The sequence below is a fragment of the Falco punctatus genome (assembly GCF_963210335.1).
Source record: "Falco punctatus genome assembly, chromosome: 11".
Lineage (NCBI taxonomy): Eukaryota > Metazoa > Chordata > Aves > Falconiformes > Falconidae > Falco > Falco punctatus.
The window spans coordinates 35,448,717-35,512,129 of NC_137591.1; the positions used below are offsets into that span (position 1 = coordinate 35,448,717).

Consider the following 63,413-nt stretch of genomic DNA (forward strand, 5'->3'; position numbering starts at 1 on the left):
GGGACCTCCATATATGTAACCATACAACTTGCTTATACCGCTACTCATTCGATTAAATAGCCTTCAAAGGGAGTAGATGTCTGATGGATTATTGTATTACAACTGGATAATTTGCAGCACTAGCTCATCTATAGGAATATGGAACTTGCAACATCAGATAAACTAGCTATTGTATCTGGTCACATAACTTGCCCGAGGCAATGCAATTCCTGATGCTTCACTGGGAGTTGTAAAAAGTCTAGTCCATCTTCACTGCCCTCAATATTATTTCAGCTGATATACCCTACTATAATAGTGTATAGTTTGCCTTCTCAAATGTTACCCTAAAACACTTCCAGATCTTGTTGTCAGTAGCTCGTGGTTTCAAAGTTGATTACTCAGGCTGACATTTCCATCAACCATATTTGACACTGTCAGATGCTTTCTGAGCACACACGCACATGAAAATAAATATATACAGTGTTTATGCAGAAAACCCTGCTCACTTCTAAGAAGGATGCGAATGAAAAATACATTGTCTTAACTATTGGGTGGGGGGAACTTTTTATCTGTAAATCTCTGGTACTCTCAAAGATAACTGAGTTTCAATAGGAATGTATCCTTTGCATCAGGGGTACACTGCTGCTTATTTTCAAGAAAATCTACCTAAATTCATCCACGTAAGATATATGTCTGAAAAACTGTTGTTGGCTCTCTTCCTCCAGTATGCTAGAATACATACCTCCTGCCCTGCCAAGAGGAGTAAAACCAAACTATCCATGTAAAGGCTAGTTACAATGGCTTTGTATCGTGACAGCAGTAAGACGTCCAGGTTGCAAGCAAATATGAATCCTCTGCAGAAAAAATAAAATCTATACACAGACAAAAGGAAACAGCACATAGGGACAAGGAGTCTGGTAAACTGGAACAGGAGGGAAGAAGAGAACATGTAGCTGGATGCAGAAACTGGTCAGGCAAGGAACACAGGAACAGAAGACTAGGACAGAAGAAGGGTACACATAAAAGATGATGGAACTAGCAAAGTGGGAGCCAAGAGAACAGAGAGGCAAAGACTTGCAGAGCAGGGAGATCTGAATGAGAAGACTATGGTGTTTGCTACTGAGTTAAGAACTGCATTAGAAACAAGGTAGAAGAAACAAGGGTCAAGTTTCAGATAACAAGTAAAAGTCCATCTGCTAGAGTTACTGCTTCCTGGACCACACTAAAGATGAGAATAACCAACTACACCATAATATTAAGATATCAGCATCCACCCATGAAAACAAATAGCAAAGATGTTTTCTCCACTGGTCCTGTTTCATGGAGCATCACAACCAGCTACTATCATCAGTTACATGAAATGACAATGGTCCTTGTCATCCAAGGGCTTCAGACCCACTGCTGAATTAGAAGAACATGCATAGAAGTCCACATTATGGAATTTTGCCTGTTTTCTCAGCTTGCTAGCTCAAAAAAAAAGACAAGGGGGGGGGGGAGGGGGCAGGGAAGGAAAAACATACACCAAAAACCTGTACAAGAACATCAAGATTACAACTTAAAGCCATAAATTTGTCCTGAGGCTAGTTGTTAAATATTTTCTGACAAACTCCCTAAATTCAATAACCACAGGCTGACACATGAATAAAGAGTTGGCCTTCCACATTATCGGAGCAAAAAAGTTTCATCAATAATCACAGTATTCAGCAATAACATGGCTTTGCATCTCAGAGAGGACAGTATCCTTTACCAATTTAGTGGAACATTAGTCCAGTACCTACCCTTTAGAAAATACAACATCTTTCTATTGTAACATCTCAGAGAACCAGGGATTTTCACAGAAATTTTTACTGCATTTACACTATGTATACTTGACAAACTAAATACACACAGAGTATGCACTGAAGAGGGTTTAAAAGCATGAAAAATATATCTGTAGGCATAAACCAGTAAAGACTCACTGTTTACAGAAGCCAGAAAAGATGAAGATGGAAATATTGAGTTAGTCCAAACACCACCCACTGATAAAACCCAAGGACTGTGATGAAATCAAGTCTAACAAACAAAAGAAGCGTAGGGCACAGAAATGAAAGGCCTATTGCTGGTATGCCAGAAAAATGCTGACCTCTGTTAAAAGTCATTACTTAAATCTAGTCCTACAACAGATGTCCAAAAGTATGAAACTTCCCATTAGCAAAAATAATGGGAAGGGCAAACCCAGGATTCACTGCAGCATCATTTAGCATTGCTGCCCTGATCCCGAGAAACAGCCAGACTAAACCCACCAAAGAAGACCCAAATTACATCACCATAATAAATCCAGCTTTGATTAAGCCTTGAAAAACATTCGGAATACAAAACTTATGTTCCTGCTGTTATCTGTTCACTATGTACATTTTAATCCCCACCATTTTCAATAATTTTTTGCTGTTTAAAAAAAAATAAAAAAAATCTGGCTCAACCAGTCAAGATAATCTGCAGACTTTTGCAACAATCAAGCCCGTGACCAGAACAACAGCTAACAGCAGTGCTTGAAACAGCCTAATGCTGTTACAACTTATCAACAGACTGATAAGATAATGCTCTGTGCCTGCCTTTCTCCAGCAGAAAGATTTCAAGTTAAAGTCTGAACCAAAACCAGAAGCTGCAATCTCCCTCCCTGCTCTGCTTTTTTCTTCTCTCCTGCATGAGCTCTGAATGAGAGCAGCTTCAAGCCAGGCCATTCAAGCTAACTTTGAGGGGCAAGAGGAAAAAAACAATTACCATCTCCCAAATGGTGTACATGAGTGTCAGCTAGATGTTTTCTTATGGTAGTCTTCTACAGTTAATATGAAAGGAAAGAGGGAAAGTTACTAAAATATCAAGAAGCAAAAAGGATTTTATTTCAAAATGCTTTCACTGTCTTTTCTTCTTAAATCTTTAATAAAAGACTAAGGAAGACTTGTCACGGAAAACGTCTGCACATTAAAGCAGACTCAGTTGTCCAAGCTAGACATCTGAAACAACATTAACTGCTTAACACTGCATAGTGATAGGATTTCCAACAACATCTTGAATTCTCTAGCCCATTTATTTCATTAAACAATGCATTTTCAGACACTCCACTGCGCTACCTCCTAGAGACAAATACAGTCTCCTCAGCATAAACTCTGCCATTGCTATTTGGCACAGAGCAATGATCAAACAGAACCACAGAGAATCACAGAAGTGTTGACGCTGGGAAGGAGCTCTTGAGGTCATCTCATCCAAATCCTCTGCTCAAGCCATGTCAGCTACAGCAGGGTCCAGGACCATGTCCAGTCGGCTCTAAGTATCTCCACAGACAGGAAACTTCACAGCCTCTCTGGCAACTTCTTCCTGTGTTTGACAACCCTCTCGGTAAGAAAGTGTTTTCTTGTGCTCAGGTGGAATTTTTCTGTGTTTTAATTTGTGCCCACTGATTGCCTCTTGTCCTGTCAGTGGGCACAACCACAAAGAATCTGGCTCCCCTGTCTTCATTCTTTCCCATTAGTTATTTGTGCACATGGATGAGATCCCCTGAGCCTTGTCTTGTGCAGATGGAACACTCCCAGCTCCCTCAGCCTCTCCTAACACAAAAGAGGCTTCAGGTCCCTAATTATCTTTGCAGCACTGTGCTGGACTCATCCCAGAATGTCTGTCTCTTGTACTGGGGAGCCCAGTACCCACCAGTGCCGAGCAAATTAGAACAACACCTTACTCAAGCACTGGCAACACTCCTCCTGATGCATCCCAGGATACTGTCAGCCTTTTTTGCCACAAGGGCACATTGCTGGCTGTCGGTCAGCTTGTTGTCATCCAGGACCCCAAAAGTCCTTCTCAGCAAAGCTGTTTTCCAGCCAGCTGGCCCCCAAGATGTACTGACGCATAAGGTTGTACCTCCCCAGATCCAGGACTGAGCATTTCACTTTGCTGAACTTCATGAGATTCCCATCAGCCTACTTCTTCAGCCTGCTAAATGTTAGCTATGGCAGCTTGTAGTTTTTGTTTCGTATTAGCACATTAACGTAAAAAAGTAGAAACCATTGGTTTGCCGTAACTTTGCTAGCACATCCGAGAACTGTACGGCACTTGCTCTTCACTCCTTGGCACACTTTTTCCTGTGGAAAAAATAAAATCATTGTTTCCGCTTTCTATCCCTCAGAATTTGAAATGAAGTTGCAAAAATAAAAGGCTCTGGTATCAAATTAGTCAGGTCATAGCTTATAAAGTTAGCTTTTATGGGTAAGTCTTCTTGTTTGCAGAGAAGAACAAGTTAACTTCATCATTCTAACCCACTATTAACGTGCTGTTCCACAAATCTTTTGACCTTCACATTTTAAAGTCAGTTCTCACTGTCTACTAGATCTATTTATAAAGTATTAGCATATTGTTTTCCTGGAATATGTTCTAAAGACTTAAAATATTATATGGTAACTGCTGTTTCACTCCTTCAGTTTACACAGCTCTGAAACATGTGCATACTCTAAACTTACATTTTCTTTTTTTTTAAACAACCACCCTTTTGATGAAGCATATTCTCAAAGAGGCACACTCCCAATCAAAGTACCTGATTCAGGTGCTCACCCAGGCTATACCCTTACGGGAGTAGCATCCACCATCACTACAGAAACAACCTGCTCTTCAAAATAACGTGTAGTCAGGTCCTTGGCTCAAAAAAAAAAAAAAAAAAAAAAAAAGAAAAAGAAAAAAGAAAGAAAAAAAGAAAAAGAAAAAAGTCCAAGAATTTATTTTTACCTTTTACAGCCTAAAAAATAGTAATAAAAAATTATCTGATCATAAGAGGAACACTCCTATGGATCAGACTTCTTACAAAAAAGAACAAATCTCCACTCATTACCTTCACTGCACACTTTAGACTTTGCTCTGCTACACAGGCCTCTCCTCTACAAGAGGCAGCACAATTCAGATCAACATTGCTGAAACCTTGAGAAAGTCCTAAACTAGCAGGTAGTGCCATTATTTAAGAGTGACAGATGATTCTCTATGGCTGAAGAAAATTGCTGAGCACTGCAGTTTCAAAACCTCCGCTAAAGTTGGATGGAGCAACAGGCTCTCCCCATTAGGAAACAGCCACATTTACGTGCTTTCTGCAAAATGCTTTACTTTTTTATACAGGCCACCAAGAAATTTGAGCCTTCCTATATTTCAACACAGTGCATTACGAACCTCCAGATGCACGTAAAAGTAACTGCATAATTAATGACATGAAGATTTTGATTTTTCTAGATTCAAAATTGTAAGAAGCTACTGGTAATTTTGAATGCCTCACTGCTGTGTATCCAAAAATCAAAACAGACTATTACAGAGTATCTTAAGAAACCAGAAGGCCCTTTACCAGTCATAGCCCCTCTACTTTCCTTCTTTTCCCAAGTTCTTGCCACATACCGGTCCTGTAACAATACCTATATTGAGGAAGAACTCCATGTTATTTCTAGATTTTGCAAAGTGACAATTTACAATACATTTTCTAATCTTTTGATTTTGTTCACTGATGGGAGAAGGGGGATCCCCTGTTCTATTTGCGTCCTGTCTGGCAGCGCAATAATAAAAAAAGGGAGCAGCTCTTTGAGAAGCTTGTGTCAGCTTCATTGTCAAGACAAAGGTCACTGCATTCCTATTCATGGTGACCTACAACTGTACCCATTTAAAGACTTCATTATGCTATATTAGAGGGACCTCTTTCTCAGAGGTTTTAATTTAGCTTCACTGTGAGAAGAACAAAACAAGCAAGCATCAGAATACAGTGTTAAAAATAGTAAAAACTGCTGGGTTTAGCTACCAGCAGTCTCATCCCATTTGCCATCTGCTCTTAAGATGTGTGAAATATGACTTCCAGAACCACGTAAAACAAAATATAAAATTTTTACTCTGAAGTGCCTCTCTAAACTCCAAAACAATCAATCAAATTTATTGTATCTACACAAAAATTATTGCAACCTCTCAAAAAATCCAAGTTCCAACACCTTGAGAAAAGTAATTGGTTTAACCTTGACCTCCTCAGACTAATATTAAATGACTATTCAAGAAGTAAACCTGGAAAGAAGTTTTAATTAAGAATGCTCAGGAAATAAACTTTTCGATCATCTACACACTTCATACAGATTTAACTATACACTAAGATCACCAAGTATGCATGTTCAGTTATAGGGCTTGATAGACCAAGTACATGAACTGCTCTGTGATATAATTTGACCTGGCTTTCTAAGGCTGACAAATTTCTTAGGATGAACAGGTTGAGTATTTTTAGTGACACATTTCCATTGATTACTGTTGAATAACCCTCTGGACTAAAGCTGGCCAGACCCCAGATAGCAGAAATTTGGCAGATATCTACATTTCATTTTCACAAAGTCAATCAATACTTGGAATTGGCAGGTCTTCAAAAAAACCCCTCTGTGCTCTAAGGGATGGAACTTGCTGCACTGTATCTCTCTCACACTTCCAAACCAGTGACCACAGCACAAAACGAAGGACACCTCCTCCCTACCAAGACTGCGCGACTGCCTACTGCCCCTTGAGACATGATGGGGCCATGAGCTTCCAGAGTAAATGCATCATCACCAACCTGGTCAAATTCCAAGCAGAGAGCTAAGACAATATAAATGCCCTCTTCAGCTGCATAAACTAATCTTATTAGTCTTGTTTCTCCAGATTAGGAAGTACTTTCTAAGATAATGCGGTTTTCATTCTAGAGATCCATTTTGTTTAAGACATCAGAAGATCCACAGGCATATTTTACCCACCATAATCTAAAGCACCTCAGCAAAACATGCAAGATGTTTTATTATACATCTATATATATATCCTCATTATAAATCTTAGACCAAGTCCCCGGGCAGCTTTCTAGCGTAGCATCATACCATTACTAAGGATGGCCTTGGGTTTAAAATTACCAAATCCACTGGAAACTTAATAAAAACAAAATTCTGAAAAGTATCCATATGAAAATATAGTAATATGCTATATTAAAAAATGTAATTAATATCGTGATTATGAATCAAGCATTGTGAATTGAAAAAATGCCAGAACTAAATCTTCTTTTTAATCCTCAATTCACCCCATCTTGTACGTGCATTATGACAGATTGGTAACGTGATGACACAGTGTTTTTTCCAAGCAACACTGCCTTGCTGTTTGTATCCACAATGAATAGGATGGCAACACTCAGAGAAGGAAGCAGAACTATGCTTAATGAGGCTACTACATGCAGAACCTGGTTTCACTTATGCCAGATTTACAGTGAACACAAGAAAAGGGAAGACAACCTAGTGATTGAAGGCTCCTGAATGTCACCTTAGATAATTAAATTACCCCATGACTCCATGACTGCCCCACAGCTTCTACTCGATTCTAGACAATCAGCCATTCCACATTTACTAAGCTGGTAACTATTCCTCAATTTCTCTGCACACAGACACAGGAGTCTTATACCAAGGAACTCAACTTCTATCAAAGAGATGAAATTCCAGTATCTATCCCTCCAGGTCATAGGTATCAAAGTGAAACTGAGCATCCAAAAATAAATTTTTGCATCAGTATCTATAAAACCCACAAGATTAGAGAATTAGTCTAAGGATATGGAAAAAATTAATGTATTTTCTTTTGTAATGTAGCCAGACATTACTGTCTGTGAGAAAACAAACAACACTGAGATAAATCTGGGTTTTAACTGGAAGTAAAAAAGGGGACACAAGAAAAACATTTCAAACAACATAGATAACAGTGTACCACACTTTCTGTTCAGCTGTTCAGTTGGTAGACTGTGTTCCAAATGCTGTGCACACTACTTTACATTATTTTCTTAAGTGTTTGTACACCAAAAAAAACCCAAACCAAACCACCAAAAAATTGCACAAAAATCACCTTAGAGGACTACTGAAAGTAAAGACCTTTACGATCTATACAAGAAGCCAGAAAACAAATTTAAGTTTAAGAATATGCAGCATATTCCTCCATATAGGACACATTAGAACAAATTACCACTTGGACTAACATACCAAACAATTATGTAAGCCAGATCCGTTATCCTGGAGGGGTCATCTGTGAAGACAGAGCCACCAAACTATCAGGTTTTAAACAAGGGATACCCATCAACCTAGCCTAAAGTCCTAGCTTGCAGGGGGACGATTCTGATTTGTTTCTAAAACAGCACGGGATAAAATGCCAGTGGAACCTGAAGGTTTTCTTCCTTAATCTTATTTTAGGAAATACATGAGCAAGTTTTGCAGAAGTTTCCCAGTGAAAGATAATGTGCGGAGTATGAGACAGACAAAGCCTGGAAAATTCCAGCCCAAATGGTTAAAGCTGGTAGTCAGCAGGAGCTGAAAACACTGTCTTCCATTCCAAAGTGACACATACAATGAAAACAGTGAGGTAGTGACTTACGACATTCTCACAGTTGTCTTCTCAGGTATAACAAATGTTTCCACAGTCACACTTGCAACTTCACCTGAACACTGATTTCTAGTTAGCGGGGGAAAAAACAGAAGCATCATTCAGACAAATACGTTTTTTTCATGCATATAATAATGGGGGGGAGCAGGGGAGAAAAAACAATTGAAACAACATAAAACTAATGGAATACATTGAATTTTTCCAGTATCTTCTCAAGATCTCCACAAGGCACCACACAGTTTTTCTTCATCAGCAGTCCATAAACCTGAAATTGTGATCTCCCTTTGCACCAACGTATTTTTAGGCCTTTTCCATCATATTTTCACTTTGTTTCCATCCCCCTTTCATTTCACCTATTTCTTACTCTAAAATTTCACCCACTACCCACAAGTCTGTGTCCAATTTAAATAATTCAGGAATTACTACAAATTTTAGTCAGCTCTTCTAGAACACCTGCAGGCAGACCAGACATGCACTGCTAGTGGCTTGGGGCATACAGACACATCCACAACTCAGGGTACCATAATGCACTTGTTCCAAAGCAAAAATACATGAGCTACTATAATAAGAAGCGTAAGTTCATGTACAATTTTCTGTCAATCATGTATATCAATTCTTCTTAACACTCCTGTTAGTGATAGGACACAGGTTATCATTCCCCACCTGTAATTCCTTTAAAAACAACAACAAACTAAACCAAGAACTAGTGGAAAAAGAAACTGAAGGGACATTTTGCTTTCCTTTCTCCTTCTCTCTCTGCCAGATTCCTAAATAATGCTTTAGTCCATGTGGGTTACTACTACTTGCTATGTAGTTCTTTCTAATATCTAGCAGACAAACCATATCATGATTTCTGTGCATTTTACCATATCCTTAACCTTCACAATTTAAATAAAAACTCCGTATTAAAGTAGGAAAAGGTCTAGTTGTGTTCTATTTAGAAACATTTTTGAATTACTGGTAAACTGTGGAAAGAACATACAGAATTCCAGTCATTTCCTCCCTCAGATTTTCCCCTCAGTGATTCCTAATAATGTTCTGAATTATTAAAAAATTAGCATATTTCATATTTACTTTGGAAAGGTTTCATCCTTATTTGCCTTTCCGCATGTCAATGACTTTTTCTTTTGTCCGTTTATTGCCTTGATTCAAGCTGATGTCTTCTGTTCTTCAATACTCTACTTTTCAACCACTTTCAGATTTTCAGCACTGCTACTCTTATATTCACATGCAAAATTAAATACAGATTAAGGAAGTCCACAAACTATCTTCACATTACCTATAATGCTTTTAAACATTGTGCTATAACAGTGTTTTTACTAGGCTTTCCTTACAATGCAGTAGTTAAGAGCAGGAAGGAAAAAAACCAAAACAACAAAACCCAAAAAAACAAACAAACAAACCAACCAACCAACAAACAAAAAGATAGAGGAAGAGGACTTTCTAAAATCTTTACTTTGAACAAAATTGTATTATATGCATCATTCTGGATTTCCAAAAATTACAAAACATCTTTGAAGTTAACAATATGCATTTTATATATTTTTAACCGAAACCATATACAAAAAGACATAGATTAAAAAAGTTTAGGTTGTATGAACATTTTAACTTAAAGGAAATGTGTTAGGTTTTGCCTTGGAACCTAAAGGTATGAGACAGAACCCTGATTTCTAAAGTAGCGCATTCAGATATCTGACCCAAAAAGAAACTGAAGACTGACAAAAAAGCTGAAAACATGCCAGTGAGTTACACTATTTCTTCTCAAAACTTAACCTTATAACATTTCCTTAATAGGCTCTCAAAAGTGTGACTGGATAATAGAAGTCATATGTTTTATGATTTTGTGAATAATGGGTTTTATTAGTATTAAGTTAAAGCAAACAGCCAGAACAATACATATGCAACTTCTACTACACACAATAAAGAATGTAAATCATAACCTCTGCAAAACAAAAGGTACTGAAAAAGCCAACACAGTGATTAAGGACTATTCCATCCCTGGTAACAGGCTGGGTTCTGTCAGAGCACCGTTGTTTGCTTATTTAAACTGAAATAGGGCGACATACATAATCAAGTATAAAGAAAAAAGTTAATGGAGTTACATGGATTCTATGAGAACAAACTCTAGGCTAGTAAGGTGGGGGCAGGGGGGGGAAGGTAGTTTACCTAGTAAAAGAGATTACAAGTGGGCTCAGGTTTCCATTTTTAGTGGTCAGGGACAACAGGAGAAATTACCCAGGATTTTTGTAACAATTCATTTAATAATACACCACTTTCATAACAGAAGTGTTTTACACTTGCACAATGTTAATAACTTTATTATACATGGAAGCCTGTAATAGGCTGATTACACAATAAGACTGCAAACAACCACTGGTACTTTCCTGACACCAGAAAAGTACATAAGACTGAAACATCACCAAGAGTACATAAAAAACCATCAGCATAAACATCACCAAAATTACATTAAAAAACTAATCAAAAAATACATTTGCAAAAAGTGGTTTAGAGCAGTGCCACTGCCTTTCAGCAGCTTTGAATGGCCACCAGTATTTCTAGCAGGTTTCCGTGGCTCCACAGGCATTAATCAGGATTCACATATAATAAATAATGTACCACAAAATATACATAAAGTAAGGCAATAATTCCAATGAAAAGTTCTGTTGATATTAACAAGCCACTCAAGTTCTACTCTTGTAGTCCATGTCATCACCAGAAGCCTTTGATGGAATTGCAGCCTTAGGCCCTCAAAGCCTGCAACGACAAGCTGCTGCAAACCCCTGCAGCTGTACAGGGCTCCAGTGACACCACAGGTGTACCTCTGGGCACAGGGGTCCATGTTAGCTGACCCTCATGCAGGACAGGGGCCTTAGTATGCACAAGTGGGTGCATATTATTTCTTATCATACATGGAAACCTTGACATAATTCTAAAACATGTGGGTGTTTACTGTTAATCATCTGATGTCATAAGACATCAGAAAGTACATAAGAAGATACGCACTTTCTGGAATGTAAATCTTTTAAAATGCTAACTATTAAGTTGGGGTGAGAGAGTGAGTAGGGAAGAAAAGGTGTAAATTAAGGGGGGGGGGGGGGGGGAGGGCAGGGACAACAACCCAATACCAAGTCCAGAGGAACTGGGAGCACAACAAAAGGAAGGAATACACTAAAAGAACATGGAAAAAAAGAGAAGGGGAAGAGCAAGAGGACTTTGTTTGAACCACCTATAATAAATAATGTATCCCAAAAGCCTATCTGGATTATGACTGTAGTTTCAAGTTAGGGTTCTAATGACATGAACCAGACACACACGTTTTTGTTCTCACTGTTTGTGTCAACAGAATCTCTTTACGGAATTACAGTCTTACACAGGAGTTCTGGGGATATTATTGTTTATATTAAAGCTACCATTCTGGGCTCTTTGTACGGACCCAAGAATACTTGCTCCACCTGCCTGGAATGAGCATCACCTGGAAGAACAGGAGTATTTTAAAAACAACGAGATTTAGGTAGCAAAATTCTTTCAGATCAGCCCAGATATTAAAAAACAGCAATTTGAAATGTCATAGATCCCTTCCTCAAAAAGCTGAGATATATTTGTCACTATCTGTAAATTGGAAGTTCCAATACACTAGTGGTGCATAGAATTCCCATGCTTCATTACACTTTCCTGAGAGTAAAGCAATTAGAATAAACCTTAGTCCTAGGAACAAAGTTAATTTTTTGCATTTAAAACTTTTGGGCTATTCCCTGACAATCTATATAATGTAAATTTGATTGCTAAACATTGTCACTTGAACAAAAACACTATTTTAATCTATTGATTTTTGATTAAAAACCATAATAAACAAATCTAAAAAGCAAAAAAATCACACTAACAAAATAAAACTAAATATGAAAAGTTGCATTGAAAGGGCATGTTACATTATTCTTAACAGGACCATGTAGGAACATTCCAATGGCAGTATTGTCAAAACAAAACAAAATTACATTAAGAAGACCCCACAGCCTGGTCACAGTCGGGACCTTACCTGTAACTCTGGCTGGTTGGGGTTTTTACTCGTGTACTACATGGCTCACTTACATCAGACATCATATTTGTATACCCTGAGAAATCTGACACTGAAGTCCTTACTCTATGGTCCACTTCTCCATTAGAGTTAGTGACAAAAGTCATTGGCACCCTGCTGCCCGACTTAAACTGAGAACCAAACGCTTGTGCAAAGTTCTCGATCTGGTAGGTTGCTCTAGGCTCTATGTCCTTCTGAGGATCTATCTGGCTAGCTAACTCCTGAGACGGGATCTGAAAGCTTGTTGAGGATTCTAAGTTTTTCTGTTCCTTCTGGCCAGTCAGTTTCTGAGATGTTGACTGGTAGTTGGATGAAGTCTCTAAGTTTTTCTGCGGGTCAATGAGATCATCCAGCTCTTGAGAAGGAGTCAACTGTTGATGCGTAGCCTCCAAAGCAGACAAATAAAAGCCTGGTTGAGATCCCAGCAACATCCCAAACGGAGGTTTTGGCAACGCAGTTGGCAATACTGAGGTAACGGATTGGCTGAAGCCACACTCAAGTGGAGATGTAGTGTATATCTGTTTGTCTTGGAACAGAGTGTGGTTATGGAGACTTGAAGACAAGCTAACAAATTGAAAACTGGGTCCAAAAGCAAAACCAGTACTATTGGTTGTTCTTTCAAAGGCTTGTTGGAGGTATTTGGAGTATTCTTGCAACATGCTTGCCTTATCGTTTGAAACTGTTTGAGAGTTAGGGCTCAAGTTTTCTTCCTGAACCATCTCTGAATGTTCGCCTGAGGTGTGCAAGTCCACACGCTGTTCAGTTATACTGAAAGGATCTTCTTTCTGGCCTTCCGATTTGTGAGAGTACTGGTCCAAAAGGCTCTGTAAAACTTCATCAGGAATACCAGACTTGTCGTGGCAAGACTTTATTTCACTATTTAAAGATGCTGAATCAATAAGAGACAATGGAGCTTCGTTATCCATAACACTAATACCTGCAGACTGGATGACGGACTGCTGGGAAGTCATGTGTCCGACATTAACTGAAAAGGCACTGTTACTGCTTGCAGTTTGCAAGTATCTTCTTTTCTTTGAAAACTGCATGGCATCATCGTAATTGCTACTTATTTGACCTGTTTTACCACCTGTACTTTGGAGAAGGCCAATGGTTTCTACACCGGTGTTGGCTACTAGGCCTAGTGAGCCACTCTGTTTCCCAGACAGTGGTTTTTGCCCCAGAATATCTGGCAGCGGTGATATAAAATTAAGGTAACTTTTGTCTGCCTGTTTCCTGCTTCCTTTTTTCAAGACCAATTTTGGCACCTTTTTCTGAAGTTCTTCTACACCCGTGCCAACTAGACCACTGCTGGAAGACACGATAGGAATATCAACTGCATAATTTGGTATGGCCACATTACTCGTAACTTGAGATTCAGTTACTTTGCTGCTACACTTACTTCCTTTGTTTTCAGTGGACGTACTTTTTGTTTTGCTTTTTCTCCTTGAGGAACTTGTATTTCCCTGAGACAATGCAGCCAAGCTACCCATGTTATTTGACAATCCGGGCTCCATCCCAGCCCCTGCTTTACCTATGGCTTCACCACACGTTCTTCTGTGCTTCAACAGTCTATCAGTCCTCGAAAAATACTGCTGACAAGTGTCACATTTGTATGGCTTTTCTCCGCTATGTGTCCTCTTGTGTCTCTCCATGTGGTACTTCTGGATGAACTTCATGCTGCACTGGTCACACCCAAAGGGCTTCTCCCGACTGTGGATCTTCTCGTGCCTCTGCAGCAAGTACTTCTGGATGAAGCCCATGCTGCACTGGCTGCACTGGAAAGGCCTCTCCCCCGTGTGGATGAGCACGTGTCTGCGCAAGTGGTAGGAGCTCCTGAAGGCAGCGCTGCAGTGCTCGCAGACATGAGGCTTCTGGTTGGGGGACGCGATGGCACCTTCCACATCTCCCACCAGGGGGGGTTTGGACGAAGCGCTTGGCTTCCGCTTGGCTTTGATTCCCTGAGTTTCTGGCTTTGGCCTCTTCACCTTCTTGACCTGGGCATCGTGCTTTGGCTCGCCCGAGCTCCCGGGGGCGCCCTCGCCCCTGCCGCTCAGGAGCAGGTCCCGGTGGGGATGCTGGTGCAGGTGGTGGAGAAGGCTGAGGTCCTGGATCACGCTCTGGCCGCCCCCCTCGCCGCCGCCGCTGCCCAGCCCGGGGAGGCGCTCCTCCCCCGCCCCCCCGAAGAGCCCCCCGTAGTGGTGGTGGTGGTGGTGGTGCGGCGGCTGCTCCTCCTCGTCCTGCTCGCTGGGCTTCTCCTGCTTGATGCTCACCAAGGACTGCAGGAAGCCCCAGGGGCTCCGCTGCGCGGGGGCGGGCGCCGAGGGGAAAGCCCCCACCGGCTCCTTCTTGAAAGTCATGTCCTGAGGGGGCGGAGGCGCCGGGGGCTCGGCCGCCGCCGCGGAGGAAGCGACGGCGGAGCCCGGAGGTAACACGCACTGCGGGGGATGCTGGGCCGCCGGCGGGGGCGCGGCCGCCCGGGTGAAGCTGGTGACCGGGGGCAGGCGGTGGTTGAACATAACCATCCCGGGGGGGAAGGTGGGCTCCATAGCCGCCGCCCTCTTGCCGCCGCCGAGGAACCCGCCGCCGAGTTTCATCCCCCGGGAAGGCGGGCCGGGAAGGAGGCACGGCCCAGAGGGGCTGCGGGACCCGCCGCCCGCCCGCCGAACACCGCTGCCGCCTCGCTGGCGGCGCCCGCTCAGTGGCTGGCTCCCGCGGCGGCCCGGCAGCCGCCACCCGGGCGCATCGCCGCCACCCCCACCCGCGCCGACGGGCGGCCCCCGGCCCGGGCTGCACTTACGGCTCCCGCCGCCGCCTCCAGTTAAAAATAACGCCGCGTCCGCTCCACAATGGAATTAGCAGCCCCTGTGCCCCGCACCGCACATGCGCGGCGCGCGGCACGCTGGGTACGGCCCCGGGCCGGCCACCAGCCCCCGGAGCGCGCAGGCGCCACGGGCCCCCGCCCGCCGCCGCGCCCGCCTGGAAGGCGGTGCCACGTCGGGGGGCCCGGGCCGGAGCGCCGCCCGCCGCCTCCGCCCGGGGGCGCGGGAGCCCCGCGCGGCGCCCAGCGGCGGCCTCGGCGGGACGGGCGGCCGTGCCCAGCGCGCCTGCGGCGGGCGCCGCGCTGCCGGGCGGGCCAGCGGCCACATCCGCCTCCTGCCGTCGAGGGGCGCGGCCGCGCGGGAGGGGCCGGGCAGCGGGTAACGCCAGACACAGCCCCTGGCGGGCGGCGCCCGGCCCCTGCGGGAGAGGCTGGGCTCCGGGCGCGTCGGCAGGTGCAGCCTGGCGGCTGCGGGCCCGGCGAGCGCGCGTACCAAGCGCCCGGCACAGGCGGCTGCGTGCCCGGCGGCCCCGCAACCCCGGCCGGGCGGGGGACCCCGGCCGCTCGGAGCTCGGAACGACGGCGGCACTTGGGAGCGAAGGGCGCTGCTGCCGGCAGTGGGCACCGCCACCCGGACGGGCCGTTCGCGTTTCACCCGGCGCGTTGCGCCCCCGCTGCCGCGGCGAGGGCTCCGGCCCTGCCCCCTGCAGCGAAACCCCCGCCGCCCCCGCCGTGGGGCGGCCTTTCCCACGGTGTGTCAGTAGGGCACGGCCCCGGGCTGTGATGAGCCCTGGGCGGAACGCCGCACCATTTCTAACCGCTGACTGCGAGAGCCTTTTCGATCCCTGGTGGGGTTTACTGCCGCATTCCAGGTTCTATTGTAAAGTGCAGAGGTACCTTAGCTTAAAAACCGGGGATTGAACGAACATATAACACTCGTTTTCATCATTAACATTATGGCAGTAATGGAGGCGTATAAATGCCTTCTGATTTTTATCAAGCTCAGCCCGCAGCGATCTGGTGCCTTCCATAGGCCTGAGTACTGCCAGGCCTTGGGTCAGACTTTAAAACCTTGAAAATGTCCAGTTGATGTAAAAAAATGGAAGTTAGTGCAATTTCTATACCCAACAAAACTCTGAAGTCAAGTGAGTACAACTTGTTCCTTTTATAATTTAAATAGTTTTCTTTAAAGAGCATGTAAACTAACAGTTCATTTTAAATTGTAAATTAAATTATGAAAGTTTAGGACTGTTGGGTTTAGCCAAGTGTTAAAAGAAAGACCAGGAATTCAAAAAACTTAAAGCAGCAGTAAAATATTAGTCAATACCTATGAGAAATGAGTCTGTCCCTTTTTTCAGGGTGTCTGTGTTTAATGGTAAGCTGGGATGCATATAAGCTAGTCCAAGCATGAAGGGCAGTAGGACACTCATATGGAAAGCCAACTTTGTCCCTCAGTTATCAAGATAAGAAACCTGTCATTTCTCTCATTCACTCTGTCAGCCTTGAGATACTCCAAGCAGACTTACCTCTGTGTTGTACACCCCATATATCAGGAAGATGAAGAGACCCTGTAAAATAAAATGGAGGGAAAAAGCTGTTAACTCTAATCATTTCAGCAGTAGAAATACCTGAAATAAACTTTCCTGGGAACAGACAAAAGAAGACACACTTCATCAAGGTCAATTTATTTTTCTATTTTTCAGCATTATAAGCTGCACCTTGAGCATTTATTTGATAACATGGGAGTACATCACCTACAGCGTTTGTGGTAGTCAACTGTTTGGCAATAAAAAACACTTAGCACCTAAGGATCTAAAGCATTAATTAGAAAAATTAATTTTATATTTGAATGGTCTTCTGAATAAAAGTGCTAAATTTAAAAAAAATGTGAAAACAAAGATGCTAAAGCAAACAGAATGAGCAAACATCTTTATTTCTGTTGGTTTTTTTTAACTGAAATTAGGAAAACATATGTTACCAAATTCTACACTACAAATACATTCCTGCATATATATTGACAAATACATACAACCCACTTTTTAGAAATTTAAATAGAAAGAAACTGATCTATGAGAACACAAAAAAAGTGCAAGTAAGCAAATGGTATACATGATTTATCAAAGTTCTTTTAACATCTTGCTTCAAATTGTTCTATTATTAGACAAAACAAGCTAAAACCAAACAAAACACTTTAGTGAGTTTCCCCAAACACTTTCACCTTATCAAAGGATGTGTTTCCAGGCTCTAAGTTAACAGTGCAACACCTTACTGGTTCTTGCAAATCTGCAGGCAGAATCCTGAAAAATGCAGGCTAATTACTAGGAAGAGCAGAATAGCAAATCAAAATAAGATGTACAAGGTAGCTTCCTAAGAAAATGCTTCTGTGTAACTCAGATTCACCCTGTGTTTATAACAGATTTTTAAATTTATTTGTAAAACGACCCTATCTAGTAATGTTAATATTTAAACTGACCACTTTAATATATCAAGAAAAAAAAACACTTTCAGACAGAAAATATTTTCGGAAAAAAAACCCAAACCTACATTTGAGTACCAAAGAAATTTACAACTTTTTTAATCCAACATGCAAAGTACTTGAAGACAGTTGGATTAATTCTGGATTTGCGCATCAGCAAAATCACTATGTTATTAGGCAGGGAATAATACATTCATGTGTAATATTTCTATGAATTACCCAATGCCACTAAAAATCATTGACAGAGAGAGTGTTTTTGCATCATTTCTTTTGTTTAGTTTTTCAAAAGCACTCATATCCAATACTTACTTCCAGTTATTTCCAGATTACATCAGTAACATCAAGAATAAGTTAAGAGCAGATTCAGAGAACAGACAGCTACATTTTTGGGTGTGCCTTCATACAAAACATACCCCAATCATATCATGCTGCTTATTTGTAAACAGAACAACCAGAATCCAGAAGCTTGCCAAGCAAAATTATTTGTAGAATAAAATGCCAGTTTTCTCTTCAAATATAGCGTTAGTGGACCATTCTGAGTTCTTCCTAGTATCATCTGAAATCTGCATTTCAACTGAAAAACAAAAGAGATGAGAAACTTTCTCTAAAGTTACACTGAAGTAAAATTGGTTTTATCTGAGATGGAAGTAAATACTGGATTTTCAGGAAGATGCACATCATAATTGCATTGGACATAGGCAACTGGCAGCTGATTGATCAAATTGTTCAACATACAGCAAATAAGCAGCATCACAGGTGCTTTGTAGCTGAACACTGCAAAAAAATCATTCTAAGTGTCTTAGTACAAAGCTTTTAAAGAATCATTAAGCTTTTGATAGCACTGAAAGCTGTCAGTGATGGCTTCTAATGTTAATGCTAACAATACAAATGTAATAGAAATAAATAGCTAAATAATGTATGCATGTTTATGTATTAATCTGATTGGGGCCTGCTTTATACATACATAAAAAAGGAGGTGGTGTAAAGTGTAAACCTTTATTTCCTCCTATCTCCATTTCAAGTTCTCAGGATTTTAGGGATTTCTCTCCCAGGAAAGAGGCTGGAATGGGTAGATGCCAGAGTAAGAGGCAGAGAATAATCAGCTATTGTTAAAATTAAGGGGGGGGGGGGGGAGGGGCGAGGAAATAAATTCCTTTCTCAGGCTTCCCAGAAGTGTGAGTAAAATCACATGCCACTTATTATTCAGGTACTTTCATGAGTGAAAAGTCTTGCCAAAAGTCTTGTCAATCCAAACAATATCATTTGCTGTGATATTAAGATACATACATTTAAGCCTTCCAACACACTGGACTGCTTTTTCATTTTGAATTGCACAGATACTGTTTTTAAATGCTTCTCAGTCTCTTTCGAGATCTGTTAATCTTCTATAATCACAGGTATAAGCAAACTAGTTAGCTACTTAGGTTTGGATGTTCAGTAATGTTACAGAAAATTCAGAAACAAGTTATGAAAGATTCCAGATCTTAAATTGGCATGCCAAGTTTTTGCTTTTCTTGAGCTTGATCAGCTCATTTAAGTATTTAACTGTTAGAGATACCAAGTACTGTGGACATTCTTAATTCTTCTTGTAGATTTCTGTGAGGTTTTGGTCTTGTTTTATCTTGTTGTAGTGGTGGTGGTTTTTTTTTTTTCCTTTAACATCAATAAATTGTGCAGCCCAACAAGGATTTTACTTATTGCTTGCAATGAGCTACATCCAGGTCTTGGCACCTGCAACTGGTAACGGAGGGGTCATTTTCCACACGACAGTGTCATCAACAATTGCCTGTACAGGATAGTTTGTGGTCTGTCTGAAATCAAAATAGAGAGATAAAGATCCTCAGGTGGTTTGAAATGTTAAAAATAATATGGTCTTGCATTATTGATAGTTCACTTTCTTTAGCTCATTAATTGCAAAGAGTAAGAGCTGCTCTGTTTCCTCAGTAGACCATGGTGTTACCTGCAGTATGGTTCTGTGAGCAGCTGCCTCAACTCTTCAGTTGCCCAGAAGGCAAAGAACATCTGACCAGCCTGAGAATTAAGCAGTGTTGTGACCAAGCCAGTAATTTTATCCAGGACTGTTTATTTTACCTGTCGGGATTTAAAAAAAAACACGCCAATAATCCTTCATTAAGAAGCATAGTTTGTATAGGCATGTGTAGGCACATTTGTATTTTTTCTGTGTTGCGATGGCAGGTATGAACACCCAGGGGAACTGTAACCACATTAGGCTAAGTAGCATATACAGATAGCATAAGGCTGTCTGTGCCTCGAAAACGTTAAAGGTTTCTAGGCAGAAAAACTGGCCATGAGTAGAGAAAAGAGAACATACAAGCACACCTGTCATTTTTCAAGTCTCAGGGAAAAGTAGGACATTTTCCTGGTAGACATCGACTAGAAGTTAAAAACCTTCAGCTGAGCTGGAATCCTGCCTTTTGGAGACTGAGGAACAGAATTGCTGTGTGCTTAATTACAGATTTGTTTGTCACTCTGCAGGGCGTAAATGGACTGCTCAGGTTTTAAATTTGGCAGGTCTTAACAGAATTGTCCTTGCTATCTTGAACAAATCAGTCTATGCACAGTTCTAATCTTCAGCAAGTTTGTCAGGATCTGTTCCAATTTGGGTGATACCACTGAAAGTTGACACTTACCAGAAGTTCATTCTGCTTTAGGGCAACAGAAAGCTGCAGGACAATTCTTTTATCAGACATTTCTTTCCCTGATTTTAACATTTGTCTCTCAAACTGTTACTATTCCACATTTCCTAAAAGCTTCCTTTTATAGACAGCATATTTCATTCAAAATTAAACAATAAATTACAATCAATTTTTGGTGTGGTGGAGAATGTTACACTGACACTTTTAATATTTTTAATTTCAGCACCTTTTAGACATGCCATTTTCTAGTATGTGGAATTATTTCATCCTTCTGTTAATTTTTAAGCCTTTGATCTTTCATTTGTTTGACACAATTTAAAGAGATGTTTAAGAATTTTCAACTACTAATATCCATACTGGAATACTTCAAAAGGTCACTTAAATAAAACTATATTAGCAAAACATGTATGTAAACATTATATAGAAGAATTGAAGAATTAAAGTCAATTAAATACATTCTTAGTAAATTAATATGTAATAAAAACAATTCAATATTTAAAAGCATGCCTCTAGTATGAACTTTAAGATTTCCATCACTGAAAAAGTTTGTGTTGCAAGGAATTTTCTGCTGTGTGGGATAGAGAAAGACAGAAGATCATGTACAGGTATACAGAACTAATTCTGCTTATTTTTTTGTAAATTAAAAAATAGCTGTATTACAGCAGTGGAAACTGCAGATTGCAAATAGAACTCATCTTAATCACACTGTCTTCCTGCAATCCTAAAAGAATTAAAAGTTGTCTTGGCAAGGATAGGTTAGGAGTTTACTGTTTGTTTTAAAACCATACCAGTGCTGGTATCTATAAGCCTCAGGAAAATTGTGCCATGCAACATCAGGGTTAATGCAATGGATACCAAATTCAAAAGTTACAGGATTTTTCTACCGTAGATGAAGATGTCCGAAATCTTTACTTCAGCATTTAACAAGTATGACATTTGAAACAGTACTGCTGTGACATTTCAAAGTCGCTGTCCCTCAGGCAACTACTTGAGCTCTTGGAGTTATCACTGAAATTAGTACTTGCAGGCTTGGCAAACAGGAGGAGACAATGTGATTTTGATTCAGATTTTCTGCCTTTAAAAACTAGAAGTTAAAACAAACAAACAAGCCAAAATTTTGTAACACGACCAAATTAACAAATCCTCAGAAATTTGGTTGTAATAAACTGTCATAGCAAAGGCCCTGGAGCAAATCAGCAACCTACCCTGTGAAAGATTCTTTGGTATGGCCTTGGAAATTAATTCCTCTCTGCCTCAGTTGTAAATGGAGCCAGATGTTATTTCCTTAGTTCAGAGAGCCATGCTAGAAAGATACTTCCATTAACGTCAGTGAAGTGGAGATGCACAGGTAGATCAACACCAAGAACCTCTGCAAGAAATGAAGCACAGTTTTTCAGGCTTTGCTCTATACACATTGCTCCAAAGACAAATCTATCCCATACTGAAAATTATATCAACAAACAGCCTGAAGCAGAAAGTCTGTCTTTTATCCATAGAACATCTGATGATTCAAAAAGTGACAATGACTTTTGAAACACTGATTCAACTGTTTTTAAGGGAAGGAGCAGCAATAGTTGAAAAATCTGATTTTAGTCAGATGAGTGGCCTAATATCATAATTCCTAGAGCTTAATGCCAAGAAAACCTCCACCTTAGTTACCAGGGACGTTATAGTACCTTTCCTTCTCAGAAACACATGCTGCTAAAGGAGCAACATAGGAAATTTTAGATGAAATCATATTTAATGTGTGCAGTAGAATAACTGAGATCTAGTGTATTAAAAGAGCAGTTCAGATTCTTGTCCGCCTCAGCAAATTAGCATTCCATGTTGCCAAATGTAAGCCTATCCTCAAGTTTGTTTTAGATAAAGTCAGCAATAACCTCTCTGCATAAAGGTATGTTTAGAATGATATGAAATTTTCATGTTTAAAAAAAATAAATAAAAAGTAGTCATCTGTCCACCTCTCTGATTAAGCAAGGATATGCTGTTTATGTGTCAGAATAAGCTATCGTATGGCAGATATAGCAAATTTCTGGTGTGACTGAAGTGTGTCATCTAACAGGTTTTTTTAACCACCTTACCAAGATCCTATTGGAGCACCTCGATAAGCCTGTGTTGATCTACTTTTTGAGGTGGTCAGGGTCCTTCTTTCCACCTGTCGTTCAAGAGAACTACTTGATCTTTGCATTACAGTCAGGGCTACAGGATTTAAATTTCTTTTAATGGAAATTTATCATAATGTAAAAAGCTTTCCTTCTTCTGTTTCTTCCTTTCAGAATTATACTTTACATATCAAGACACTCTTCCATAGCATACTGACTGCATGCAAAGCCAAGACTACATGAAGACAGGTGGTTTTTTTTCTTCTGATCAAATTAATTACCATAAACACACCATCACCTAAAAAGATCTAAAGGACAGATATATCTGTTATTCACATACATACACACAAAGTGGTTTGAATAAAACCTAATGTGTACTCAGCGCTTGGCCTTGCTATACCATTGCATGATTCCACTGCTGTACAAAAAGAGTCTTTCTGTACAACATTGTGTTAGAATACTGGCTGTTGGGAAAGAATTGCCAGTTTCATTCTACCTGCTTACTTTTACCAGCTCATAACTTCTATCAACTGCCATCTATTCCTTGCGCTTGTCATCTCAGAGATGTCTTTATTAATAAACCATGCTTTCTCATTTCATAAAAGTTTCTCCAAGTACTTTCACTGAGCTAGGAAGCATACAGAGAAATGGATTATTTCACCCCAAAATTAATCCATGCTCTTTAAAACAATTACATCTCTTTAATACCTTTTGTATTGAAAAACTATTGCTTTACATTCTCATTCTAAAGTTGGTCTGCTTCACCCAAAACAAGTTGACACATGTACAAATAAGGGCAAAACCTGTTTGTAACATGTTGATGTGGTACAGAAAATGTTGATTGGCACCAAATCAAGCTAAACTCTGTATTTCGTACATTTATTAGCACCTCACAACATGGTTAGCCAATTTAGTCTCAACCATTCAGAGGTATTACAGCATTATTAAATGTGAGCAGTGGGGAGAAAAATCTGTCTCAAGAAATTTTTCTTAAGAAAAGGAAATATTTAGAATTACAATGGTGTAGATTAGACTGTAAGAATCACTGTAAAATCTCTATAGGGAAGCTAGAATACAGCCAGTGTAATCCTAGTATTATTGTCATTTACAAGTTTATATATGCAAGTATTTCTCCACCTTACATGCACGCACAGGTACATGCATTGCAGAAGATCCCAAGGTTGTACCACATGCTGGAAGCTGCTGTATATTGCCCTTCTTTTGCTATATAGTAATTTAAAGCCTAAGGTTACAGCTTCTCTGAATCTGTAGACCCTAGAAAAAGTTCCGTGAACTATACTGAATGCAGAATCTGCTTTTCTAAATTTCTTCTTTTGAGCTCCTTAGAAATAATAGGCAGAGCCCTATAAATGTACAGCCAATGGCTAAAAAACATCTGAGCGTTGCCCGTTCAAACCAACAGGATCTTTTCCACAGATTTGAAAGCTCAGACTCTATTCTAAATATTCTTATTTTACCATAACAAAAACTGGACAATAATAACTCATACTTAATGATCAAGTGTGTTGGATTATTTTTTTTTAAGCTACAACTGTAGACAATCTATATAGCTTAAAATATTTCTCTAAGATGTCAAGACACACAGATACTTTCACACGTTCTGGATGGAGCATTATTCATCCTAGATTTCATTGCTAGCTTAAAAAAAACAAACAAACAAACAAACAAAAAAACCTCATAAAGGCTTTCCATCTAAATTCTCTCCAGTCAGATGTATTCATGACGGACACTATTTCCCATAGAGCTAATCTCCTTATTATGTGACTGAACAGTTTTGCCACATCCTCTCCCCCGTTTTTCATGTCATTCACGTAATCCTGTTTGGAGCAGATGCGGAGATACCCTGTAAAAGAAACACAGCATTTGAGGCTTCATTCCAAATACATCTTTCCTATTACTGTACATTCCTGACGATGCCCTCCTACATTAGCAGAAGCCCTTTTGGACTTTCAAGCAGGAGTTTTGCCTGATTACAGAGAAGGCTCTTGGCACAAAACGGCACAGTTACTGGTACAAACTCCTTCTTGAATGATGAGAAAAGGGCATAAAGATAAGACAGCCCTAAGTGCTGTCTGTAGCTCCTCCAATGCTAGGTCACTGCTAGTGAATCCTTCTAGGGAATAATGCTCACCTTTAATATTAGAGGGAGATCACTGTATCTGTGGCCTTTCAGATATTACTGTTGCCCTGTTGCTGTTGCAAGAATAAATGCCTTAAAAACAAATATAAAACGCATTCACAAAAAAATCCCATTATCAGAAATTATTTGAATGCTACCTCTTACCAGAGGTCACACATTTCTATTGGTTCTGAATTTCTGTGAGAGGCAGTAATTGCTTAGGTCCAGATTTGCAGAGACTTGTCTTCAGATATCTCAGTTTTAATGGTTTAAAAATAAATTTCAAAATGAGTTAGACCCTAACCGCTGTTGCAGATCTGGGAAACCTTTGATGGGCCCATGATATTATATTCAAAACTATATATTAATATACTTATATTTTGGTTGTCGATCTGAAACTCTTAGCAGAGTGGGCAACTACCCAGAAATAGGGTTGGTTTTTTCCCCCCCTGCCTGTTTTTCTGTCTTTTAATCCTTGCTGGGAAGATGAAGTCAGTCTGGGTTTTGTAATAATATGAAAAAAGTTACAAATATTAGTTTTGTAACTTCCAATTTATAATTTCAAAAGGATGTTAATTCAGATTAAAAAGTAAAAAGCCAGATTTTTCCCAAACCAAAGATTCAGGTGACAAATATACACGGCATTGTTTTGAGCGAGAAACTTAGAAATTTTTTCTGAGTCTAAAAATGTCAATGTGAAAATAGTTTTCAAAGGTCATGCTTACATTCTCTTGATTGTTCCATGGCAAATATGTTCAGCTTACAATCTGAGTTCTTTTATGAGCCAGCCCAGCCACAGGATTGTGAAAGCTACGATGTGTTCTGACTGCTTATGCATCATCAAGCTATCTCAACTATTTAGTTTTATACTCTATGTTGGGTTCCAAATATGCCTTTGAAATTTTGCTTTCAATCATCTGTTGTTGCATTAAGAGTAAAAACCACTGTTCTTACATGCTTTGGAAGACACTTCATAGTGTCCCGGCGTACTACGCAATGAAGCCTTAAACTGCTCAGTTGATGATGGTAATTGACCTTTAGAAAAAAATCTGAGAAAAACAAAATCTAAAACGGTATCTCAGGTATAATTAATACAAAGAACTTGCAGTACTTTACCTTAGAAAAAAGTCCATATAAATAATTGATTGTTCAATCACTGCCTGAATATAGGCACTGAAATTAATTGCTACTTTAGGATTGACCCAACAAGCTTATGTTCTCAGTTCTCATGGCAAAATAAACAAAAACATTTAATTGCGGGGTGGGGGTTAAGGGGGGAAAAAAAAAGAGAAACATTCAAATTTCATTTAGCTTCTTTTTGGAGTTTTTAAATATATCATAAAATAGTGGACTTGAAAAGGATAGGCATATTAAAGCAAATTATTTACACCTGAAAACAACCCATGTTTTAAAAGTTCTAAGAAAGCCAGTCTGAAAATGTGATGCAAGTTCACACATCATTTCTTTTGAACGGAGTTTTCATTTCTGCCCAGCACTAAATAACTCATACTTCAGTTAAGCAAATTTATGCTGGTAAGGAAAGAAAAGTCAAGTCTATTTCCACATAGGTTTGCAAATGAGACAAAGTGCTCTAACAATGTATTTTATGAAAAACAATTATTTTAAGTTTTATATTCCAAAGAATGATATCACTTTCCTTTGCATCACATCTTTCAGTTCTTTTTGACCATTTCTGTCATGGAACGTTTTCATGTCAGCCTTCCCACTCTTCTTATAACGTCATCCCCGTTAACATTACATGTGTGGTTAGCAAGAAAGGAAAAAAAGCCAATTCAGATGAGATGCAAAGCAGCGTGGGGGCAACATTATCAGCAGGTCTGTGAGGAAAGGTAAGGAGGACAAGAGGAAAAGAAAGGGTCAGACAAGAGGAGGAACAGAAAAGTGTCAAGTAGGAGACTGTATCAGGCTGCTCGGACAGGTGCGATAAAAACAGATTAGAACTGTCTAAATGTCAGAAACTTAGTCTCAAACCTAGCCAGCAGAATAATTCTTAAAACATCACTGCAAAAAGAAACAATGGTTCTACAGCTTTCAAGATTCAATATAGACTATGAATAGGATATCTGCACAAGGAAGGTATTAATTGAATCCATGCGGTATTAAAATCCTCCTTTCAAAGCAGATGTTAGTGTCTGCAATTCAACCCGTTGGTAATCTAACCAGAAAGCACCCTTAAAAAGGTATGACAGTAGAATAGCACGTCTATAAACTGATTCACCTCTGTGCAGTGTGATTAAAATCAGATCTTTGCTGACCACTCTAGGAAGCACTGAAAGTGGCTGTAGACAGCCATCGAAGAGCAAAAAGAAAGACAGAGACAGAAATGAATATGGTTTTCTACTAGCGTCTTGCTTTTGCAATGTTTGTTGGTTGTTTTTTTTACATACTAACAATAATTCTATGTTTATAGAATCAGTAACCATTTTCATTTGGCAGTGCATGGGACAACCGTCCATTTACTTGTGCTAACTACAAGGGCAAACTGTAGCCATCCAGGTTTCTTTTGGAAAACTCTTATGTCAAAGCATTGATAAATATGTAAATAAACTCAAGAGTTTAGTATGACCTGACAGATTTGTACAGTAATTTTCAGGAAAACAATGCTACAGGGTCTTCTAATAGCACACTGGGGGGTTGGTTTTGGTTTTCTTGTTTTGTTTTCTAAGTTAGTCAGTTAAGAAAGATCAAATCAACAGCATTCCTTTCCCATCAGATTTAATACGTGGAAATGTCTGGTTAGTCTGGAGAGCCTGCAGACATAAACAATGCAATGCTGAACAGAAGAGGAGGTTTCATATTCTAATATATCTAATAGCAATGAGGGTGTTTTTTTCATATACATCCTCCAAGTATTTTACATTTTTCTTCTAGGAAGTACTTTTCACGGTGAAAGGGTAGATTGCATGAAATTTTAATTTAGAGAGACATATTCTAATAGCAATAAGCCATGCCAGGGTATGCATTACTAGACTTACTGGCGTGCCTTGCAAGTGATTGAAGGCACTTGGTCTTCAGCCTGTTTCTTTGCAGCGTACCCAGGACATGCACCAATAGCCTACATACATACATCTCTGTGTGGCCTCTTACTACTACATATTAATCAACATGGCAGTCTGATGTTGGTTACTGGTCATCCCCCTACAGCTAGAGAGTACTGAAAAACAAAGATTTTGCTTGCAATTAAAAGATGACAGTGTCATTAGAGTCTTGGGAGAACCACAATTTTCAGTTCAAAGAGGCAATACTTTCAGAGTTCCAGTCAGTGGTTAATTTCGCTAAGACAAGCGACTTTGGATGCAGTACAGTAATTTTGTACTAAAACCTGATGATGAGCACAAAATGGGGGGAAGTCAATCCTCCAGTGCATCTTAAAAAGGACAATAAAGAAAAATTAAAACAAATCATTCTTATCACAAAAATATATGTTGAGATTTTAGTGCCTTAAGAGCACTGGATGAACTCTATTACATTTACTAGCTACATTTACTTTCTCAATTTACAAAGCAGAGTAATCCTAGAAAAAAGGTGGCTGAAATTAAGAGGGCATAATTCTTAGCCTGTATAAACTCATTCATTATGTGCAAATTCATATACGCTGTGTTTTGCCTGAGTCGTCTTCATATTTTTGAAAAAATTCTCCAGTATGTCTTGTAATGGATTGGTGCGTTACCTCACACACGTATGCACAATATGCAACACTAATTGTATTCATGACATGAAACATTTTCTTTGGCTGACAGACTGAAAACAAGAACCTCGACTTACTTGATTGCTCTGCTAAAAAATAATTTGATGTTTAGTTCATTATGGAGCACGTGTAAGAGCTACAGTGCATCCATTCCGGAACTTCAGGGTTCCTATAGAATCCTGCGTGATTTGTTTATGATGTGGTGATGATTGACTGTCAGTTACTAATAAATGGTAAATAAAAAAAGTAACCTGTGATATTAAAGTACTACATTAGCTACATTGTGATTAAATTACAGTAACACCACCAGCTATAAACCTTTATAGAATCTCCTCAGCCATGCAGTAATTCTCCTAACTACTATTATGTAGAGCACAAATATTTCTTTGTAAGTCTGAAGCAATACATCAGGGAAGCATTTACTGCTAAAGCTAGATTGAGAGTAAATGCATCTTGGGTTGCTATGAATAAAGCTCTAGCTTCTCATTACTTTATGACAAGACACAGAAATTCACTTTACTTTTCATTTAAGCTTTTCTGCTCCAGTTTATAGATGTATGCCTTCACACTTTTATTCCCTTCTCGCTTCAGCCGTACGTAATAAATGATTATAAATTTTCACATTTGACCACCTTTCTGCTAGTCTCATGCTTAATGCACAAAGTTAGGAAGCTGCAGGTAAAAATTTCACAAACACTTTTATTTATGATGTTGTCCTTGGTAACGGAAATTTCAATGTACTGAAATGAAAAGTATGATTAAAGGGATACGACGTCCTGACAAGGATAGTAGAGGGCAGCCTTCTATTTCCCACTGAAAATATATAATACTTTTTTGACATCAATTTCATAGAGAATAGACATGGGCTAGTCATGAAAAAAAGACACAAACACGTTTCTAACCTCAGTGTTGTTGTGCTGTCTTAAATGAAACTTATTCCAGAAATATTCTGTCCAAGTTACTTAGCTTTCAAGTTAAAGTCAGCTGCATAGCTAATTTTGTATAAACAAGATACTGTGCACTTGGGGTGGGGGGTGGGGGGCGGCGTTGGGGAAGAGAGAAAGAAAAGCTCTTACTGACAATTTTCTGCAACATTTATAGAAAATAAAACACACTTCTCCTGTTAAAAGAGATATTCTTTTCTCATTTCCTCTTGTCACTTTCCCTATCATTTCACCACTACAATAGGATTTATTGCTTGGAGCTTTTTCTGCTTCTGATTCTAAACTCATTTTAGCTAACTTGTATTGTCCTATGCAGCTGAAAAGTCATGATATACTTGAAATATTTTAGGAGTAGTACTCTAATAATGACTGATGTGTTTTTAAATAAACCCATTTTGTCTTCTCTTCAAAAAAAAATACAAATAAAAGTTTTAAAATTCCATACAGCATTAGAAATATTGATCCTGTTTCTGGGTAAATGAGGAAATTGAAAAAATATTAAGGTTATGTGGTGAAAAATCATAGTCTTAGATTACATGAAAAATAAAATAATCTAAAATCACAGAAGTGGATTCCATTTCTTGAGCAACTTTCAAAATAAATCATTTCAGTATTTCACTCTTATAAACAGCACATTTTGGCAGATATTACCAATTAAAATAACATTATAAATTTAAAATTAAAAAAAAAATATCACCAAACACCTGCTAGATTTTACCATCCAGACAGGTATTCTACCCAGTTTCCAATAGCACAGATACAAATATAAAACATCCTTCTGAAATTTCATGTTTATGAAAAGAAGTCTTGAACTGCCACATTCCATGGAGTTCAATTAAATGATGTTTAAATCTATTTTAAAAGTATTCAAGAAAATAAAGCTTCTACTTTTAGGCCTTTTAGAAAAAGCAGCCTGTGCAAAGGAAGGGAATAATGTGGGAGTTCTGTACATGAAACATTGAACTTTTCACCCCTAAACGATTGTTTCAAATCCTTCTTGGATAGGTACAGTCTAAAACTTGCTTTTACGCGTTGGATGTTGAACAATATGCACAAAGCTCTTGGGTTATATTCACTGTCAGATGCACCTGTGGATAAATCATAGTGAATGTTTTTTGTAACTAGCATTAACTGTCATAATTAGCAGAGAAATAGTAATGACCAAACTATTCCTGTACTTCTGTGAATTTCATAGATAACTATCTTGGCAGGGCAACTCTAGCAAGTTACACCTTTTCTTTAACAGTACTGATGATTTAAAGAAAAAAATCCAAAATATCTTACTGGTATTCAAAAGTTATGCTTATTAAACTCCTGAAGCGTTCACTCCCAAACAAGGGCTGAGGATTTATTATTTCTTTTTTTTTACAAATGGATAAACAATTTTTTCTGTTGCAGATACCCAGTCATTATGTTATTAAGCCAAAAACCTCATGGATGTACACTCAGAACGTTTTTCAATCTGTACTTGTAACAGCATCATACCTTTCTCACTAACAGGAGCTGCAAATATTTTGTGACAGCTTCCATTTGTTGGCTAGCTCTCACAGAACCCTGAAAAATACATTATGCCTTACGTCAGTTATTAAAAAAAACCCACCACAAATTATAATGAAGACAAAATTACTGGCAATTATTATTAGAATGTCTGTCTTAATCCATTTCTGATTTACTATTACTCTGTTTTACACCTTGATTTTTTTTTCTTCTACCTTACCACACAATTACAAGCTACTGTAGTCATCTAAATTATTCCTTTTATAATCATTGCCATTATAATACCAGCAATCTACATTGCTGAGCATTCTGTATAGTGTCCTTACTGAAGTACACTCTATTCCAAATGCATTTTAATATTTGCAGTTTGAAACCTGACAAAAAAAAAAAAAAAAAAAAAAAAGACACAAAACCAACAACTTAGATTAGACATGTGGGATCAATTATGTGAAATAAAGCGTACAGGTTAGAAGTACCACAGCAGAGCTCGCACTTTCTTTTTAACTTGCTAATGTCTCTGACCCCTCTGTACAAAAGCACTTTAATCAACATTCATATATTATTTTTTTTAAGCCTTACCATTTAACAGGCTGTAAAAAATGTTTAGCAATCAATTATACACATCAAGTTGATACACTGCAGGACCGAGGTCATTTGAGCTTACAGCTACAGCTGAAAGTTTGGGAAAGCCACATGGGGAGCAAACTAGCTTTTCCCTTCTAAAGCTGAAGCAAAAGGACAGCTTAATTAACCCAACAGAGAGCATCTCCTCAACCTTTCTGAAGCTCATTGTAAAAGCACTGACAACTGTCCTTTTGGGCCCCAAAAGCATTTGCTTTATGTCTTCAAGCTTCAGCTGTGCCTACATACAGTGCCAATCAGAAATGTCACAATCAAGTGATCATATTAGATAAATTTGATTCTGATCACATGGCCTAATCCAGTGCTGGAACAATAACCTGAATCTGGACCTGGCTAGTTATGTCTGGTATGAGATATGGGTCAGTGAACATAAGTGCTCTATTTGTAATCATAAAAAGAGAGATAATGCATAGGATGCTAAACCACTGCTTTTCCTCCCCTTCATCTTATGGGGAAATTGATGGTCGGTATTCTCCAGAAGGATAGGGCGAGCATGTGGCTGATTAGGAATCAGGGGTTTACTCTGACTATGCATCTTTTAAAGATATTTCTTCCCTCTCTTACCACTATTTTCAGGAAAATGTGATTAAGAAGAGTAGATTCCCCACTGTTCAGCTATGGTATTGCTTTTCAGAGAGGGAAGTCTGCTTCGTTATTTTATTAATCAAAAACACCACCCAACTTATTCTAAGGTTTTAGGCAGCCCAGCATGGTTTCTCAGATAGCTTCACCTACTCTTATTAGGGTTCATACACAGGCCAGCTTTTTAGCTTTTAAGAATCTCCAGGATGTCATGTTCCTTACAGAGTCTCTTTGGTAATTGCCTTGCTAAGCTAATAAGAATTGTAGCTCTGTGGTTTTCTTTGCCACCATCTCTGGCAGGGAGAAGGAAACCTCATTTTACAAGGGGTTTGCTTTTGCTAATACTAATCCCATAGCATAGGCCAATCACACTTTGTTCAGGACCGTCTTGGTAACTTATTGTGCCTAGGTTAAACAAACAAACAAACAGACAAAAAGGCCATTTCACTTACATCCCTATTTTCAGGTAAGTGCTTACTCCTAGGACAAGTCAACAGTTAAATGGGAAATGCAATCTAGAGGCTTGACTTCTTTCTTCTTTACTGTAGTCTTCAGAAATAGGGTAACCAGAATTCTTCCAGAACTGTATGTGAATTAAGGTGTATAGTGCATGTACAGGACACAGGACGTTAAGAGCATCCAGCATATTCACAGTGCCTCAGCACAAGTGCTGCAGAGTTAGTAAATGTTCAGATACCTCCGATCCCACCTAACAGACATTTCAGGGTTGAAAAGATCAAGGGAAGACTAGACAGGTGGTAGCTCTGTCCAGAAATCTTTCACCAAGTAAGGAAGTTCTGTAGTCGTACAAGTTCAATACTAAAACTGTCTTAGTTTGGAAGAAAGACTTCAAGAATATTGTTTCTTGCCTTGATTTTTGGTGGTTCTTAACCTAAATCAGGCATTTGTCTGAATTATTACAGATGCATTGATCTGACTTCAACCTGAAGGTTTCATAAGACTGCAATAAAGCTTTCTTCTCATTAACCAGCCAAGCACATAAACATTTTAATGAGCTGTTTTTACGTGGTTCATTGACTAGCTCCTCGTCTCCTATAGTGCAAATCACTTCTCCGTCACACTCAGCCCTCTCATACAGGCCTTTCTCCTCAGTGTACAAAATGCAAATTGAATACCAGTTCTATGGAAATTCAGCAACTATCGTATTCTAGCCAGTATACCTCCCAATAGTAAAAACATTTAAGGTATTGAGTCACATAAAGACAATCCCCAGCAATCACAGGCAATGAAACAGAACATGTAGAAAAGCAAGCTTCGCTGTTCTCACCAAGCAAGCCGTTAAGGACCACTGGAAAATAAACCTCTTGGAGCTACTGCCCTGCACCGCAAATGTTTCAGACAAGGAACGACAGTGTCGCCATGGAGTATTGGGCGAGCTCAATTGTCATCAGTCATAGAACAGACCATCTCCCAAACAGGTATTTACTTTGTATTGACCTAAAGGTTGAAATAAATTATTGAAATCAACATCAGTGTAGACCAGATCTCTTCGGAATAGTTAAATGATGTTAACGACAAGGATTTTGGTGTATACTAGTCAACCTTTAAACAGCAACATGAAAAGCATAAAATATTTATTGTTATGTTTTCAAATAGACTTTACGACACATTATATATTTTTGAGATTAAAGATTAGTTCTAACACATGATTTAATAATGAATGCAAATTATAAATGAATATTTAACAAACCATATCACGTTTTATGTCTTAACATATCCTTTGCCATTACTGTGACTGAATGAGAAATGGCTCTGTGATGTATTGTCCTGCTGCCTAGGGCCCTGGTGTTTTCACCTTGATATGGCCTTTAAAATAAATTAATTTGTTAATGTTTAAGCGCTCTGTGTAAGAGTTGACATAAAACATTTATAAGTCTGTTTGTGATTGAATGAGCCATGCACTAATCAAATAATATTTATTTTTAAAATAATTTGGCCAATTGTTCCATGAAAAAGATCTGGAAATGTTTATTTCCAAATTGAGTTTGGGATTAAGTGGTACTAATGGTACCATAAAGATGTTATATAGTGTTAATATAACCTGAGTATTAAAAACATAATGAATTTGCTATTTATGAACCATTAAGTTTTACCTCAACCCTAGAATAAACTTCCTATCATTACAGACCTATTAAATAACTTCTGTCTTTTTTTCTTCTCTTTATCCTTATTCCCTTCTTCGCTTTCCTCTTCATGGTCACAGAATCTTTTTTGATATATGTAGGATGAATTAAAAGACGTTTAAAGAAAGCAATATTTTATTTTACTCTGGACAATATTTTTTAGTATTTTGTTTGCTTAAGTGACAGAACAAACTACCACCAGAGAAACACAAAGAAATTTTTTGTTTACTTTTCATTATTAGTTTTTAATGCTATGTCTATCCCTATTAAATTTATTTTGATGTTGCAGGTAAAAAATGGAAAGAAATAAGGCTTCTCAGCTTCATAATTTTGTTAATTTTAAGCGGCCCAATTCAGACTTCCTGTTAAGAGAATACACGACATGCAACTTAAACTGAAGTATGACCATTACCATGGGCTGGAGTCTCGTTAAATTCTCCAGCAAGTTCTCATGATTGAAATAGTAAGTCCCATGTCTGCCAGCACTGAACTGAGCTGACCGCGTAGATCACTGTCCTAACTTAATTGGCTAGGAATCCAACTTATGGTAAGTTACTTAGTAAGTTACAGTAAGAACTTAGCTAGTAATGTTTTACATTTACGTAAGGTCCTCAATATTTAAAGATTAACGAAGAAGGAGAAAAAATATCCGGTAAGAGTTTTCCTCTACTAGCCCTTTCAACTCTATTTCCACACCACTTATGACCCAAATAAGGTGTTTAAAGAAGAGAGCATCAGATATTTGAGGAAAAATAGAACAGAAAAAATTAAGAACAGAAAGAGGAAGATTGGCCAGGAAGAATGAGATCCAAAAGGACACTATGCAGTTAGAAACAATGAAATGATTACCCTTAGGTGAGGAAGAAATTAAGAATGCGTTTGTTATCCTGCAAGAGAATTCTTACTATAGCAATCCTTACTCTTGCCTAGCATCTGCCTTGCCTGTCTGCAGTACACTGTCACACAGAGGTTTGGAGGTTCATTTGTTTTCCGTTTTTTAATATATTTTCTTACATTTCCCAAACATCCCTACCTCTTCCAGTTATTTTCCTTCAGTCATATCTCCCTATTAATTTTTGCAGATATTTTCTTCACATTTCAGTCTCCAGTGCTGTCTTTCTCATTGCTGTTTTCTTGTGTTCACTTCAAAATATTTCTGACAAAAAGCTATGCTACCTTGCAAGACTTAACTCATGATCAATTTGGGGATCACTCCTATTTAGGCTCCATCTCAATTCAGAATATTTTTTTCATCTGCAGCTTCCTGTATCTTGGGCAAAGCTGCTGCCATCACCAGTTGTCTTTCAAGAGTATTGAAATGAAGAACATCTAAGAGTGTCCAGTACCTTGTTATGGACTGAAAATACAGTTGCTGCTGAACAGATTTGGAGAGATTTTATTTTACTTTAAATCATTAAAGTCTTTCAAGAGCACCTAATAACTCAGTTCAGACTTCACATTTATTGGCATGAAAAAACAAAAGCAAGCAGATCCTGGCAGGATTAAGTCTAGCTGACCACTGAGCTGCTCTATATCCATGTCCTTGCTTATAGCAAGTTTGTGATTATGCCCTGACTGATCCCAAGCTAACCATAGCACAGTAAAGATGAAAGAACAGGTGATAGGGACAATTGTGTCAGGGTTATGCAGTGTTTACCCGTCCTTTCAATACAAAAAGCCACCGTTCTCATGACACACTGTAGCTCTGTGCTGATCCCTTCGCATTCAGACAAAAGCCAAAGCTGAAGGCTGGATAAGAGAACTTTCACTCAGTAAAACATTTCAATTCTCCACACTGTTATTCATGACCCAGGATGCTTTTGTTCCAGACTTAAATCCAGAAGATAACGATCTCGTTTCTCTTTCCCACATTTTTTCCTTCCCATACTGAAACTCAGACTCCCCTCAATCACTTTACACCAGTGTCTTTTCCATTTATTGACTGAACAGTTAATACAAGTCAGGTAAAGCATCATACTTAAAGGAAGAATTTTAAAATCCAAGCAGCACATCAGACTACAATGTGAGGATTAACAGAACTTCGGTTTAACTTTCGGGGGTTTTTTTAGGGTTTTGGTTTTGGTTTAGGTTTGTCATGTCCTCAAAGTATTAGCATGTTGTATCAAGCCTGATGCACTTTTCAAATGTGATATTATTTTTTTGCCCTCCAATCACCTTAGCTTTACTCTAAGGACAGTCTCCTTAATTCCATAGAACGGTTTCCAGGGGAGATGCACAGACTTGCCTGCACTGCCACCATCTTTTCTCAAAAATCTTAACAAGCAACAACAGCCCCCCCCCCCCCCCCCCCCCCCAATACCCTAATATTCATTCAGGGACTTACTCAATGCCCAGTAAAGACAACCAAACAATTTCATAGACTTTGGTAATGCTTTACATCAGGCTCAGAGGTAACCAATGACGATAAATCAGACAAGCAGTTTCATAGATTCCTCTCTCACTCAACTCTCTTGAGCTCTCTTAAAAAGCACACAGTAGATACAGCCTAATGTGCTAGATAAGAAGCATTAAAATATTATGCATCACTGTACACGGAAGCCAAGATCATGAAAATCACTTCCACCTGTGACAACATAAAATTTGACTCAAGGTTCACACAAACTAGCATTACAATATTATGTTTGTGTTCCTATTACGTCCATTCTGCCACATTGACCCAGTTAAAATCTCTGCTTTGAAAATCAGCAGTTACATTTATGGCCAGAGAAAAGGATAGGAGCAAAATTTAGATATGTGAGAAAGCACTATTTAAAATGGTAAGGGAGAAATAACAGGGTAATCAAACAGCTGCTTCAGAAAGCAACAATGCTTTTAGCATTACCACCTGAAAACTTAGGAATGAAGAAAACGAAAACAATTCCCAGCTAAAGTATAGACAAAGGAGATAACCCTCCCATAGGAGCACGGCATGATAAGTAGCCACAGGGAGAATCACTGCGATCAGTCAGGAAGGCAGGAGAGTTATTAGCTTAGCCCTGAACCTCCTACTTAATGTGGGGCCAGTGGTGATAGTTAACAGACCCTGGCTAAGGTGACAAGCTCTGGACCTGCTTGAGGAAATCCAATTGAGAAGCAGCCATGAGGAACAACAAGCTAGAAACAGATGTTTCAGCTACCAGGATGTGCACACATTTAACCTGAATATGTAGAAAAAATATTATTTTCTATAGATAGTGATTTCTTCTCCTTCTGCAGCTCAGGTACTGTCAGATCTCATTATCCACAGCTAAAGTGCTTCCTTCGCATTTTGGAATAGATCTTAAATCCAAGCAGAACTGTTTGAGTGACAGCTACTGAATGAAGAATTCAAGGTAGTAGATCGATACTCTGAAGATAATTCCAGCAAAATTCAAGCAAAACAAGGCTAACTCATAGGAATACAAAAAGTGAAATTTCAACACAAAGTTAAAATAATTACGAATGCCCATTTAGCGCAGCATAAACCATCAGGAAAGCTAGCTTTCTTTTGGCTGTCAATTCATATTTAGCAACTAATGTTGATTATGTATGTTAATAATGTTATGATTATGTTGATTCTATCAATACATATCTAGACCATTGCCAAAATAGGACAGGAACAGGTTTGTCAAAAGGAGCTAATTACACTCAAGGGCAATTATTCCAGATACAACAAACAAAAAGTTAAAGTCTTAAGCTAGTCTTTTGTGCATATCTGGGTTCCATAGCATAAATAACAGGAAAAAGGTCCTATGGCATGTTAATATCTATGATACAATATATATATAATATATACTCTCGTGTACATTTCCCCTTGCAGTTCTAGAAATCTCATTAACATTAATGAAAACTATATATGCACCTCAAGAGGAGAAAATGCCCTGCTATGTTGATTTTTACAAGACATTTACTATTCTCAACACAACATATGCCTGTTCCAGATTTCAAACACATCCCATTTTAGGGACATACAACATCCCTAAATAGTTACTGCTAAATTCATTTATGGTTCTACATTAAAAAGTAAAATAAATAAAATATGTATAAGAAACTAATACCATTGACTCTGATTGCAAAAGCCTTTCTCCGAGCACATGAGGAACAGCAAAATCTCTTTAAAACGTTTTCTTCTATGCTTTTCTTAACTTCTAAGCCTGTATAGCTTCAGATGATAAGACTAAATTAAACTACTCTTTCAGTCTCTTACCTTTCTTCATTCTTAATTCTTCTAAGTTCTAAATTCGCAAAAATTGGATGTTAATAATACCTGGTTTTCCAAATTATAAGCACTTACGGTTGACATAAGGATACAGAAATATTTGTTAAATATGGCATCATAGTAGTGTTTCTTATGAACCCAAAGCAAAAGTTTTAAAAAATATGCCGTCAACCTGCTTTAAATAACAATAATTTTGGGAACACTTTGAGAAAAAGTTTCTTCATAACATAGCTTCTACTTCAGAGGAACTCGGTGGTCAAAAGGCCAGGAATCTATCTCTTTTTCATATGTACTTAAATATTTCATTTCAGCCACTTCAGAAAGCTACAGGCTTCTCCCAGGTGAACAATAGTACAACTTCCCTAAAATAAAACAGATTTTTTTAGAAAAAAAAATATGTTAAATGTACCATATTGAATAAAATATCTGCTCCACTTGCATGTAATATGCAATTCAGTTTATTCTCTTCTCTTGTTTCTGTCACTCCCTTGAAAATGTTATCTTTCTGAGCAAAGGTTTTGTTCAAACAACTATTTTATACATGTAAATAACTAGAAAGTCCCAAACGTCAAGAAACAAAACATCATGTCCTAAAGCAGAATGTAAAAAAATTAAACTGATCTGTGAAATCTAGGTAAACTCCTATAATAAAACCAAATCCATAAAAACATACATACCACTTTTTAAAATTAAGTATCATTTTCGTTACCTCTATGTATTATTTCTTTACATTTCAAGTAACTGAAAGTATTATGTGATAAAGCAACTAAAATACAGCTTGTATCTGACAGAAAAGATGGCAAATGCTGAGTTCCTTGGGAAGTCCAACTCTTGAAATAGTGTGCTGAAGAATAGGTGTATCTGCAGGAAATCTAGATAGGTGTCGGGGTTTCACCACAGAAGCAAACTGTGTCTGTTGTATACTGTGAATTGCAGGGTTCAGTCCTACATTTCTTTCCTGAATAATAAGCAGACGTTCTAAAATATTTAAAATAAAATATTCAACAAAACGGAAAAGTGCATGCATCATGACCTTCAACAAAGATGTGCTAGGAGGACCTTTAAGAGCAAGAAAACTATCGATTAGAAAAAACTCCATAAATGCTTTCCAATTTAAATCCAGTTTTCTTTTAGCAGTATAATATCTGAAAATATCATAATAGGTAATTGCCATTCATGTGGTACTTCATGTAAAATTCTTTACATATGTGAATAACTACAACTTCCCATTTTCATCACTTACACCCAAAGAAGCTGAAAGACAATGCATTTCTGTAAGAAATATCAAAATATCTACCCTGGATTTTGCTAGCCCAGGGGATCAGGGGCAGGGATAAATAAAATCAAGACACACTAGTTTCTACAACCATCGTCATACAAGAGTGATATGGTTAGCATGCCATCTCTTTAAGCTGCTTGCCACCTCAGATGTCTGTTTATAGTTGGGTCTACTAGGGGCAGGTTTTGGCACCCCAGAGGCAAGGCTTAAAATTCAAACATCTAGATCACCCCGAGATGCTTTAGTTTTCTGCAGCCTACTTTCCACGAACTGCAGTGATATATTTTACATCATAGATCAACACTTGTGTTACTAGCATTAGTAACACAACCACTCTTCTAGTGATGAAAGGCCTCTCAACTCCAGCTTATACAACAGTTCAATTCCTTATTTTGCATAAAATTATATTAAATTAAAAATGTATGAATTATTCTTATTCCCAGCACTTTGCTCCAGTGGAAACTTAGCTCATTCCACATAGTGCACCTGGAAGTCTGCAAGCAGAATGTACAGTTATCCAAAGAAGTCACTAAGGTTTCCTCTGCCCCCAGACTGACATATGCATTTGTGTGAATTTTAACATTTCTAAACTGCTTTGCAAGCATGGTTATAAACTCCAAGTGGCCGAGCATTATCCCCGTTAATGGATGGAGAAACTAAAGGCAAAGAGAATTACCAAACACCATTTCTCCATAAAAGGACCTCAGAATTGTCTGGGACCACTTAAGTACTAATCAATGTGTTGACCTGGTTTTCACGCGTCCCAGCAATCGATTTTACACAGCTATCAGACAACCTGCAAGTTACTTTCGCCAAGTTTCTTCTTTAACTGAAAGGGCTGAGGTAACAGATGTGTCGGTATCTGTCAGACTGTACTGCTGTGCTCCCTATGTCATTTCCCTGTTTGTCCTGGTTCGGCGTCTGGCTCTGGACTTAACTGCAAATAAAATTTTCACCTTCACAATTCCTTAAAAAGAAAAGTTATTTATTTCCTAGTTCTCCATCATTTATTCTTTTGATGAGGCTTATCTGGCTTCTAAATTTCAGATAGACTTCCTCAATTTCTATTTCAGTACTTCTAGCAGAAGACCAAGAATCTAACAAGGGTCTAACAAATAATCAGCATCCATATGAAATCCTGAGTACTCCAGCAGGATCTAAACTATATACTTTCATGAAAGATACCAAAGGATACTTATGCAGTGCTTTATTTGTTAGTAAGGCAGATAAGTCACATACCACATACATACAACATACCAGAATCATCTTTAACACAGCAGGCAAAGTTCTAAAAGAATCCATTCTGGGCAAACTGAAGCATGAAGATGTGAGGGGTTTTTTGTCTTGGGTGGGGTGGGGGGAATATGTTAAAAGAAAATAACAAAAATCACAGAACAACCACTTTCATTGTAAAGGTATAGACTAAAGCACACCCAAAGACTGAGGGCCATTCCATCCCACCATGATGAACTACACTTTGTGACTTATCTACAAGTTAATTTTATTTGGCACTGAGAAGAAATGTCACAGCACAGGGTGAAAAAACCCCAAGACATAAGTGCCATCACCTGTACTGTCTCCAACACAAAAAAACCTGAAGTTGATATATGCAGAAACAAGGAGAAAATTGATGTCAGCTCCAAACGTCCTTGCTTTTGTGTGCTTCAGACTTCTACTGTCATTTGTTGTACAATCAGGCTAAGATGCCTTTGTTTTCAACTCCACTCATAATATAATTTCCTGATCTAATCCTGTTTATTACCAATGTGAACATTTTTGACCCGAAAAGGTATCCTAGCAACATTAATGACCCAAACATTAATTCTTAAAAACCCCAGTATGTCAGTTTACTGATGCAGATTCCTTTTTGCCCCCAAGTAATCGCACTAAAAATCCTCCTGAAAGGTATGTGAGGATCTTGCCTACAGAGCCTTCTTCCTTCAAATAAGAAAGTCATAGTCCAAGATCAAGGCAGCATAGTGACCTAAGAAATTTATAAAATTAAACTTAAATGCCTTCCTTTTACATCAGAAAAGGAGGATGGGACTTTTTTTGTTGTTCTTAGTAAAAAACAGAATCCAGACAATCCCTCAGTAAAGCCTTTCTTAATTTGGTGATCTGTTGCTTTGAAATCTTTGGTCATTGTGTGTCTCATGGAGTATTGTATTAAATAGAAAAAACAGAAATAAATTTTAAAGCAAAATATTCTATATCTGTCTGAAATGCAGATGCATGTCTCTCACAAGTGATTGGTGTGTTTAAAGTACAAAGTTGATTGACACGTGCTTTCACTTAATGATGGCAATTACAAAGAATAACAACTCCAAACCACATCTGTTCAATGTAACAATCTTATTGTGCTATGCAGATTACATTGAGAGCTGTGAGAAATGCCAGTTTTACCACAAGTCATGCATAAGCACATTTTTAGGACAAGAAACAGATTAATAAGCATCAACACTTTTCTGTAAACACTTGTTGAAGAGAGTAAAAGCTGTTAGCGGTGAAGGAAGTGATACAGCCGAGGATGCTTTCTCTATCAAGCTTGAAATAAGAAATCACAGGAAGGACAAAAGTGCAGGCTGGATCCCCAAAGAACAGGTCCCCCTGTAGCAGATCAAGATGTGGAAAATTCAACAACCACACTTCATGTGAGCAACATATAATCACATTTTCTCTTTCCTTTTGATTTGTTCTCACTTAAAATCTTCCTTTTATGCAGCAGTAGATAATATACAAACAGAAGATTTTTAAGTTGTACTGAATTCAAATAACTAAAACGCTGTACAAGAAAGAAAGCACAATTATAAGTTGAGTGAGCACAGGTACAACTTTATAGGTGTTATTTGTCCACTCTTTTTATATTACTTCAACATTCTGAAAAAAATAGTGCTTTCAGTATGGCTATATTTTTTTTTAATGTATAACATGCAAATGAAAGTTGAAGCTAAAACTGCTAAAGGAAGAAAACTGAAATAACTAAGTTATAAACCTATGAACATTTTTGTCATATCATAATTGTAGGTACCTTCATTCAAAAACTGTTTAAGATTCAGGGTCACGTTTTTTCTATAGCAAAGGGGCATGGAATTGCAGGCAGGCAGTCATATGATCTTTGACAGGTCATTAATGTAGCATTGCTATGTTTGCTTTTGCAAGATATGTATCTGACATGCAATACAATTGTAGAATAAATAAATATCACGATTTTAAAACAAGGTTTTTAGATATGTACTTCTCTAATATATATTTAAAAATGGAAAGAAAAAAATTTTTTTTCAAATCTCTTTGAGAAGTAGTTTTCCACTAACATGACTTAACTGACTAAATAATCAGCACAGAAACTGTACATGCACAGATAATAGAAACTTAACAAATTTTCTTTTTGGCTCTAATTATTATTTTCCTAAATTGTCTAAACTTAGTGTTCACAGATTGCTGTGGCAGATAAACTGTGTGCTATCTTAGTGGATCATCAGAAGATGAGACCCTCTGTATGCATCATTTGCTTTCAAATTTAGCTTTAATTTGCCTGAGCTTGCTCACTTTTTTTTAATATTTATTGACGATGCTTATGCAGCTGCCTCAGGCATTTAAAGCATACAGAGAAGCCAACAATGATTTACATCACACCCAAAGATGTCATAAAAAGACTAATACTTAGGTGGTAAATAATCTACAAAGTGCCCAGAAAGGGTAGTACAATTATTTTCATGGTCTAGGCTTATTTAGTTTCCAATCAAATTGATGAAATTTTTTTGTAACTAATAGGAGAGATCTTACAGAACATTAAGCATCATATCCTGCAAACCATTTCATTACTAGGCAATCCTCCTCAAATCCATGAGGTTACATACAGAGTTTGGGTCATAGTATACTAAGTAAGTTGGAAGGGACCTTAAGGATCATCTGGTCCAACCTTTTCTAGCAAAAGCCAAGACACAGCCCTCATTTTGTAGAAAATCCACATACTTCTAAGTATGCTGTTAAAACTGCATGATTCCCATCAAGCTACCTAGCTGCATATGTGAACATGCTGGAGATCACCGTTCCTGATAAGAAAAATAGGGAAATATTTTCAAAACATATTCAGAACTTCTAAAACTTGTCTTTATAAATGTCTATAAAAACTACTGAATATTACAACAACAAAAAAAGGCAGTTACCAGGATTTTAAACACATAATAGCACTGCTTCTATCAAGCCATTAGCAATAAAATTAACAATCAGTGATTATTGATTGCAATTGTCAAGCAGAAACAGTGGTATCACTTAACCAGCAGATTTGCAAACTGTGTCACTGTACAAGCCCGGGCTGAAAGTTCTTGCCTAAGGAGCACACCTGCCCATCAGAACCATCACTTAACCCTCTCTTCAGGGTATAGCACAGCATGCTTCCTAGTGCAATAGGAAGGGATTCTCTAACGTAACATTCTTCATCACAACAAATATGTAAGCCTGAACAAATTTTCTCAGAAACAGCTGCTTCTATGGTATTTTGGCATTTGAGTAAATGATTTGCAGAAATTCCACAGGGAAGGAGGTACTTTAAAGGCTGCCAGGGAGTGTGATAGGGCTAGAAGAAGAGTGAAGAGGCACAGCTGTGACAGCTGAAGGCAGGATAAGCTGCCACTGATCTGTTTCTATGCTTATCACAACACCCATTAATCAATTCCAATCACAGCAGGCCCACCAACCAAACTATACTCCACCTCTCAAAAACTGACTACTCAGCCTTGTAACCCTCCTGAAAAATTGTTAATCTGAAAAAAATTTAGAGGGACAGTATATTTACTTTATTAAAATAAATCTCTATTATATTTGCATTAATAAACAATCAAGCAACAGTGAAAATATCCACATGCCTTTCTTCCCAAAACTGTTCAAAATTTCTTCTGTGTGTGTAATTTTAAATTAAAAGAATGCATTTCCCTTCTGCTTTCTAAGTTGTGCCACAAATGCTAATTCTAGTGAACTTAAGATCAACAATAGACTGATAGGTCTGTATCTTCAAGACAACCTAGAATATAAATCGCTTTTACCCTATCATTTAAGAAGGGCCTCTTTAAATATAGTTCTCATTATATGAAAAAATTAAAACTAGAATTACATTAAAAATGACAGAACACCGAATGCACCAAACTGCACTAACTGAAACATAATTAGATATGTTGTAGTTGATGGTAGATTTCCTATTTTAAAAATTTGCTTTAATAAACATACTTCCCATTGACATTAAGGCTACCATGAATTTGAGTTTTATTCTGAGCAAGGGGCTGAAGGGACGCTGACCACTCTTTGTATACATCACCAGCGCATCTGGTTGTGCAAATTCTACAGGTTTTGAAGGAACAGTCCGATTTGTTCAGTACATAAGTTGCAGTAATAGTTGTTCGCTAGAACAACCAAGTAGGTAGTTCTGTAATTTGTTTGCTTGTTCGCAGATTTTTTAGTCATTAATGCATTCTACAATCACTGCTTTTGTTGGCCCCAGGTCTGTCCATCCACACCAAAACAAAGTTGCAGTTTCAGAGACTGTGACATCAATAAATTAAAAGCAGAACAAAGAAAATTATTTCTACCCATTGCACGTTCCACAAAATGTTAAAGGACAAGATAGGAACACCTTTACATAGGTTTTAGAAGGTGAATCTAAGTGAGATCTCTTAGAACAAGAAGTGGACATACCAGAATTTCTGGCCCTTGATGCTCTGTTATGCAGAATTCGGTCCAGTGTTGACAGGCCAGAAGCTTTAAACTCGGCTCGGCATCAAAGCGAGTACTTAATCGGAAGCCTGGCTACTTAAAGCTACCACTTGGAAGGATTAAGTGCACTTTGTCTATCTCTTCACAATGTCAGTTTAAAGCTTGGAGGGATGTTTTCAGAATAGCCAAATAGATTTGGAAGCCACAGTCCCTTTACGGTCTAGCGGTAGCTGTGCACCCGAAGAACATGGCAGGTTTGGGAAAATCTCTCAATATAACACACCACTTTAACAGCTTTCTTATTTATGCAGCTGTCACGTCACTGAAGAATTGTATTCAACCTTTCTATAAAAAGCTGTGTATTTTAATAGAGACATGAGTTTACCAGAGCTAGATGCCTGTTGTGATATCTGTGGAATTTTACTAATTAGCAGAGAATGGTACAGGTATTTTCCAAAGACCGTATTACAAATGCATGCAATTTATAGGGCTTCAAAACATGCATATTTGCTGAGAGTTGCTATTATTGACACAGCATCAACAGTTTTCTAGTTGATAAACAAAAGAAAAAGCCTGGTATAATTACTGTACTACAGCACAGAACGCCAAATAGCAAAACTTACACTACTTACTTAAGGAAGCAGTAGTCCACAATTACCACTGGCAAGTAATTAGCTTAACGTTTTCCTTTATTTAATAGGATGGTGTCAACCAGCGAAGTGTCAACAAGGTCTTTCATGCTAATCATAAAGGACCAGGACAAAATACTGAGAGATCCTATATACTGTTCATGTAAAACATGTTATAATGTAGTATCACATGACCTACTTTAATGCTTATTATTTAAGTTATTTTCACAAATAGATGACTATGCTATATGCATTGGCATTCCAGAATGGACACAGTAAACATGCTAGGGAAATTCTGAATTTAGAATCAAATCATGTAAGAGATATGGTATTTTTAACTACTTTACCAATCCTATGAAAAACTTGGTAAGCACAACACAACTACTATTCCTTTCAACATGCATTATATTCCTACCTTTTGTCACCTTCATCATGTTGGATATTTAAAGATATTTTTTCCCCCTTCTTGACCTCCCTTCAGTACAACAAAGGTACAACTCTTTTCTTCTAGATGGCATTTCTAGGAACAATACCATAATGTAAAAATGCTACCTGTACATTAGAAAGGAATTTTGATTCTCAGGTGCTGCTGTAATTTCCAAATTAATTTTTTTCCCTCCATTTCTTTTCAACTCTAAACTCTTCAGGAGAGGTATTTCTTCTACATTTGGAAAATGTCTGCCAAGCAGTGAGCATTTATACAATCTAAATAATAACAAATACCTTCACCTAAGCAAATTCCTGATGCAGCCTCTGCAGTGGCAAACCAAAAAGGCTTTACCCTCCTCAAACTACTTTTACAGTCTGATTTTGCATTTATACTAAATTAGAAAGGTCTATATATTTCCCCATGCAAAAAATAAACAAGAAAAAACAAAGGGAAAAATTGCTTCCAGCAGACAAAGCACAGGCTACGAAACTACAGACAGCATCAGCCTGGAGGTCTGCATCTCATGAACATGGAATATGCAAATGTGCTCTGAATACTGTGACATTTAAAAGTACAGAAATAATAGAAAACAGATCAAATGTGCGCACACTTAAGAATGTGCTTACTCTTTATAAATAAAGAAAACACACTAGCACAGAAATCCATTACATACCAGGTTTAGAAGAATCTAACAGGAATCTAATAACTAGTAACCGCTATTCTATGTGAATATTACTTTTACTGACCCCTTTTGATCATACAAAGATAAGCTGTCAAAAGAAGTGTACATGACTCCTAATTTATGCAAATACTCAAATGTTAAATCAGAAAAAGTGACTGTAAAAATAAAGTCTTATTCAACACAAAAGCCAGCTTCGTGCATTCAGAGTTATATTTTCAATTCTCTAGTAACAGAAGTTTTACTAGTACATCTTATTGTGACTCTGGAGCCCAAACAGAAATGGGAAAAAGGAGCTGGTGCTCTGCACTGTCCACTGAATTATTAAGTTCCTATTGAAAATCCCTGGCAGATGACTCCTTCCTTACAAAAGACACAGGAAATGAAGACATTTAACGACACGAGAATTTCCATTAAGCAGTCATCACCCTAATACTGTGGAACTGTAAAAGGTATTGGCATTGTGCTGGATGCATGGCTTCCACATTCTAAGACCTAGGCAAAGCAGAGAAATATTTGAGCCACGTTATGCCTTTAGCCTCAAAGAAACTTCCCAATTTTAAGTGCACCAGCCACATGAACCTATTTTTAGGTTTAACTGCTTGTATGCAATGTTCAGTGTTTCCAAAATACTGTGACAGTTTTTATACTGTTTACAAAATACTGTTAAAACAGCAACAAATTCTTTCAAGGATTTCTTCTTCCGTGTTTAGAATTTTGGGGTTTTTTTCTGAAAGCTCCAGTTACCTGAGAAATCAGGAGAAAAGCCAGCTATTCCATTTTGGGCTTCTGTGCATTTGTAAGGAACAGGTCACGGATGCCCTGACTTCTCTGTGCAGAGAATGCTGGTAAGTGCCCTCTCAGGACCCAGCATCGCTTGGTTAAAGCACATAGCAAAGAGCGATATCTGTTCTCTGGACATCATAGCCTACCAATAGTGTTACCACTGCAACGTACCGTATGTTTGGCGTATTGTGTATCTTACTGCAGTCTCATCTTTCCTGGAGACCACTGCTGTCGACTAATAATATGGAAGTTTAGTCTCAAGCACAGTGAAAAGGGACCATTACACCAACAGATTAAAAAGCAGGTTCCACTGGAGTTTCAGTACTGCAAGAACAGCTACACATGGTCATCCGGTGTCAACAGTAAGAAGCACAGGAGGCAAACCAGCAGGGCTGGCCCGCATGCCGTGCTCCTAAGTTCAAGTGATACAGCCTCCTTCACCTGCTACCGTACACAAGGATGTTTTGCCTGCAGCTGGTCTGTTGTTAACTGTAAGTTCCTTTACAGTGTTACAACATGCAAACTCTGCACTGTTAGCAGTTAAATTCGTAAGACAACTTACATGTAGGCTATTCCCTAAAACTTAAAATATACCACCTCAGTTAAGCAGATCCTCCTGAAGTTAAGGACCTATTTCTTAATCAATAAGATCTGTTAACAAAGATATAATTAGACCACTGATTTCCTTTAAAACTGATAGGAATAATCTAATTATTTGAATACTTTGTCCCCCCATCTGTTGAATGAGAAATAGTTTCTCACCTTTGCAAAGCAATTTGAGATCTACTAGATGAGAAACACTGTAGATTTTCATGCAATTCCAATCACAGCAAGAGAACAAGAGATATTTTTATGATGACTTGATAGCGTCAGACACTGGAGGGGTTGAGCCACAGCTATTATGATCCAAGTATATGAATACTTTTAAAGAGAAATCCTCTCTTCAAATTATATCTATCAAGAAATGTATCTACTTCTGGCTTTCTGAAAGCAACAAAAAAAACCCCAACCAACCAAACAAACAAAAAAGCAATCCCCAACTTAAAGTGTAAGACTTTATATCAGAAGCTATACCCAATGCTGATCTGTCCGCAAAGTGCATAGTATTTAATATTGCACATCAGTTGAAAGAAGGGTTTTTAAAATTTTTTTATTAAATGAGACTGCTTTACTACTGTTGCTTTCATCTCACTCACAGATTTTGTTAACCCCTTTATTCCATTGCAATTCCACCAAAACACAGACAAAAATTCTGTGTGAATCCCGTGCTACCAATACATAATAAAATAGTTTCTAAACCTGTGGTTTGAGGTTTTTTAAGCACAATAATTGACAAGTTGGATTGTTTCATGCACATTTTTATGCTTTTATTGGAGGGGTGGGATTGTGAGTAAATGCAGACTGCTCATTAAACAAGGAATTTCTCAAAAAAGAAAAATCCCTGCCATCTGATTTACAACCTCACTTTCATAAGAAGCATAGCCAAGGCTAGAGAAAGACACGTATAATTTATCTTGGATCTTAGACGTTTGGATACATCTTGAAATTATAATATGAGGCATGCTAACAAACACCAGAGATTATGTTAGAGATTATATATAACAAAAAAGTTCCTAAATAATGGAGTATGGAGCTTCTCTGAAGATATTAACAAGTTTTTCCTAATATTTCTCTTTTTTCAGTGCAAATATGAACCTTAATAAACAGTTTCAGCATTAGAACACATCTGCAACAGCTTCTATTCACAAAGTTAACACGTTAAAAAAAAGACTAACTTATTTCTTACCTACCAGTTATAACATGAAATGCCAGAATTTCCAAGTTCCATTCTGAATTTCATCCCCACTGCGTACTTGTGGGAGAGACAAGGAGCTATAAGGAGCCATATAAGCCCCTGCGCAACAAAATATAACTTTATTCGTAAGAATTTTGGTGATTAGAAGTATCTGAAGAATTAAACAGGCATAAGATTTGCTTCACTGGGCCATTATATCTCCTAGATTTAATACCGGAAAGTGTAAAGCTGAGCAATAAAATTATTTTTTACTGTGCTATTCATGTGAACATCACAGGAGATCTCCTTGATATTGTTTATATAGTTAGGCCCACTATTTTAGAAATATTTGTGATATTGATGAAAATGTTATTGAACTGTATTTTGCACAAGAAAAATAACATCTTTTTCCTTAATAGCAACTTAAATACACTGAAAATACTAAGCTAACAATGTGAAAAATAACACTAGGATAGTACATATTTTTTGCATATAACAGCTATCTTCACTGCTACAGGTACACTATAGCTGTCATATAATTGTGTAAGGGAATATATAACAGAAAAGTTATTCTATGAACTGCACAAACCCCCAGACAAACAGATTTCTTCTATAGAAACAAATTTTGTACGAACACGGTGTGACTCGCTCCATGCCCAGTGGGAAGTTCTGCCGAAGAGCTGGGCTGGCGTAGCCTGGGGAAACACCGCCATCTAGCGGCTCCAATAGGAACACCATGAACTGCTGAAGTAAATTGCAACGTGGCGTACAAACTGATACAATTTTCTAGTAAATAGTCTTCTAATAAATGGCTTTATATTTGACCAAGCTTTTCTTCACCTTACCAGAGGGGGAAGAAAACAAATCAAATATTTTATTTAGTTAAAATCAAATATTTAATCAAAAAAATCAAATATCCATCTTCTTGAAACTACTCTTTTCAGGAAGGACATGGTATAGACAGTAGAACTTTTCTAAAATAAGAAAAAAATTCAAAACTACATCCAGAAGTTTTTGTCATTATCTATATTTTTCTGAGAAGGCTGTGTAGGGACTGTGCTGGCAAATGGCAGAATTAAAACAGCTAAGAATATAATAAAAGAAGCGTTAATAAGTGACAAATGGCTTTGGATAGAGATCTACTCCAACCCTGGCAGTGGGAGATTTTATTTAATTTTGTGGTAGAACTAAGCAGGGAAGTACCCCCACTATCTCCCGAGATAGCCATGGTACATGGCAGCACGCCAACACAGAACACCAGCAAAGGCTCTTGCTGCTGGAGTATTTTAAGGGTCCACAATTGAACAAAAGCTATGTCTGGAACACTCTGTGCATCCACCAGGTCACATGAAGCTAGAGTAACTCCCAACATGACAGCAGCAGCAGTGGAAACGGCATGGATTCAGTCTTGCAGTGTTCGCTACAGATGTCTAAGGTGAGCGTTTAGAGACATATTTACAAAATTTTTTTGCAAACAGGAAAAAAATTATCTCATACCCTCATTGCGTTAGCCCATTGCTTATCACTTGTTTGTTACACACCACAAACCTCACAGTGCTACCGAATAGCACTTTGTAGGCATGTTTACGTAGGAGCCTGGATCCCCTCTCCCCATAACCAGTGAAATCAGAACGACTAACACGGCGCTGCACAGCATGAGGCGGACTGCGAAGGAACGAACACCTTTGCATACTTCCTTTCAGACTGTGTTACATGCTTGGTGCGGGGTAAGCATAACTTCAAAGTTTATATACACACTATATACACACTTCACTTAATCATCTCATAGATGACCGAGTATGTAGATGAGAGCCAAGTTTGTGAGAGAAAACTTGCATATTACTGCTCATAACCAAACAACAACCGAAGGCCAGCTAAGCTAATACTGATGTAAGCTTTTCTGATTTTACTTTCATTAATCACATTTTAAAATTATTTTAAGAGCATAGTTTGGTATTTTAGAGGTAAGAAGCAGAACTGAAAGAATTTCTTTGTAAGGGAAGAGGGGAGGGGTAAGGCAGAAGACCAGCAAACTGAGTCCTGTTTATCAACGTTGCTATCTACTGTTCTAGGTGTCTCGGGAGTTCAAAAGCAGCATTTGTTTCTTTCTTTTCACACAGCCATCTGACTTTGCAAAGTGCCTTGTGGTCATGCATTCTTTTAGAAAGCATTTAGGACACCTACAGGGCAATTTACTTTTGAACTTTACTCGGTTTTGGTTTTGGTTTGGGGTTTTTTTTGGTTTGTTTTGTTTTGGGTGGGTTTTTTTTTTTTTTTTTTTTTGTTGTTTTTTTGTTTTGGTTTGGTTTTGGTTTTTTTTAAGATGAAGGTGGTGAAACACTGGCACAGGTTGCCCAGAGAGGTAGTAGATGCTCTGCCCCTGGAAGAATAACTTTCAAGGTCAGGCTGGACGGGGCTCTGCATACCTTGTTCACTCCAGGGGGGATTGGACTAGATGCATTTTAGAGGTCCCTTCCAACACAAACCATTCTATGAAAAATACTGAAAAGCATAATTCTTAAAAATGTTGTATCATTAGTTTTATATTTTAATAAAAATCTGAACTCCATCTGCATTTTGAGATGTTAAATGCCTGAAGAATGCCAGCGTGAGTATTTTGTTGCAGAGAAGCACACTCAGATTCCCCCCAGCCACCAATAAACTCGATGCAGCACACCATGATAAAAGCTACTGCAGCGGCACCTAGTCGTAGCAGAGGTTCAGACTTCCACCGCAGCAGTTACAAAACCAGGTTGTTCTAGTACACATAATTCACAGTCTACATAGGGCACAACAGGTTCCCCAGAACCAGGGGTGAGTAAGAAATATATGGGCGAAATAAAGAGCAGCAGGCTTTAACAGAAAACTGGAGAAGTGTTCACATGAATGAATGCACATACTGAAAGTAAAAATGCAAAAGACTCTCTAAAACCTCAATACCAAGGCCTGAACAAACCCTTAGAAGGCAGCCAAACTCACCGACACAACCAGACAATACAAAGGTATAAGAAACTTATTGCTATGGCAAAGATGTACAGAACATTAGCCATCCTGTTTCTTTTTGGGAGTTCAAACTAGTAAAAATTACTCTTCAGTTTTTGGGAAATAAGCTTTACTACATATCAATGACTGGTTCTTGCACCATTACTATTTTGTAAATGTGCCTTCTATGCTTATACAGGTATATGCATATCTAGCTAGCTACATATATACCTACCTTCATGTCTGAGTGCACGATTTTGTAGAAACGTATCAGCAAGTAACATAGCTTCTCATCGTTCCATGAACAGTATCTATCAATACCGTTGCTTGCACACTAGGGGGAGAGGTAGAAAAGCGTTTTCTACCTTAATTAACATACATATCATCTTAATATAGTTTGGGGTTTATACAAATACATAATACAAGTAGTTGGGTGGGCTGTGAGACCAGCGTCATACCAGTTACAATGCACTTCAACTTGTAGTTTGACATTTCTTTATATCACTACAAATAACGGTTGAACAAATCCAGACTTTAAAATATTTTAAATAACATAAAGCAGTCATGGTTAATTTGTCTGGGCTTTTTTAACCTTTGAAGTTTGTCTCTATACTATACATACCTATATAAGAAAATAATTGAATTATTCAGACAATAGCCAATGAAGTATTAAGCTACCAGAGTTATGTAAAAATTAATGAAGTAATGCTTGCAGTAGGTTTAAGGAATCTGAACTAAAGACATCGAGTATAGTTTAACTCCATATGAATGGGGGGGGGGGGGGTGTAGGTGTGGTTGTTTGTTTGTGGGTATTGGTTTGGTTTTTTAATTACAGATGACTGCCATAAATTTTTCTGATACTTTCCTTCCTTTCCCTCAACTCCTCATAAGTCTTTGTGATTACAGTTTACTTGGACTTACTTTAATTGAGGTATTTAAAAATTAACTCAGATAAAGATACCTGATTTTTTTTATATATTGTTTATGGTGCTTGCTGTTGATGAAACATTATCTCAGGAGAACTCTTTCTCAAGTTTTGTCCTTGTTTTCACTGCAAAAATCAAATTACATGGATGTTGATGAGATTATATACACCATCTCCTATTCTAGAAACCATACACTATTGTGAGTATAAATATACTAAGACAACAAGACAACAACAAGGACAAACAGAAGAGGGCAGGGAAACAAATCTTGTTATATACACTGATTCCAAGTTCTAAAAAGAGCAGAAAAAAAGATGGCTTTTTTAATATAGAAAAATAAAATATTAGGACTTTTAAAAAAGAAATAAGCAAAACACCCTTCCTTGGGAAAAATGCATAAAAATCTGAGATCCTACCAAAAGCTAAGGAGGGAATTAAAATGCTGTCCTAAAACTTAAAAAAAAAATTCCCCAAATCCCACCTCACCATGAAATCAGAAGAGTTCCATAATATCCAAAAGCAACTGGCCTCATCTAATTGCAGTATATTAGAGTAAAAAAAGAATGAGAAATTTCCTGTCCAAAAGTAATAGCTTGTATTTGCAGAGGTGAATCGTATGTGGTCTCCTCTTCTGCCTGCAGATGCCATTACTGGATCAAATTAAATCTAAGCTGCAGCTTGTTGTTTTTCTTCACCTAGAATATTCTCATGAGTCAGTGAGTGCCAGAAGAGTTCGCTTACCCTTAATTTCTAACATTGGTACGTGTTCTTTAAAAAGCATAGCTAGAATATACTTTTTTCTAAAAATCCATTTACATACAGCATATCTCAATAAAGGTGGGCTAACATTGTCTGAAGGATTCTCAAGAAATCCAGTGTTCATATTCTGAAGATATACTTCCTCCCAGGACTGTTACCTTCACCTGAAATAAAGATGTTTCTTATTCCTGATTAGATATATAAAAAAGAACAGTTTCATGCCTACGCACACTTAGACTCTCACCGCTTTATCAATTGCCACAATAAAAATCAACTTACATTATATTTTTGTGCAGTTATTTACCTCATGCATTAATACTGGGTGACGTTAAAACATGTAATTTTAATCTTGTTTTCTACTATTAAACAAATGAAACTAGAGGCTGAATGACCAAAAGCACTAAAGTAGCAGATCAATACTCTCAGAAACACTATGTATTTTTATTCATGCAGCACTGTTTTTCAAATTAAGTATTGAACTGAAAAAATACTATTTCTTATTAACTTATTTATGTGACAGTATGAGGAGAATTTATTAGATTTTTCTTAGTTTTGCATTTTCAAATGAAACTAGGGTGCAGAAGTCTGAATACCCCACTTCACATTTAAAAAAAAAGCCCCCCTCTTTCTTCCATGTTAGTCAATAAAATCCACGGGTCAAGTACATAAAGTTGTAATCACTTTTTACCTGAAATCTGACCAAAGATTTTCCTGAAGAAATAAGGACGTTACAGTAAAAAAACAAACAACACCAACCGCAAAACACAACACCACAATAAACAGCCCACAAACTGTAGATTACATCAATACATATAACAAAGTAACTTCATATGTAAAACCATAACTTCAATAAATAACGCATCCAATTCAGATATCTAAACATTTCTTCACAACACTTCCCACTCCCTTCCCCACGCATGCTCCTGACTGTTCACTCTGTTTCAGCAACACAGAGCTGAAAACTGTAGGTTTGAGAATCCAAGAGAAAAACTTTCAAGACCAAATTTAGTGCTCTTAGAAAAAGCATGACATCAGCTACTATCACGACTGGGTTTCAGCCAAAACTATAAAAGCCCTGTCCATGCAAGTGTGTGTGAATGGATTCTGTTGGTACCTATGACTGTGGATGGAGAAATAGCAACTAGAAAACATTAACCAAGGACACATACATGCCGAGAGGCTTAAGCCCATCAGAGTCTTGTGGGTAAGCCAGAATAAGCCTCCACTTCAGGCAGCAGCTCACAGTTGTTGCTGCAACCTTGTAGTTATGGGTGGGTTTTATGTGTGGGTGCAATTAAAGTGTGAAGGAGCGAGTGAGTGTGCTGCCTGAACAGTTATCTGCTACAAGTATGTATCTTAATTCTATTAACAGTTAATAAAAAGGTGTTTTAATAAGTACTGGTTGTGATCCCACTCCTATCTCAACTCTTACAGCGGAGAAATATACAACAACAATACATATTCCTGCAAAATTAACTAACTTTGTGACATACTATGAGTAAAAACTCTACTTAAATTCCACTGGTTTGGTGTCTGCTTTAGTTTATGGTTTAGAAGAAACTCCAAAGGTACCATCACAAGAATATTCTTCTGTGTCTTGCCATTACCTGCCAGAAACTATCCAGACCCCAACTTTAGTCAGATCTGCAAAAATGCAGGATGATGAAAATACCTGGACTGCACTGCACAGCCGTCTCACCACTATGCCTAGCAGGTGATGCAGGTGCTGTGTCCAGCCATGTCTGACTGCTGCTGACTTGGCCCTAACACATACCCAGCTCCTTGGAAAGACTAGTAAAAAAAAACACTAATAAAAAAACCTAGTACCGTTCAAATCAATCCATCCCCAAAACCTGCCTGCTATGATCCCAATTCTTTGACATTCATAATTTAGAGATAGACTAGCCTATAGTTATAAATATACCTTATGGCATATTACACCAATAGATTACTGGAGTCTCAGCGAGGCTTGTTGATGTATTAATGCAGTATGTTATGAGAGCACTAGCTCACTCTGATGATGTATGGTCACTGTATATATTGTAAGACTGAAGTACTTCAATGATGTATAACTGTAACAAGGACACCAAACTGAAGAAAATACTAGCAGAATTAGACTTTGTTAAAGTATTACTCTAAAACGTGAATATAGTATTAATAATGGGAGTAAGAGAGAGACTGCTTAGTTGACTGATTAGACATGGTTAGTTAGCATGGAGGGGAAAAAACCCACAAAAAACAAAAACAGCCCCAACCAAGCAGCTGGAAGCTATTGACAACATTTTCACTCATCCTGCAAAGCTAAATTTGCTATGATTAAGGTTGCCCATCCGATACCTCAGCTAAAACCCATTTGTTTGCATGGTCTCTCTCCTGAGTTTCAGAAAGGCTAAAAATCAAAGTCAGTTTGAGCTCCAAGTTTGTGAAAATCTTGTCTTTCAGTTTTAGAAAGAGAAAACAACATGGGCAAAATATTCTCATAAAAACACGCATAAAAAAACCCAACAGATGTTTTCTGAGCAATGCTTCTCCTTAAATACAAGAACAGAAACAAACATGATTAATCACCTGAGCAGGTAGAACATCAGTCACTCACACATATGTTGCAATGGGGACTTAACATAACATGACTATTATTTATTAGCAGAAATTGGAAGGGATTGTGTATTCTGACATTAATAGGTGCAGACTAGTTCATGAACATTCAGCCTCTAAGTGTGCACTATGAAGTATATTAGCACTTTCCTAATAGAGGAAAGAAACACAGTTAAAGTCATTTTGTTCCACTTGTGGGCTACAAAAAACACTTTTTACATGTGGGGGAAACTTTTTATTTGGGAGTAGGAGTGTGGTTTAGTTAATGTGACTTCAGTGTTGGGGTGTTTGATGGGGTTTGTGGTGAAGATGTATAAGGTGTGGTGGTGTAGTTGTTGAGAAGTGTGGATGGGGGGGTATGTGTGAGCATGTGGGTTGTTTCATTTAGTGTCTTTATGAAGGTTGTTGGGGGCTGTGTAATGTTCACGTTGATTGAGTTATACTTGGGGTGGTTGTTATTGGTAGGGTCTGTGTGTTAGGTTCTCGTGGTTGAATTGTACAACAACAGTTTTTCAAGCTGTAGGTCAGGGGTCCTCAAACTACGCCCGCGGGCCAGATACAGCCCCTCAGGGTTCTCAATCCGGCCCCCAGTATTTACAGACCTCCCCCTGCCCCCCCCACCAGGGGTTGGGGGGGGGGAACCAAACAGCCGCAGATGACTGGCTGCCACTTCATCCATGTGCCGGCCCCCTGTTTAAAAAGTTTGAGGACCCCTGCTGTAGGTCCTGGATAGATGCCAGGCGAGAATACTCATGACTTATTTTGTGGGTTTTTTAGGGGTGTGTTTTGTTTCGGGGGCATTGGTGGTTGCATCTAATCCATCTCCTTATTATGGGGTTGTTGGGTTAGTGTTAGGGTCTGTTGCTGGGTGTGGGTGGTTGATGAGTTCAGGGGTTTCTTTTATCTCATTGATGTTGTTTATGGTTTATTTGGGGGGGGGGATGTTGGTGGGTTTTGTTTATTCCATAGCACTGGTGGGTGGCAGATCCTTTTCCTGAGGCTTGAGGGGATTGGCATATGGCAGGGTACGGTGTGGGGTTTGTTTTGGTGTTAATTATGGGGATTGTAGTTGGTGGTGGTGGTATTGGTTGTTGGGGGTTTGGGGTGAATACTGTTGACAGTGGAGATGTGTTTTCTGTTTGCTTGGATTTTAGTGGGGTGACTATGTTTTATTTATGTGGGGTTGGGATGTTTTTGGTTGCAGGTTGGGGGTTGTTGCTTGCTTTGTAGTGTTGGAGCTTGTATGGGGGCTATCTTGTGGGGCGATCTGGGCAGTTTAGGTTTTGGGTGGAAAGTTTCAGTTTCCATTAATAAAAAATGCCAGCTTTGGGAGTCGGTGATGGAGGTTTGAGCCCTCTTTTTCTGAGGTGGAGGTAGAGGGAAAGGAATAATTTTGGGAAGAATTCAATACAAAAAGTGGATGATGGGGTGGGTGTTATTATTAAAGTGATTTTAGTGCCACAAGTATGTGAAATTGGAAATGGAAAAAAAATGATGGAAAGATATGGTGAAAATGTGGGTATGGTATGCTGGTAGAATGGTTAGGAATTTATTGGTGTTGCTTAGAAAGATAAAGGAACATGAGAGGAGTTAATAGTGCATGTCCAATAAGCATTCATATATATTGGTATACGTCAGTGAAGTGGAGGTAACATAAAATGAATGGAATAGCAAGTGCATCAGTGTAAGGTTGATTCCCCAGATACGCAAACTGTCTCATTCAGCAATCCTTGAAAGTGAGTAATCGTCTGGAGCCCAGCGATGCTCAGACCTAGACTGTATTCACCCATTGCACCCAGAAGGGCAACCTGTGACGATTTCCCCCCAAAAAAGAGAACCAAAGGCACCAAAAAGGTGAAATGTTGCAATCACGAACTGAACAGTTGATAAATAGCAAACCAGATGGCTTGTTGAAGAGCAAGATTAAGGGAATAGACAAGTTATGGCCCTGACAGAGGAACCAGAGGTGCAAAAGAGCAAGTTGTGCTAGGGGTGTAGGGGGAAAGAATGGTCTTGAAGCTAGTAACGTAAAGCTAGGGTTATTGGGGGAAGGTGTATGAGCATAAATCCTAGAATGTCTTTTGAGAAGTAGGGGTGGAATGGGATTTTGTCACAGTTTGATGTAATTCCTAGGGGGTTATTTGAGCCTGATTCATGGAGGAAGGTAAGATGGATTATGGTAAACCCTGCGATTAGGAATGGTAGGAGGAAGTGTAGGGCAAAGAATCAGGTTAGTGTTGGGTTGTCTACTGAAAAGCCTCCTCAGGCCCATTTGACAAGGGTTTGGCTGATGTAAGGGGATGGCTGAGGATAGGTTGGTGATGACTGTGGCCCCTCAGAATGATATTTGTCCTCAGGGTAGGACATAGCCTATGAAGGCTGTTGCTATTAGGGTAAGTAGAAGGATGATGCTTGTGTTTCAAGTTTCTTTATACAGGTAGAAGTCGTAATAGATGCTTCGTCCGATGTGTAGGTAGATGCAGATGAAAAAGAGTGAGGCTCCATTGGTGTGTAGGTTGCGGATCAGTCAGCCGTATTGTATGTTTCGGCATCTGTGGGCAATGGATGAGAAGGCTAAGGTTGTGTCTGCAGTGTAGTGTATAGCTAGTAATAGGCCTGTTAGGATTTGAGTGGCCAAGCAGATTCCTAGCAGGGATCCAAAATTCCATCAGGCAGAGATGTTGGAGGGGGTGGGGAGGTCGATTACGAAATTGTTGTTTATTTTTAGTAAGGGGTGCGACTTTCGGATGTTGGAGGCCATTAGTTTTTCTTTTAGAGTGTTAATAGGATGATGAGGGTTGATAGGGCGAAGGATCCCAGGTATGTTTTGATTAGTCTGGTGTGTAGAGTTGTTGAGGTTTTTGTGGCTATGCGTTGTAGGTCGGCAAGTCCTTTGGGGCCCATTTTTTTATATCAGTAGAGGTCAATTAGGTGAAGGGTGAATTTTTGTCCGCTGTTTAGCAGGTTTGTGGAGTTAGGACAGCGTGTTAGTAGATTGAAGTATCCTAGGTTAAGGGAGAAATTTGAGTAGGTGTTTGGTTTGGGGTAAGTTAAGGTATGTGCTATGTTTGAGAGTTCAAGTGCTAGAATGATGCCTAGGATTGTGACTAGGACGGCTGCATTTTTTGTCAGGGTTGGTATAGTTATTGTTGGGGTTTTTGTGGGGACAATGTAGGATGTGATGAGTAGGCCAGATATAATGGTGCCTAAGGCTAGACGTAGGATAGGGGTGGTGATTGTTGGGTTGTTTTCATTATTTGGTGTTGTTGGGGGAATTCCAGTAAATCCTGTTTGGACAAGGGTGGTTCTGCAGAGGCTGTAGGTTGCCGTAAAGGCTGTAGCTAGAAGTGTCAGGGTTAGTGCTCATGTGTTTACGTAGAAAGCATTTAGGTTTTCAATAATGAGGTCTTTTGAGTAGAATCCTGCTAGGAACGAAGTCCCTATTAGTGCTAGTTGCCAATGGTTAGGCAGGATGTGGTTGTTGGGAGTATTTTTTGTAGGCCGCCTATCTTTCAAATGTCTTGTTCTCCATTTAGGTTGTGGGTGATTGAGCCTGAACAGAGGAATAATATAGCTTTAAAGAATGCATGTATTGAGATGTGGGGGACGGCTAGTTGGGGTAGGTTTAGTCCAATGGTGACTATTATTAGTCCTAATTGGCTGGATGTAGAGAATGCGATAATTTTTTTTAATGTCATTTTGGGTTAGGGAGCATGTGGCAGCAAATAGTGTGGATAGTGCCCCTAGACATAGGCATAGGGTTAGGGCAGTTTGGTTGTTGGAGAATATTGGGTGGGTATGAATAAGAAGGAAAATTCCACTACTACTATGGAGTGTAGTAGGGCAGAGACAGGAGTGGGGCCTTCTGTGACTGCTGGGAGTCAGGGGTGTAGTCTGAATTGGGCTGATTTTCCTGTGGCTGCTAGGGTTAGGCCTAGTAGTGGAAGTGTTGGGGTGCATGTGGGAGAGAAGGCTTGTTGAAATTCTCAGGTGTTTAGGGTGGATGCACTTCATGCTATGCTTAGGATGAGGCCAATGTCTCTGACTGGGTTATAGAGTACGGCTTGAAGGGCAGCTGTATTGGCTTCTGCTCAGCCGTGTCATCAGCCGATTAGGAGAAAGGATCTAATTTCTACTCCTTCTCAGCTGATAAATAATAGGAATATATAGTTGGCGATGGTTAGGGTTAATATGGCAGTTAAAAATGTAGAGAGGTAGGAGAAGAATTTTGTAATGTTCAGTTCTGAGGCTATGTATCATGTTGCGAATTGTATGATAGATCAGGTTACAAATAGTGCAATGGGGAAGAAAATTATTGAGTATTGGTCTATTTTGAGGCTGATTGGAATTTTAAAGTTTGTGGTGAATTTTCATTCTCAGCATGAGGTAATGCTTTCTATGTTTGGGTATATGAAGAGTGTCATTGGCACAAGGCTAATTAGGAATGCTGCTTTAACGGCACGGGTGGTGGTGGTTGGGGAGTTTTTAAGGTTCTTTGTTAGAAGAGGTAGGATTATAGGGGTGAAAATGGTTGTGAAAGTGAGGACTATTGGAGGTATTGAGGAGTAGTGAGGTCTCCATTGCTTTTACCTGGATTTGTGCCAAGGTGGGTGGCTCCTAAAACCAATGGATTACTGTTATCCTTTAAAATCAAGGGGGCTGAGATTTTAGACTCAGCTGCAAGAATTAGCAGTTCTTGTTGGTTGAACCTCCCCTTGGCAAGCAAGAAGGGTTTAACTTCTATTCCTAGGATCGCAGTCTACTGTTTGGGTTTAAACTATGCTTGTATTAGGGCATTCCAGAGATTAGGCTTGGGTTTAAGATAAGGAGGAGTAAGGGGAGAATGTGGAAAGTTTTTAAGAGTTGTTCCTGCGTACTTGAATTTTGGAGGGTGGTGATATGGGTGGGGGTGGTTCCTCGTTGGGTTCTGAGAAGAAGGAATAGGGAGTATGAGGCGGTTAGTAGGGTTGCTGTTCCGATGACAAGGATTGTTGGGGTGGATCAATTGAATAGTGCAATTATGATAGTTAACTCTGCTGTTAGGTTTGTGGTTGGGAGTAGTGCTATGTTTGTGAGGTTGGCTGTTAATCATCAAGTTGCTATTAAAGGTAAAAGGGGTTGTGGGCCTCGTAGTAGTAGGAGGATGTGGCTGTGTATGCATTCGTAGTTGGTGTTGTCTTAGCAGAATAGTAGGGAGGAGGTTAGGCCATGGGAGATTATGAGGATTATTGCTCCTGAAAATGATCAGGAGGTTTGGATTATGCTAGCTGTGATGACAAAGCCTATGTGGCTTACAGATGAGTAGGCAATGAGTGATTTTAGGTCGACTTGTTGTAGGCAGATTGAGCTGGTTATTAATGCTCATAGTGCTAGGGCAATAAATGGGTAGTAAAGGTGGTTTAGGAGGGGGTTTATTGGGAGGGTTACTCATATAATGCCGTATCCTCCTAGTTTGAGGAGGAGAGCTGCAAATAATATAGAGCCTGTGATTGGAGCCTCTGCATGGGCTTTGGGGAGTCATAGATGGAGGCTGTACAGGAGTGCTTTCACCATGAAGGCTATTAATAGGGCTATGGTTGATAGGAGGCCCATTCAGGAGTGGGTCAGGGTGAGGTGATTTATCTTTATTATCATGAGGTGAAGGGTGCCGGCTTGTAAGTGTAGGCTTAGGATTGCGATAGTAGTGGTAGGGAGCTGATAAGGGTGTAGAAAAGTAAGTAAATGCCTGCGCTTAGGCATTCTGGTTGGTTTCCTCAGCGGGTGATTAGGATCAGAGTTGGAATTAAGGTTGCTTCAAATGAGGAGTAGAACAGTATTAGTTCTGTGGCTGAAAATGCTAGGATGTTGAAACGTTGAGAGATGATTAGGGTGAGAGTGAAAATTCGTTTTCGCGAGGTGGATTCATGTTGTAGATGATTTTGAGAGGCTAAGATTATAAGGGGCAGGAGTCAGCAAGTAAGAGCAAGGAGAGGGGAGGAAATTTGGTCAATGCCTGTTCATTGGGTTAGGGCTTTGTTGGGGTAGTAGGTTGCGAGGAGTCACTGTAAGCTGAGGAGGGCGATTAAGAGTCGTTGGGTTATGGTATTGATTCGTAAGGATTTTGTTGGAGATAGGAGGGCCGTTGGGAGTAGTAGGAGGGTTGGGAGTAAGATTTTAACATTGTAGGAGGTTTAGGTTGTGTAGGTGGTCAGAGCCATGAGTACATGTTGAGGCTACTAGTGCTGCTAGGCCTGTGCCAGCTTTGCAGGCTGAAAATGTCAGTATGAGGGTGAACGTTATGATATAATGTATGATATAATGTATGAGGGTGAATGATGTTGTTTGGTTTTCAATGGGTAGAGTTGAGAGGGCAATGTATATGGATAGTATTAGGCTTTCTAAACATAGTAGGGCAGAAATTAGGTGAGTGCAGTGGAAAGCTAGTCATAGGCTACTTAGGGTAAAGGCTGAGTAGAAGTGATGATGAAGAAGTGGCACAGAGAAAGTCGCAGGTTAG

The 63,413-nt window shown here is 38.7% G+C and overlaps 1 protein-coding gene across 1 annotated transcript; it reads right to left on the reverse strand.

The window, feature by feature from the left end:
• Window positions 1-10,693: 10,693 nt before the first annotated feature.
• Window positions 10,694-36,467, reverse strand: ZNF281 (zinc finger protein 281). The gene has a single exon (XM_080406795.1). It carries the CDS (start codon window positions 15,055-15,057, stop codon window positions 12,421-12,423), a length of 2,637 nt encoding a protein of 878 aa, XP_080262921.1. The 5' UTR covers window positions 15,058-36,467; the 3' UTR covers window positions 10,694-12,420.
• Window positions 36,468-63,413: the final 26,946 nt, after the last annotated feature.

Coding starts and splice junctions, on each gene's coding strand:
- ZNF281 (XM_080406795.1), bottom strand. CDS start 15,057: ATGAAACTCGGCGGCGGGTTCCTCGGCGGCGGCAAGAGGGCGGCGGCT.